Source organism: Salvelinus namaycush, chromosome 26, assembly GCF_016432855.1.
Source record: "Salvelinus namaycush isolate Seneca chromosome 26, SaNama_1.0, whole genome shotgun sequence".
NCBI lineage: Eukaryota > Metazoa > Chordata > Actinopteri > Salmoniformes > Salmonidae > Salvelinus > Salvelinus namaycush.
The window spans coordinates 9,529,677-9,597,006 of NC_052332.1; the positions used below are offsets into that span (position 1 = coordinate 9,529,677).

At 43.8% G+C, this 67,330-nt stretch overlaps 2 protein-coding genes across 4 annotated transcripts; one reads left to right on the plus strand and one right to left on the minus strand.

Annotated features, from left to right (window-relative positions):
• The first annotated feature begins 5,825 nt into the window (after positions 1–5,825).
• On the plus strand, positions 5,826–26,838 carry LOC120020940 (inactive carboxypeptidase-like protein X2). 3 transcript variants are annotated; one of them, XM_038964585.1, is made up of 21 exons: positions 5,826–6,735; positions 10,366–10,692; positions 10,878–10,922; positions 11,146–11,232; positions 11,475–11,519; positions 11,621–11,674; positions 11,769–11,828; positions 12,475–12,552; positions 13,196–13,305; positions 16,821–16,960; positions 17,327–17,411; positions 17,514–17,658; positions 17,879–17,958; positions 18,285–18,408; positions 18,675–18,871; positions 19,081–19,254; positions 19,495–19,626; positions 19,797–20,052; positions 20,724–20,863; positions 25,779–25,878; positions 26,076–26,838. In XM_038964585.1, exons 1-21 carry the CDS (start codon positions 6,492–6,494, stop codon positions 26,669–26,671), a joined length of 3,219 nt encoding a protein of 1,072 aa, XP_038820513.1. In that variant the 5' UTR covers positions 5,826–6,491; the 3' UTR covers positions 26,672–26,838. The 3 variants fall into 3 exon arrangements, with proteins under 3 accessions (XP_038820513.1, XP_038820514.1, XP_038820515.1); XM_038964586.1 differs by having other exon boundaries at positions 5,827–6,735; positions 11,149–11,232; XM_038964587.1 differs by lacking the exon at positions 11,146–11,232 and having other exon boundaries at positions 5,827–6,735.
• Positions 26,839–33,920: 7,082 nt separating this feature from the next.
• On the minus strand, positions 33,921–41,308 carry ddx56 (DEAD (Asp-Glu-Ala-Asp) box helicase 56). Its single transcript, XM_038965485.1, has 14 exons — positions 41,208–41,308; positions 40,634–40,795; positions 39,506–39,660; positions 39,179–39,349; positions 38,141–38,231; positions 37,752–37,993; positions 37,503–37,640; positions 37,043–37,156; positions 36,706–36,800; positions 36,512–36,585; positions 35,362–35,451; positions 35,159–35,264; positions 34,951–35,054; positions 33,921–34,715 (listed from the first exon to the last, which is right to left on the minus strand). Exons 1-14 carry the CDS (start codon positions 41,262–41,264, stop codon positions 34,632–34,634), a joined length of 1,683 nt encoding a protein of 560 aa, XP_038821413.1. The 5' UTR covers positions 41,265–41,308; the 3' UTR covers positions 33,921–34,631.
• Between the last annotated feature and the right edge of the window lie 26,022 nt (positions 41,309–67,330).

Below are 67,330 nucleotides of genomic sequence, written 5' to 3' on the forward strand. Positions count from 1 at the left end.
TAGGGGTCACTGCTGGGAGGACGCTGGCAGATGCCATCCTGCTATCCCACCTTTACGATCTGTGCTGCTCCAAGGGGTCAGGTCATTTAACCCCCTCATATACCCCTCCGGACCACTCTTGGTGCTTGGTGCAATTATAGACCATTCCTGATAGAGGATGCAGATATACAACATGTAGGCTGCAAAGAATGTATAGTAGGCACTACAGTTACTTGGAAGACTAGTAGACTGCACTGCGCTGCACCACCTAAACAAAGTTTGCACTTATCCAATGTGCACTTATCAGTGGGCTTGATTATTATACAGTACAAACTTCCCGGGGGATCTCTCTGTGGTCATATTATGCTCTGTGGCTGATGTTGCTTTCATCTCGGTTTGGTTGACATGAAAGAGACTAAGAGATTTTGTATAGACGTTTGTTGACTGGTTTGAATTGTAACCTATAACAGTCCACAATCGGATAGCAATAGGTTCCCACTTCGACCCCAGCAGGTGTATTTGGAAACGTTGGAGAAACTGTACACCAATGAAGAGAACCAATATCAAGGGATTTTTAAACTAGCTTTCTAACAGTAGGCTACATTAGCACTTAATGACTACAGTGGAAATAAATGAACAAAAAGGCACAACATGCTTCCCAATGATAAAAATCAGTCTAGTTTCCTCCTGTTGAACAGGCAGATGGACACTCATAATCTTGTTAGTTCTAATTGTGTGGCCCTCTAATTATAGCTAAGTACTTTGTGTGATTAGACTGACTACAAAGCTATACACTTTAACCACATTCAATAAAAAACCCAAATGCCTCTATTGATATTCGTGCACAAGTGAAGCAGCAGAATTGTGCCTGCAAATCCCTCTGAGTAGAGTCGATTAATTAGCATTACAACCCGCGTTTACGTGTCCTACCAGCGTAAAATCACACAATTGCAAATAACGACAACTCAAACGACAAAACAGGAACACGGTTGTAAAGAAAGGGGCACATTTTAACCAGATGCCCTGCAATAAGTAACCCAGCTAGCTGAGCGCGCGCATTAGCATTTTAAAGTACCCGCGCGGGGGTTCCTTCTTCCGCGCACGAGGTCGATTTTGTGTGTGTGTGTGTGTGTGTGTGTGTCTGTGTCTGTGTGTGTGTGTGGCGCGCGCCAAATTAGGCACGCAGGAAGAAGGAGCGCGTGTTTTGTCTTGCATTGCGCAGTGACTTGTCATTGTGGACCTTTACTGTTTTGGAAATGTAAATGTTATGCTTGTGATGGGCGTGTTCTTGACCTGTATAAATAGATGTGGCGGAAGGGCCACATGCATTAGATCACAGGGAAGCAAGGTGGATATGCGATACGTGCGTAGTGGTAGTCTACTCGAGTTCTCTGCCACCGTCTTCAGCGAACAACGTGCCTTTTCGTCCAATTTTACAGAACAAAAAATTGAAATGCAGCCAGACAAGTTGCTGCAGGTCAGCAGAACCTCTTTCTCTGTAGCTGACATCCTGGATCCGTCTAAATTCACTGGGAGACCAAGCATTACTCATCCAAACCATGGTTCAATTGAAATTGACGCAGCGAGAGGGACCACAGGTGAGATATCTGTTATTCTATCTATTCATTTTGGAAGCTTAAAGGGCTTTAAAGCTTTACAAATACATGAATGGCTTCGAAGCAATTCACTTACTAGTGCGCTGTTGCTTTTTATAAATATGATCCTTGGACTGAGGTATAGGTTTTATGCAGAAGTTTAGTTTAATAAGAGTATCCTCCAACATTAGATGCAGTAGTATTAGTTTCATCCCAGGAGAGGTCAGTGTTGGGTTATTTATTATTGGCCCAGCCTCAGACTAGTATCATAATGGCAAACTTTCATGAAAAGGTTATTTCTTCGTCAGCATTCAACTAATATCATCATAACTGCTGATTTCTTTTAAGAATGGATGAGTTCCTGCTCTAAACTCACTATTTTCTATTCAGGTGGGGCAGCCATTCCTGAACGCCAATCCAGAGTAGAATTCCCAAGTGGTCCAGCAGCCAGTGAATGCTCCACCACAGTGGAATCAGCTATGTCGTCGGTAGCGAGCGAGGCCCATCCTGCATCTGCGTGCCACTGCCTGGAGAGGTCAAAGGGCAAGTTGCGGCGGGTCAGGACAGCGTTCACCCTGGATCAACTACGCATTCTAGAATATAGTTTCCATAGCAGCCACTACCTGTCTGTATTTGAGCGTTATGCTATTGCTTCGACACTCTGTCTCACAGAGAACCAGGTGAAGATCTGGTTCCAGAACCGACGCACCAAGTGGAAGAAAGAGTGTGAGGGGAAAGGGGTGCCTGAAGAGGAGCTCCAGTGTGGAGTCGGATACCCCTCACCACTTCCTGTCTATCCTACAACCCTGCCACTATACAGCACTATGCATTGTCACCAGGGACCACAGATTCAACTATTCACGCCACCAAGCTTCCTCGTTCCACAATACCACCGTCATCCGTATTAAATGAGAAGGGATGTAGCCTGTTTGTAAGAACTGACATTGGTGTTGTGAGGAGATTGAAGTCGGAGTTCACAGTTTAGATACTATAACCTGCTCTATCATAAATGTATTTGTGCAATAGACTATAGTCCACTGTAAATTAATGTAAGTATTTATGAGTTACTATTTATGTGCTGTTTGAAAACTATGCCAAGCTATCCTGTAATGTGCCAAAGGATTATTGCTGTGACATGTTGACTGATAGGCTTATCTTTCTTACTGTTGAACGCTTTGAACTTATTTTGATACATTTCCATGCATGAAAATGAAATATTTTTGTACTGTACCATGAGTGTTCTTCCAAATAAAATAAGTAAATCACTCCTGCATTTTATTATGCAAGAAAGACACACGCACAGATGGCGCGGATATGATCGTAATAGCCGCCAGTCCTTCTAGTGGTTTCCTGGTCTCTGAGACATGAGACAGCACCACTCAGAAGAGGAAGGCCTACGATCAGGCCAGCAGGAGCACATATATATATATATACACACTGGATCCAAACAGCCAGAGCACATCAGTGTGCGACCCACCACATGCTCTGTGTTATCGTCGATGTCAGAGGGTCATCAGTTATTAGATCCCCCACCTCACTATCACCAGCCCCAGCAGAATAATCACTAAGGAGACGCAGCTATTAAATAATCCTTGTTATGCTTAGGTTTTCTTAATATGGATCCTCAAAGATAAGCAGCTCGAAATGTTCAGGCTATTTTAGGGCAGCCCTAATATGGCAATTCAGAGCACTGCAATCTAACTTCCAAGTGTCACTCAAAAACCAAAGAGGAACAGTAAAATAATAGATAAACCCATTGGTGTAAATCGCTTTGGCTTGGTTGTTTCACAGCAATTTCCTTGTACTTTGTCATGTAGCCAAAGGGGACAGACAGTCCGAGACAGAAGTTAGAGAGCACTTCAAGTTATAAGGGAACTCGTCGACACTGCTCTGTAACCAATGAGATGTGTGATCTCTCTAACAGAATATTAACACTTACGCTCTTTATATGGAAGATCTTTCCATGTAATAATCTCTGTCCATTAAAAAGCACTGTACATCCATCTGAACTAAAGCACATTGTTTTGTCCTGGAGATCTTAGAGGAGCAGAACTCCTCCTTGACCACCAGGCACCCCCTCCAGCACCACTATTACAACCAGATGGATCCACCGCAGAAGAATGCACAACAGGGAGAACATTGTTAACTCAAACAGAGAGAAAACGGTGACTTGAATTTCTATTACATTTAATAAGAAACAAATCATTTTTTCTTCCAGAATTAAAGAACAACATCCACATGATAGGATATTTCATCTCTGGATTGATTTCCGTGGGTATATACTTTGTTGATTCTGTTGATATACTGTATGTGGTAGCTGGTACCAGTCTGTTTGTGCAATCATTCATGCTTCACATGACAAAGAGAGGCAAGGAGTGGAATGATAGCACAAACAGACTGGTACCCAGGCTAATATATGGATCATTGGATGGTCCTCATCGTTGGGTTAAACGTAGCTCGTTGTCCTTGCTTTGATAATCGGACACAGCCGTTGGGCAGAGTGTCAACACTGACTCTGTCTTTAACAATGGAGGGTGGGTTCTCTGGTTCTCTCCATGAAATGATCTCAGTCACTGTGGGACTAATATAAGACTGAGTCCAATAGTGCAGACACACACACACACACACACACACACACACACACACACACACACACACACACACACACACACACACAGTTAATAATAGCAGGTCACCCTTTGTAGGCCTATCACAGTCAGTAACAGCAAGGCCAAATGTGTGTAAGTGAACAGGAGAGAGAGAGACGAGATCTTATGGAAATAAATCTGCCAATTTTCCATGAGACACACAGATACAGATGATACAATGCAGACATCAGTATGACTGATTGGGTGACTGGTTACATGCTACAGTAATAATGAAGAAGGTATGTTTCCGTCCTTGAGGCTTCAACATAGACGTATCTACCAAATCATAAACTGTACAGGAATTCACAACCCATTCATTTATAACTTTTATACATGATCAAATGTACAACATATGATAACCAAGTATGTAGAGCTAAGTACATACACTGCTGGATTACCTCCGAGTTCATAGCATTTTAATTCATGCTCACCGACTTCTGACGATCTGTGAATAGCAGACTTCTATCGTTTCTTTGTACATCAGATCAGATGTGCTCTTTGATGCATGGCAATACAAAGGAATGTCCTCCTGCTGACATTCTGCAGTCTGACTCACTGCTCCAGAGTAGAAATGGAGAACGTAGATATCCCAGCACATCTGGCCTAGAAATAGAGCGCGTAGACATCACAGCACATCTGACTGCCATTACTCTCACAGGAGAAATAACTCTCTGTAACTCAGTGGCCCCTAGAATCAGTAGTCCCAGCATGAGTTGGGGTCATACTAAATGTATTAGCTGTAAGTCACTTTCGGTACAAGTCTATGACAAATGAATAGTAACGAACATATTTCTTTGTTATAAGAGTATATCGACCAACGCAAAGCTGTAGGTTCTTTCTCATTCAATGTTTCTAACCGGAAACCCAGATAACTCTGAAGGAATGGACTGCAACTCACCGCTATGTCCCGACCCACCTTGGGGAACCAGTGTAACTTCATGTATTTTTGGGGGGGAAATTCACTTTCAGCTCACACTCTCCTTTCCACACTTTCTCTCTCTTTTTTCTCTCTCTTTCTCTCCTGTTTTCTGCTTGAGAGCAGAGTAGGCGAGAGGGATAGGTCCTGACATCTCCTGTATGACCTGGAGGCATGTGAAGCTGAGCTGGGTTGTTTTGGTGTGTGTGTGTGTGTGTGTGTGTGTGTGTGTGTGTGTGTGTGTGTGTGTGTGTGTGTGTGTGTGTGTGTGTGTGTGTGTGTGTGTGTGTGTGTGTGCAGTCTTTTAGCAAGTCTGCTGAAGCACTTATATCCAACCACACGATGTGGGTACATTCTTAAAGATGGAAAGAGTTTTCCTCTCCAACAAATCATTTCATGTGTAAATACTGTTGTTTTTCCGGAACACATTGAACATGTTGACCTAGCTGGATAAAATGGATTCACTATTTTGTCTTTCTGTGCAAACGCCTTGTCAATTGTCAACTCTTGTCAACTTTTGAGTCTAAACATTCTTTAAAAGTTTTTTCTCATTACTATTCTTCTCTTTTCTCTTTTCTCTCTCCCTCTCTATCTCTCCTCCTCTGGAATGTGAAGTGTGGAAGGCTCCTCCCCTGTGTTTAGTGAAGAGAGGGAGAGGGGAATAGAGGGAGAGGAGGAGAGAGGGGATAAGAGAAGAATGCCTACGGAGGAGTGAGAGGGAGAGGAACAGACGGAAGCCAGGAGGTGTGCTGTGTAACTGCTTCTGAGACTTCAGACTCCTGCATGCATCTGCGGTTCCTTTCCTTGGTCTCTGCCAGGAGGCTGCTCAAAAACCCTGAGCCCACAGCTCTATCCTCCTCCTCTCCTCTCTCTGACACACCACCAAACAGGACTAAGTTCTATACGCATCTGCACACCAAGGTTTTCACCACAGCTTTCTACAAACCAAAACTTTCTACACACCAAAGATTTCGACAATCTTTCCTTCAGTCTCCTGGCTCATAGAGACTCTTCAAGCTCGTAGAGACTCTTCAAGACAGACTGATTCCGGCTGAGACTTCTTCTAAACCTGAGGACTGTTGGATGGTCTATTGTTGTTGCTCGTCTAGCACATGCAGGTCATCTGTTAGCTGACTACTCTGACTGGTCTGTGTGAGAGTCTGTGGGTGACCTGAGGATTTTGTGCGTCACTGAAACATTAGTTGGCCTATTTGGTCTGCAACCTTGCCTTTGTTTCGTTGGCGCAACCAGAGTGACTGAGGAATCTTCTCTTGCACGGCAGATAAGGCCTTTTTAGAGCTGGGGTCAGGTTGCACTGCGAGTTCTGGTCCTGGTTCTGAGTGTAGTAAGAAGATGAGGGGTGCAGTGTTGAGTTTGTGGGTGTCTCTGGCCCTGTGCTGTTGGGTTCTGGGCTGGGCTGGAGGTATGGAGGGACAGGACACTGCACGTGTCCAGACACAGGTGAGACAGGCTGGACCTGTGGCTCATGGGAGAGAAGTGGAGGAAGACAGGGAGGAGGTTATGATGGACGACCCTGGCGTGGAGGTGGAGGAGAGCAAACCAAAGAAGAAGAAATCTCCAGAGGAGGTAGAGGCAGGTAAGAGGTGGCTCCTTCAGTTCTTCTTCTTCTTCTTCTTTTTGTCCTCTTTCTCTCCTTGACTGTATCTTCATGGTGGTCCATCAACCAGCAATCCCTGTAACAACCTCTTGGGAACAAACTTACCAAAGACTTGGCCCAGTTTTCCCCTTGTTGATTCTTGTTCACAAACATGTGTGGAGACCTTGACAGAGGCATTGGCAGAGACGATCCTGGTCCAGTAGAGCTCCCAGCTGAATGCTTCCCACACACTCCCCTCTGAAACACGTGTGCATGGAGCCAACCAATGTGGTGTGTCTCATCCAAACCCAACATGCCTGATGCTATCGGATCTGAGAGAGGAGGGTAACGGAGCTGCAGCACTTTTCTATAATGTTGTTTCTCTGTAGTTTAGATATGTAATAATAGTACTGAACAATGTGTGGGAGCCCGAGTCGTTCCTTGAGCACCTTACTGTCAGAAATTACTCACAATTTCTCACAGGCAGTGGGAAACATCCCAGTTCAGCAGTGTGCATGTGTGTGTGTGCATGTGTGCGTGTGCTTGTGTGTGTGTGTGTGTAAGTGCTTGCATGTGTAGATGGCAAACACATCTGGTCTGGATCATGGTAGAAGCGGGGTGGTAAGGGGTACGGGGTGGTAAGGGGTAGAAGCAGGGTGGTAAGGGGTAGAAGCAGGGTGATAAGGGGTATGGGGTGGTAAGAGGTAGAAGCAGGATGGTAAGGGCTAGAAGCAGGGTGGTAAGGGGTACGGGGTGGTAAGGGGTAGAAGCAGGGTGGTAAGGGGTACGGGGTGGTAAGGGCTAGAAGCAGGGTGGTAAGGGGTACGGGGTGGTAAGGGCTAGAAGCAGGGTGGTAAGGGGTACGGGGTGGTAAGGGGTACGGGGTGGTAAGGGGTAGAAGCAGGGTGGTAAGGGGTACGGGGTGGTAAGGGGTAGAATCAGGGTGGTATGGGGTACGAGGTGGTAAGGGCTAGAAGCAGGGTGGTAAGGGGTACGGGGTGGTAAGGGGTTTAGAAGCAGGGTGGTAAGGGGTACGGGGTGGTAAGGGGTAGAAGCAGGGTGGTAAGGGGTACGGGGTGGTAAGGGGTAGAAGCAGGGTGGTAAGGGGTACGGGGTGGTAAGGGGTACGGGGTGGTAAGGGCTAGAAGCAGGGTGGTAAGGGGTACGGGGTGGTAAGGGCTAGAAGCAGGGTGGTAAGGGGTACGGGGTGGTAAGGGGTAGAAGCAGGGTGGTAAGGGGTAGAAGCAGGGTGGTAAGGGGTACGGGGTGGTAAGGGGTAGAAGCAGGGTGGTAAGGGGTAGAAGCAGGGTGGTAAGGGGTACGGGGTGGTAAGGGGTAGAAGCAGGGTGGTAAGGGGTGGTTCAGTGGGTTTCCTTTCCATCCCTTCATCATCCTCCTTTTTATAACCCTTCTCTCTTTACCCTCTTCTTTACGTCCCTCTTCCCCCCCCCCCCCCTCCATCTTCTCTACACTCTCCATTGCGTCAACAATATGTTTTCAGTGAGACTGTTGACGTCCAGACTCCCTACTGTGGATTTCACCGGTTAGTAACCATGTGGTGTTTGGCTGATGCACAGTTGTGCTCACTCTCAGTGGGAAGAAAGGGTATGTTTCCGGTTTTCAAGGATACAGTATTTTCCACCTAACTTCCGTTTCCCCTGAGAAACGGATCTGGGGACTCCGCTCAGGTGTCTTTTCACGCGTTCTACATTAGGTTAGGTTGTGAGTAAGTGTGTGGTGCGTGTGTGTCTGCATGTATGCCTGTGTGCGTGTGTGTGTATGTGTGGCTAACACTACAGTAATTCAGGGATGAGGGAGAGGGTTACTGTGATATACACTTACTAACAGTCTGACAGCATTTTCATGGCAGAAGCAACACATCTTGGGTTTCACACTTTATATCATTTATCTGAGAGAAAATATTGCATTGTTTGGCTATCTGATTGAATACATTATAACATCTTTCTGCATACCCAGGCCGTCAATTTCCAGAAGATTTGTGTAAAATACAGAAACATTTTCACAGTAAGGAGAGAGAATTTATGACTGGGCCCAGTTGTAACAATGGAATTGATGTTTAATGTGTGCACTATTACATTTTCCACTGCAAAGCCACAACTCTACTAGTTCTTTCCAAATCCATCCCGGGCTGTTAGAATTAGGCTACATAAAAAAGGCTGAGTTTGCAGAACCGGGAACCACTGAGTGATCTTTCATTTGGTTGTGCTGCAGGGAGATACAATTATGAACAAAAAATGCTTGATTTATGTATTTAACTTGTGATAAAAATGGCATGATTCACAGTGCCAAAGATGCCTCACAGGGATCCAGGAGAGTTTTCTTGTTTTAACTTCAGATATCCACGTATATTCATGGAAAAAACAGCCTTCTTCAGGCTTGAGTTCTCACTTATTCATTGGTTAACAGCACTTGAGGAAAATCCTTACCTACCAATAGGAGGTTAGTGGAAAAGGTGAGTAGACAGAGAAAGAGCAGACAGTTTCCTGGGCAGTGTGTTTAGCTGGCCTGGCTGTGTGTGTGAGGATGTTGACATTTACATTTTAGACAGCTAGGTAATGCTGTGATCATGGAACCATAACAGAGCTGCAGGAGCAGGTCTACTGAAGTCTACCGGGAGAAAACAAGCACTTCTTTGTCTGTTACAGTCCTGTGTCTGTCTGCTAGTCTGGGGATAGTTATGCTACTACTCTGTGTGTTACAGTCCTGTGTCTGTCTGCTAGTCTGGGGATAGTTATGCTACTACTCTGTGTGTTACAGTCCTGTGTCTGTCTGCTAGTCTGGGCATAGTTATGCTACTACTCTGTATGTTACAGTCCTGTGTCTGTCTGCTAGTCTGGGGATAGTTATGCTACTACTCTGTGTGTTACAGTCCTGTGTCTGTCTGCTAGTCTGAGGGCAATTACATGGATGGCAATGGTTGAGTAGTCTCTTTCCACAGCTGCAGTGTCTCTGAGTATGGCAAGTCTCTGAACACTTTTGATTACAAACTAGTTAAAAACAATGTCTGTTAACCATAAGTAAACTGATTTTAAATCATTATATGAGATAGTAGTATTCCACAATACTTTCCTGGGTGAGCACTGTAGCTCTACAACTCAACTTATTGCTTGGTGCGGGGACTGAAGTGTAAATTATTATACCATTAATGAAGCATGATCCACAAGCCACAACGAACCAACCAGGAACAGTTGGACAGCTGTCGACACTCAGAGAGTTGAAGGACCGTCAACACAGTGGGTTTGAGCTTGGCCAGCTGGCTGCCTGGCCTGCAAACCAAAACAAAGCAGTGACCTGGCTGACCCTGTCTGTCCGTACAAGGGTTCAGCTTCATTGCTGAACCATTGAACCCTGTGGGAGAGGGGGAATGTGTTCAGGCCTGTCCTTCAGGAAATAGGAAAGAGAAGAGAAGGAAAGAGAGGGCAAAGGGATACCTGTGGAGAGATTTCTCTCTGTCTCTTCCTGTAGTTAGTGGTCCCGTTTTCTGTTCCAACCTTTTATTCGCTTTCTCTAATTTTCTGGATGGAGCTAGGGTGTAGTAATGGTGGTGGTCATTTTTAATTGAACGCTTTTTCTCACACTCTCTCTCTATCTCTCTCTCTCTCTCTTCAGCCAGGGCAAAGAAAGCTGCAGAGAGGGAGGCCAAAGCCAAGAAGCAGAAAGCCCCCAAGCCACCGAAAGCCACCAAGGCACCCAAGAAGCCCAAGGCTACCAAGGCACCTAAAGCCACCAAGGCACCTAAAGCCACCAAGGCACCCAAGAAGCCCAAGGCTACCAAGGCACCTAAAGCCACCAAGGCACCCAAGGTCACCAAGCCCAAAGCCACGAAGGCCTCCAAGACGACTGGAAGGAAGGACGAGGGGGTGGAGCCGGTGGCCAAAAAACCCACTCTGGAGGAAGAGGAGGAGAAACTGCTGATTGAGCTGGGCTGGGATAGATGTACTTATACAGAGGCTTTAATAATGATGTTACAGATGTGTATTTGATTTATACAGTGCTTTTCTAGGACCCAAAGATGCTTTACAATATTACATTAGTCTTTTAGTGCAGCTGGTCTTTTAATGCAGTGCGTTGGTTTGTGACTGAATAGAACGGTCGGTGACTTAACAGATCTGTCTTTGCAGTGATTCCACCTGTGACTCCCAAGGAGCCTCAAGAGCCAGGCCAGGGTAAGAGATGGTTTGATATAAGACAACGGGATCACAAATAAGAAATCAGCTTATCTCTGTGCTATGAGCTGGTTCTTTTCACGTTAGACCTTTGAAAACAAGCAGGGTCACGTTCATGTAACGTTTTAGTATAATCTCGTTCATTCGCAATGCGCAGGTTTTGTAGCCAATAGTTCTCTGTTGACTTTGCGTTGGGGTTTGTGTTTGTGTTGTTTCTGCCCAGTAGACAGGAGACCCTCGGGGCCCACGCCTCCCTCTACTGGCTCCAAGACTCTGACAGAGCATGACCAAGATTACTGGGATGCCAAGCGTGCGTCTGACATGACTCAACAGTCACTTTCAATCCAATCTTCTCTGTTTTGACGCATGAGTTCAGCTTGGCAGAGATTATGATCATACGTCATCGATAAGAAATGACAAAAAAAAGCAAGACACTAATATTGTCAAAGCCTAATGTTCGTGACAGTTGAGAGGAAACACGTTCATGTAGAGTACAGAAACAGAAAACTGTTGTTGTTCAGCCCTCTAAGACATCTAAACGTCTGTTTACAGCTGACAGAGAGAGGACCACCACTGAGGTCATTATGTATGTACCAGGTAACAGCCAATCCCGTCACGTAACAAATTACAGTACTATTTTCAATCGTTTATTTTGCATTTATTTAACATGCACACAAATAAATGTATTTTTCTTTCAGAGGAAACCACTGTGCCGCCCATGCCCTGGTACGAAGAGTATGATTATGCAGATTGTAGGTACACCACCTGTCTGTCTGGTTATTTATCATGCTCTGTAAGAGCACTCCCCGCTGTAACGTCTAACCTCTGCTCTCTCTCTTTCCACAGTGGCAGCTAAGAAGCTAGAGGAGGAGGCAGAGAAAGCTCGCAAGGAGAAGGAGGAAAAAGGTCTGAATCCCTTTGATCTTTCTGTCAGGGAGAACCCTGTAGCTCTGTCCCTTTAGGACACCCGTATGTGTTAATTCATCACTTAGACGACTGGGTTGTTTCTGGGACACGGTATGTTATAGCCTGTGGATTGCGACGTTGTCAATGTCGGGGAGTGGAAGGAGAGAAGTCCATCTCCATGTGGCTGTTGGAGAGAGAATGGGGAGGATTGAGAAAGAGAGAAAGGGGGAGACGGAGGGAGAGCGATAAGGAAATGAATAGGGCTTATCGAAACAGCTGTTGTCACATGTGGGGGCCCTGGGCCTCAGTATCCGTGAGACAGACAAGGGGGGAGGGATGAAGAGAGGGAAGAAGGGAGGGAGGGTAGGAGGGGGGTTGGGGTTAATTTTGAGTGTGTGCAGAGCAGGCTGAGAGATTTCAAGTGTACATTTGATGATGTAAAGTGGAGATAAATTCACCACTCAGTGTAGGCCTGTCAGTATAGTTCAATAGAGTAAACTGAGCCATCTGTTTATGAGAATATGCAGACTTATTGGAGGGAAATGGAATGGCAGTAACTGTGCAGTGCTATACCGGCAGAACATATGAAAGTACAGTATTTGATGCTTGCTGAGCTGGAGAGTAATGGCGGTGTCTTGCACCACAGTGGAGCGGCTGAGGAAGATGTGGGAAGAGGAAGAGGCGGAGAGGCTGAGGCAGATCCCATTACACGCCGAGTCCAAGAGTAAGAAAATCACCTCAATACCTCATAATCGTATTCATCAATGATCAGCTTCAACTTTACTTGAACCCCTAACCCTATACTCCCAACCCTTCCCTGCAGTAAATGTCTCGGTCACAGTGTTTGATATGTGAGTGTTTATCTGTCGCAGTTAGATACTGTTGGAATGCTGGCCTGTTTTCTCCTGTTTCCTGTAGTAACCTTGTTTTCTCCCCAATCAGCCTTCTGGACCGGCCAGAAATAGATGTTTACTGTACAGTCAGACTAGGAGATGACTAGCCTGTTCTCTCTCTTTCTCACTCTCTCTTTCTCTTCCAAGTACCAGATCGGAGACTCGTGTTATGGCCTCCGAGACCTCATAAAAAGGAAAAAGAATGCTATGAGAAAGCAAAAACTTTTTGCCGCACTTGAAAACAACCATTCCCTTTTAGCCCTTTCAGAACAGAATTCAAAAAAGCATTGTGTGTGTTTGTGGGTGAGTGTGCGTGCCTGTGTTTATTTGTGTAAGATGTGGTCAGTATTGGACTGTGTTTTTAGCCTGTTGCTCTTGACGACTACAGACCAAAACATTTAGCGTGGCTGGCTGAACTGTTTTGTTTTGGTGTGTGTCCCATTCGTTTTCAGTTGTTTTGTTTATTTTTCCCAGAATGCCCTCCTCTAGGCCTGGAGTCCCATCGTGTTGATGATGACCAGCTGCTGGCCTCATCTCAGTCTCACCACGGCTTCTCAGCTCAGAGAGGCAGGCTCAACATGCAGGTACACAGAGTACACTATACTATACTACACTATAGTATAGAGATACACAGTACTACACCATAGTATTGCCTTGTCTCAGTCTCACCACGGTTGCTCTGCTCCACATGCAGGTACACACTGTATTGTATAATATATACTACATAATATACACACAGAACATACACACCATAGTACTGCATATATACTTAGAATACTACATACTGGACACCAAATAAAATAAAATGTTATTGGTCACTTACACGTGTTTAGCAGATGTTATTGCGGGTGTAGCCAAAATGTTGGTGTTCCTAGCTCCAACAGTGCAGTAGTATCTAACAATTCACACAAATACACACAAATCTAAAAGTAAAAGAATGCAATCAAGAAATATATAAATATTAGGACGAGCAATGTCGGAGTGGCATTGACTAAAATACAGTAGAATATAATACAGTATATACATATGAGATGAGTAAAGCAGTATGTAAACATGATTAAAGTGACTAGTGTTCCATTATTAAAGTGGCCATGTCTATGTATATAGGGCAGCAGCCTCGAAGATGCAGGGTTGAGTAACTGGGTGGTAGCCGGCGAGTGATGGCTATTTAACAGTCTGATGGCCTTGAGATAGAAGCTGTTTTTCAGTCTCTCTGTCCCAGCTTTGATGCGCTTGTACTGACCTTGCCTTCTGGATAATAACGGAGTGAACAGGCCGTGGCTTGGGTGGTTGATGTCCTTGATGATATTTTTGGCCTTCCTGTGACATTGGGTGCTCTAGGTGTCCTGGGGGTCAGGCAGTGTGCCCCCGGTGATGCGCCGCACCACCCTCTGGAGAGCCCTGCGGCTGTGGGTGGTGCAGTTGCCTTACCAGGCGGTGACACAGCCCGACAGGATGTTCACAATTGTGCATCTGTAAAAGTTTGTGGGGGTCTTACAGACCATGCCAAATTTCTTTAGCCTCCTGCCGTTGAAGATGCGCTTTTGCGCCTTCTTCACCACACTGTTTGTGTGGGTAGTCCATTTCAGATTGGCAGTGATGTGTACGCGGAGGAACTTGAAGCTTTCCACCTTCTCCACTGCGGTCCCATCGATGTGGATAGGGGCTTGCTCCCTCTGCGGTTTCCATTGTTGGTAATCAGGCCTACTACTGTTGTGTATTCTACAAACTTGATGATTGAGTTGGAGGCGTGTGTGGCCAAGCAGTCATGGGTGAACAGGGAGTATAGGAGGGGGCTGAGCACGCACCCTTGTGGGGTCCCTGTGTTGAGGATCAGCGAAGTGAAGGTGTTGTTTCCTACCTTCACCACCTGGGGGCGGCCCGTCAGGAAGTCCAGGACCCAGTTGCACAAGGCGTGGTGCAGACCCAGGGCCCCGAGCTTAATGATGAGCTTGGAGGGTGCTATGGTGTTGAAGGCTGAGCTATAGTCAATGAACAGCATTCTTACGTAGGTATTCCTGTTGTCCAAATGGGATAGAAGAGTGCAGTGCGATGGCGATTGCTTTATCTGTGGATCTATTGGGTCGAATTGAAGTGGGTCTAGGGTGTCATGTAAGGTAGAAGTGATATGATCATTAACTAGCCTCTCAAAGCACTTCATGATGACAGAAGTGAGTTTAACGGGGAAATAGTCATTTAGTTCAGTTACCTTTGCTTTCTTGGGTACAGGAACAATGGTAGACATCTTGAAGTACGTGGGGACAGCAGACTGGGATAGGGGGAGATTGAATATGTCCGTAAACACTCCAGCCAGCTGGTTTGCTCATTCTCTGAGGACGCGACTAGGGATGCCGTCTGGGCCGGCAGCCTTGCGAGGGTTAACACACTTAAATGTCTTACTCACATCGGCCACGGAGAACGAGAGCACACGGTCCTTGGATGCAGGCTGCGTTGGTGGCACTGTGTTATCCTCAAAGCGGGTGAAAAGGGTGTTTAGCTTGTCTGAGAGCAATACGTTGGTGTCCGCGACGTGGCTGGTTTTCCCTTTGTAATCTGTGATTGTCTCTTGTCTGAGCCGTTGAATTGCGACTCCACTTTGTCTCTGTATTGACGTTTTGCCTGTTTGATTGCCTTACGGAGGGGATAACTACACTGTTTGTATCCGACCATATTCCCAGTCACCTTGCCATTGTTAATGCGATGGATCACGCTTTTGCGCAAAGTTTTGCGCGAATGCTGCCATCTATCCATGTTTTCTGCTTTGGGTAGGTTTTAATAGTCACAGTGGGAACAACATCCCCTATACTCTTCCTGATGAACTCAGTCACCGTGTCCGTGTATACGTCAATGTTATTCTCAGAGGCTACCCGGAACATATCCCAGCCTGCGTGATCAAAACAATCTTGAAGCATGGATTCCGATTGGTCAGACCAGCGCTGAATAGACCTTAGCACGGGTACATCCTGTTTGAGTTTCTGCCTATAGGAAGGAAGGAGTAAAATGGAGTTCGGATCTGATTTGCTGAAGGGAGGGCGAGGGAGGGCCTTGTAGGTATTTCAAAAGGGGGAGTGTTTTACCAGAGCGAGTACTACAGCAAATGTGTTGATAGAACTTTGGTAGTGTTTTCCTAAAATGTTCTTTGTTAAAATCTCCAGCTACAATAAATGCGGCCTCAGGATATGTGGTTTCCAGTTTGCATTATGTCCATTGTAGGTCCTTGAGGGCCGTCGTGGCTTGAGGGGGAATATACACTGCTGTGACTATAACCAAAATGAATTCTCTTGGGAGGTAATACGGTCTGCATTTGATTGTGAGGTATTCTAGGTTGGGTGAACAAAAGGACTTGAGTTTCTTTATGTTATCACAATCACGCCATAAGTAGTTATTAATCATGAAACATACATCACCGCCCTTGTTCTTCCCGAAGAGTTCTTTATTCCTGTCTGCACGATGTACTGAGAACCCAGCTGGCTGTATGAACGGGGACAGTATATTCCGAGAGTGCCATGATTCCGTGAAAGAGAGTATGTTACAGTCCCTGATGGCTCTCTGGAAGGAGATCCTCGCCCTGAGCTCGTTTACTTTATTGTCCAGAGACTGAACATTAGCGAGTAATATACTTGGAAGTGGTGGATGATGTGCACGCCTCCTGAGTCGGACTAGAAGCCCACTCCGAATACCTCTTCTCCGCCGCCGGCGTCTTGGAGCAGCCTCCGGGATAAGTTAAATTGCCCTGGGGGGTATGAACAAAGGATCCAATTTGGTAAAGTCATATTCCTGGTCGTAATACTGGTGAGTTACCGTCGCTCTGATATCCAAAAGTTATTTTTGGCTGTATGCAATAACACAATAAATGTTCTGGGCTAATAATGTAAGAAATAACACAAAATACTAAATATTGCAAAGTTGCTTAGGAGCTAGAAGCAGAGCTGCCATGTCTGTCGGCGCCATCTTGCCACCATAGTACTGGAAAATGGGCACAGGTTCCTCTCAAGGTTCATTCCAACCTAGGGAGCTTTTCCTTCCAACTATCTCCTCAGTTATATCTTTAGGGGATGCTGCATGATTGACCAGTGAGGGGATTATTTTGTCTCACCAGAGTTCCGGTGATGACGACGGTGTGTACGGGGGTGCGTGGTGCGCAGAGCCAGAGGAGCATAACCACTGGTTTGAGGTGGACGCTCGCAGAGAGGTGGAGTTCACTGGAGTCATTGTACAGGGCAGGAATTCAGACTCAGCGTAAGTCCTGCTGTCCGGGATCACTGCCCTGGGGTCACTGCACCGTTCAGACAGCCAGGGCCAGTTGGAATCCCCATTAGCCTGCACAATTGATTTGAAATGAACAACACATGAAATTAATCCAAACCAAACAACATACACATCAATAGGTTTTTTTATCCATTAGATAAGCAGAATGCTGCAAAAGTGATTATAGGGAAAAAGTAATAGGACATTTAATATTTCCTGTGGAATCAACTGGCACTATGAATGTTAAAGATTACACAATTTGGATATTCGTATGATTTGTAAAGTCTCTTTCTCTCTCTCTCTCTCTCTCTCTCTCTCTCTCTCTCTCTCTCTCTTCTCTCTCTTTCTGTATTTCAGGGAAGATTTTGTGTCCACGTTCCACGTGTCCTTCAGTAACGACAGTCGTGATTGGACGGTGCTCCACGATGGCTATGCTGAGTGGGTGAGTAACCTCTTAAGATTGGTCAGTGCAGCTGCCAATTTATTATCCAATTTATCTCTCAACTTTCCTCCTCTCTAATCTTTCCCCTCTCCATCCCTCCAGTTGTTCTATGGCAATGTGGATAGGGACACTCCAGTGATGGTGCAGTTTGATTGGCCAATCGCGGCACGTTACATCCGTATCCTTCCCCAGAGCTGGAACGGTAGCCTGTGTCTCAGAGCTGAGGTCATGGCCTGCCAACTGCCAAGTGAGTACAATACAATACATAACCCGCGGCACACATCAGTGAAAACATCCCCTCCAAAAACTCCAGAACCTCATCACATCCCGAACTCCATCACCTCCAGAACTTCTAAAATGATCATCATCACGGCCACAACCATCCCCGTTACTCTCCTATGAATGATATCTTCCATATGAATTCCACCACATGCTTCCAATGTTTGTCCTCCCTTCACTCCCCGCAGGCAGCTTCCGTAGTGAGAATGAGGTCCACCCCACAGACGACCTGGACTACAGACACCACAACTATAAGGACATGAGACAGGTGAGTCTGAAATGAGAGTGGGGCACAGGTGGGTATGTCAGGTGAGATAGTCACTGTCCCTCTTTCATCTCTCCCTCATCCCTCTCCTCTCTCTCTCCTCCTGCTCCCTCTCCTCCTCCATCACGCCCACCTAACACATCACTCTCCTCGCTCCCTCCATCTTTCCATCTCTCCCTCGATCACTTCAATCTCCCTCCCTCCATCACTCCCACATCTCTCTCCTCCCTTCCTCTCTCCCACCTCCCTCTCTCCTCCCTCCCTTCTCTCTCCTCCCTCCCTTCTCTCTCTCCTCCCTCCCTTCTCTCTCCTCCCTCTCTCCATCCCAGATGATGAAGGTGATAAATGAGGAATGTCCTAACATCACAAGGATCTATAACATTGGGAAGAGTTCTGCTGGCCTGAAGATGTACGCCATGGAGATCTCTGACAACCCCGGGGAACACCAGACAGGTGTGTGTGTGTGTGTGTGTGTGTGTGTGTGTGTGTGTGTGTGTGTGTGTGTGTGTGTGTGTGTGTGTGTGTGTGTGTGTGTGTGTGTGTGTGTGTGTGTGTGTGTGTGTGTGTGTGTGTGTGTGTGTGTGTGTGTGTGTGTGTGTGTGTGTGTGTGTGTGTGAGTGAGCGAGTGAGTAACAGGTGAGCCATACAGCAACGGAACTCGCACACATACTAAGTGATCACAAGACACTGTCACATAAAGACATCATCTTACTCAACAGGTGAGCCGGAGTTCCGCTACACGGCGGGTCTCCATGGCAACGAGGTGCTGGGGCGGGAGCTGCTCCTCCTGCTGATGCAGTTCATGTGTAAGGAGTACAATGACGACAACCCCCGAGTGCGCCGCCTGGTGGAGGGTGTGAGAATACACCTGGTTCCCTCACTCAACCCAGACGCCTACGAACTGGCTTACGAGATGGTGAGGGACCTGGGCTCATTCCAGAAAGATGCTCCAACAAGGGATATATATTAATTGATGAAACTGGAACCAATGTAACATTACATAATGTCCTTTCCATAACTAATTTCTCTCCCCCCTAGTCCCAAACTGCCTGCTCTAAGAAGTGTATTTGCAATGATCTCTCCAATAGAGATCGCATTTTTTCACCTCTCCTCTCTCGTCTCCAGGGCTCTGAGATGGGGAACTGGGGTCTGGGCCACTGGACGGAGGAGGGATACGATATCTTCCAGAACTTCCCGGACCTCAACAGTGTTCTGTGGGGGGCAGAGGACAGGGGTTGGGTCCCACGCATTGTACCCAATCACCACATCCCACTCCCAGAGAACTTCCTCAATGGCTCTGTGGGTGTTTGGGCTCGAGACGTTGTTGTTGTTTCTGTTATTGATTTTGTACTGCTCAATTTCCAATTACACTACAGTCTCTATTTTCTCACTCGCTTTGTCTCAATCTCTCTCTCTCTCTCTCTCTCTCTCTCTCTCTCTCTCTCTCTCTCTGTCTCTCACGCAATTTCCAATTATACTACAGTTTGAATATCTGGGGTTACATCTCTATTTTCTCTCTCTCTCTCTCTCTTTTTGTAGGTTGCCCTGGAGACAAAAGCTGTCATTAACTGGATGGAGCGGACCCCATTTGTGTTGGGAGCCAATTTGCAGGGGGGAGAAAAAGTGGTGGCATACCCGTTTGATATGCAGCGGCCTCCAAAGGCTGCAGGGGTGGGTTCGGTTGTGACTGAAATAAGATAAACCAGGAAAAGTAGTATCCTATATTGGGAATCTTTATCGAGGGAATGTCAGACGTACCCATAGATCTGCACAGGATCTCATTTCCAGCCCTGCTATCTTCTATTACATTAACATAATCTGATTCCTGTGTCTTTCAACAGACGTTGGGGTCTCGGCGTGGGTCTCGACCCGGTATGGACCATGAGATGAACGAGGAAACGTGGGCCCGGATGCAGCGTCAGAACGGGGACGCACTACGGGAGACGGCAGACGACACCATGTTCCGCTGGCTGGCCATGGCGTACGCCCACAGCCACTTGACCATGACAGAGACCCAGCGGGGCTCCTGCCACACCGACGACATCTCTGGGGGTCAGGGCATCATCAACAGGGCCAGCTGGAAACCTGTGGTGGGGAGTGAGTGTCAATGGGTGACGGGGAAAGACGGGAAGAGTGGAGGAGAGGCGAGAGAAGAGAGGAGTCTGAAGGAGGGCGCGGCAGAGAGAGAGATAGGAGAGATAGTATCAATGCTCAGGAGAAAACCCAGATGCAGACAGTTTTGAGGTAACAAAAGTTTATTACAAAAAACAGTGGGGCAGGCAAATGACAGGTCAAGGGCAGGCAGAGGTCAGTAATCCAGAGCAGAGTCCAAAAGGTACAGAAGAGCAGGTAGGCTCAGGGCAGGCAGAGGTCAGTAATCCAGGGTGGCGTGACAAGGTACAGAACATCAGGCAGGCTCAGGGCAGGCAGAATGGTCAAAACCGGGGAAACAGGAACTAGAGCAAGACAGGAGCACGGGGAAAACGCTGGTATGCTTGACGAAACAAAACGAACTGGTAACAGACAAACAGAGAACACAGGTATAAATACACTGGGGATAATGGGGAAGATGTGCGACACCTGGAGGTGGGTGGAGACAAGCACAAAAGTGGGTGAAACAGATCAGGGTGTGACAGAGAGCGGAAGAAAGAAGTATGAAGAATCGGGTTAAAGAGAGAGAGAGAGAGAGAGAGAAGCAGAAAGCGTTAAGAAACTCCTAATTAACACTATCTCATGTTTTATACTTCCCTCGTGATTTAAACCCCCAGGTATGAATGACTTCAGCTACCTGCACACTAACTGCTTTGAGCTGTCCGTCTTCCTGGGCTGTGACAAGTTTCCGCACGAGAGTGAGCTGCCTCTGGAGTGGGAGAACAACCGAGAGGCACTACTGTCCTTCATAGAACAGGTCAGAATACACACTACAAAGACAACATCAATTAAATGTATTTTACTGTGCCTTTTGTTACTTTATGTTATTTTATGAACGTTTGGTATTTGGTATTTTGGTATTTCATTAGGAGCTCCATTAGCTGTTGCAAAAGCAGCATCTACTCTTCCTGGGGTCCACACAAAACATGAAACATAATACAGAATGACATAATACAGAACATCATTAGACAAGAACAGCTCAAGGACAGAACTACATACATTTTTATAAAGGCACACGTAGCCTACATATCAATACATACACACAAACTATCTAGGTCAAATAGGGGAGAGGCGTTGTGCCACGAGGTGTTGCTTTATCTGTTTTTTGAAACCAGGTTTGTTGTTTATTTGAGCAATATGAGATGGAATGGAGTTCCATGCAATAATGGCTCTATATAATACTGTATGTTTTCTTGAATTCGTTCTGGATTTGGGGACTATGAAAAGACCCCTGGTGGCATGTCTGGTGGGATAAGTGTGTGTGTCAGAGCTGTGTGTAAGTTGGCTATGCAAACAATTTGGGATTTTCAGCACATTAATGTTTCTTATAAAAAGAAGGTGATGCAGTCAGCCTCTCCTCAACTCTTAGCCAAGAGAGACTGGCTTGCATAGTATTTATATCAGCCCTCTGATTACAATTAAGAGCCGCTCTGTTCTGGGCCAGCTGCAGCTTAACTAGGTCTTTCCTTGAAGCACTGGACCACACGACTGGACAATAATCAAGATAAGACAAAACTAGAGCCTGCAGAACTTGCTTTTTGGAGTGTGGTGTCAACAAAGCAGAGCATCTCTTTATTACGGCTAGACCTCTCCCCATCTTTTCAACCGTTGAATCTATATGTTTTGACCATGACAGTTTACAATCTAAGGTAACGCCAAGTAATTTAGTCTCTTCAACTTGTTCAACAGCCACACCATTCATTACCAGATTCAGCTGAGGTCTAGAACTTAAGGAATGATTTGTACCAAATACAATGCTCTTAGTTTTAGAGATGTTCAGGACCAGTTTATTACTGGCCAACAATTCCAAAACAGACTGCAACTCTTTGTTAAGGGTTTCAGTGACTTCATTAGCTGTGGTTGCTGATGCGTATATGGTTGAATCATCAGCATACATGGACACACATGCTTTGTTTAATGCCAGTGGCATGTCATTGGTAAAAAATAGAAAAGAGTAGAGGGCCTAGAGAGCTGCCCTGCGGTACACCACACTTTACATATTTGACATTAGAGACGCTTCCATTAAAGAAACCCTTTGAGTTCTAGTAGATAGATAGTTCTGAATCTACGATATGGCAGAGGTTGAAAAGCCATAGCACTTACGTTTTTTCAACAACAGGTTATGGTCAATAATATCAAAGGCTGCACTGAGATCTAACAGTACAGCCCCCACAATCTTCTTAATATCAATTTCTTTCAACCAATCATCACTCATTTGTGTCAGTGCAGCACATGTTGAGTGCCCTTCTCTATAAGCATGCTGAAAGTCTGTTGTTAATTTGTTTACAGAGAAATAGCATTGTATTTGGTCAAACACAATTTTTTTCCCAACAGTTTGCTAGAGCTGGCAGCAAGCTTATAGGTCTGCTGTTAGAACCAGTAAAGGCCGCTTTATCACTCTTGGGTAGCAGAATTACTTTGGCTTCCCCCCAGGCCCGAGGACAAAGACATTCCTCTAGGCTCAGATTAAAAATATGACAGATAGGAGTGGCTATAGAGTCAGCCACCATCCTCAGTAGCTTTCCATCTAAGTTGTCAATGCCAGGAGGTTTGTCATTATTGATCATTAACAATATTTTTTTCACCTCTCCCACACTAACTTTACAAAATTCAAACTTGCACTACTTTTCTTTCATAATTTGTTTTTTTATGCATGAATATAATTGCTCACTGTTTGTCATGGGCATTTCCTGCCTAAGTTTGCCCACCTTGCCAATGAAATAATCATTAAAATAATTGGCAACATCAAATGGTTTTGTGATGAATAAGCCATCTGATTTGATGAAAGATGGAGTTGAATTTGTCTTTCTGCCCATAATTTCCTTTAAAGAACTCCAAAGTTTTTTCCATTATTCTTTATGTCATTGATCTCGGCTTCATAATAAAGTTTCTTATTTTTGTTGAGTTTAGTCACATAATTTCTCAATTTGCAGTAAGTAATCCAGTCAGATGTACAGCCAGACTTATTAGCCACTCCTTTTGCCCATCTCTTTCAACCATACAGTTTTTCAATTCCTCATCAATCCATGGAGCCTTAACAGTTCTAACAGTCAGTTTCTTAAAACCTGTTGAGGATAGAGGGCGCTATTTTCACTTTGGGGAAAAATCGTGCTCAATTTAAACGGCCTCGTACTCTATTCTTGCTCGTACAATATGCATATTATTATTACTATTGGATAGAAAACACTCTCAAGTTTCTAAAATCGTTTGAATTATATCTGTGAGTAAAACACATTTTGCTCATTTTGCAGCAAACTTCCTGTCAGAAAGTGAAAAATCTCAAATCGAGGCTCTGTTCCAGGCCCTCCCTATCATTTTGCTTGAGATTTATGACTATACATGCACTTCATACGCCTTCCACTAGATGTCAATAGGCTGTGAGAGGTGAAATGGAGTGTATAGGTATTTCTATGGTCAAAAGAGGCCTCTTGGAATGACAGGACCCCAATTTCCTCTGTTCAGGATGACGCGGGATGGACATCAGCATTGGCTTCTGAAAAGCTTTCCCTATAGACGTGTAATATCTCCGGCTTTGATTTTATTTGATAAATGTGACAATATCATCGTAAAGTATGTTTTTTCAATATAGTTTAATCAGATTATTGAATTTTTTTCGGGAGTTTTGGCGTGTTCCGTTCACTGCGTTTGTTCACGAAGGAGAGCTTAGCGGCACTTGGCTAGTTTTGCTTGCTAATTCGCTAGGGAAAAAGGCCATTCTAAAACCAAACAACGATTGTTCTGGACAAAGGACCACTTGTACAACATTCTGATGGAAGATCATCAAAAGTAGGACCCATTTATGATGTTATTTCATATATCTGTCGAAAATTGTTTACTATTAGTTTGCGCCCAGATTTTGGGCGCTCTCTCGCCATAACGTAAGCTGTCGTACTGAAGTTATTTTTAGAATTCTAACACGGCGATTGCATTAAGAACTATATCTATCATTTCCTATACAACATGTATTTTTTAGTAAAGTTTATGAATAGTTATTTGGTCAGAATAGGTGAGTGTCAGAAATAGATCCGGACATTCTGGGAAAAAGATGCTACATGTTCACAATGTATAACCACGGAATTCAGCTCTAAATATGCACATTTTCGAACAAACCATATATTTATTGTGTAATATGATGTTATAGGACTGTCATCTGATGGAGTTTGAGAAGGTTAGTGAAAAAATTTATATATTTTGCTGGTTTATTCGCTATGCTAACGTGCCTAACGAATCAATGCTGTTGTGTGGTTGGCTATTGTAGTAAGCTAATATAATGCTATATTGTGTTTTCGCTGTAAAACACTTAAAGAATCGGAAATATTGGCTGGATTCACAAGATGTTTGTCTTTAATTTGCTGTACACCATGTATTTTTCATAAATGTTTTATGATGAGTATTTAGGTATTTCAATTTGGTCTCTGTAATTGTTCTAGCTGCTTCGGTGCTATTTCCGATTGTAGCTGCAATGTAAAACTATGATTTATACCTTAAATATGCACATTTTTCGAACAAAACATAGATTTATTGAATAACATGTTATAAGACTGTCATCTGATGAAGTTGTTTCTTGGTTAGTTTGGTTGGTTCTTGGTTAGTTTGGTTGGTTTTGTGCATGCTACCTGTGCTGTGAAAAATGTCTGTGCTTTTTTGTATTTGGTGGTGAGCTAACATAAATATACGTGGTGTTTTCGCTGTAAAACATTTTAAATATCGGACATGTTGGCTGGATTCACAAGATGTTTATCTTTCATTTGCTGTATTGGACTTGTTAATGTGTGAAAGTTAAATATTTAAAAAAAAATATGTTTTGAATTTCGCGCTCTGCCTTTTCAGTGGAATGTGGCGCTAGAGGAACCCCTGTCCTAGACAGGTTTTAACAGGTGCATGTTTATCAATAATTGGAAGAAGCAATTTCATAAATTCATCAAGTGCAGCGTCTGGATGCTCCTCATTAATCACATCAGACCAACATATATTTTTAACATCATCCACATGAGTCACAGCAAAATCTTTTGTATGATCTCTTATACACTATTTTAGGCCCAGCTGTTGGAACTTTGGCTTTCCTGGATATAGCCACTATATTGTGATCACTGCATCCAATGGGTACGGATACAGCTTAGAACAAAGTTCTACAGTATTAGTAAAAATGTGATCGATACATGTGGATGATCTTGTTCCTGTAGTGTTTGTAAACACCCTGGTAGGTTGATTAAATACCTGAACCAGGTTACAGACACTGGTTACAGTGAGAAGCTTCCTCTTGAGCGGACAGCTTGATGAAAACCAGTCAATATTCAGGGCCCCAAGAAAGTAAGGGTGGCAGGTAGCCTAGTGGTTAGAGTGTTGGGCCAGTAACCGAAAGGTTGCTGGATCGAATACCTGAGCTGACAAGGTAAAAATATGTTGTTCTGCCCCTGAGCAAGGCAGTAACCCACTCTTCCCCAGGTGCTGAAGACGTGGATGTCGATTATGGCAGCGCCCCGCACCTCTGATTCAGAGGGGTTGGGTTAAATGCGGAAGATACATTTCAGTTGAAGTCATTAAGTTGTACGACTGACTAGGAATCCCCCTTTCCTTATATGCCACTGAGTAAATGCTGTACTTGATTGAATTGCGCCCAGTGATGTCATCTGAGCGTTGAGCCCTGATAGAGGTTCTGTTTCCTGTGCCAGGTGCATCGTGGGATAAAGGGTATAGTGAGGGACATGGAGGGCAAACCTCTGGCCAATGCCACCATCTCTGTGGAAGGTATCAAGCACGACGTCAAGACTGGTAAACCTGCATTTAACCACACACACACACACAGCACATCGCAGAGGAAGACCAAAGACAAATGTACATGGTAGTTCCTTCCAAAATGATTATATAACATGACATTTCTGATCCTCTCGCTCTCTCTTTCTGCTCCCTCCCTTTCTCACCCCCTCTTCATCTGTCTCTATCTCTTTTTCTCTCCCCCCCCCCCATAGCTGCAGCCGGAGACTACTGGCGGTTGTTGAACCCTGGGGAGTACCGTGTGATGGCCCGCGCTGACGGCCACACTCCCCAGATCCGGCTGTGCATGGTGGGCTACGACTCCGGGGCCACCCCCTGCAGCTTCACCCTGGCCAAGTCCAACTGGGATCGCATCAAGCAGATCATGGACCTCCACGGAAAGAGGCCAATACGGCTTGTCACCAAGGCACCGCCCCAGGCAGGAATTGACATCAGTGGTGGAGCCGTCGGCAGCATGAACACCACAAAGACGGATACCGGTGGCAGGGTGGCCGACTCCCAGAATGCTAAGAATCTCCGCCGCTTACGGATGATGCGCCTGCGCCAGCTGCGCCTGCGGAGACTCAGGGCCAACCTCTCCACCACCACGACCGTTGCCACCACGACCACCACACCGGCCCCCACGACGACGGCGGAGCTGGTGACCGAGAGCACTACTTCCTGGTATGACTCGTGGTTCCCTGTGGAGAGTTCGTACACAGAGCCCACGCAGGCCGAGATCCTCACAGAAATCCAGGAGTTAGAGCCCACAGAGGACTACACCTTTGATTACAAGTTTGATGATTACTAAATTGTATTGAATTGCTAAAGTAACAAATTACAGTTTGTAAATACACAATCATAGCTACAAGGCATTATTCAAATTGTGGGAAATAAAAAACTACTTTAATTCTGCTGAAAGACAATATTGTAACTGCATTTTTGTAGCACTTTTTATATTAAAAGAATAATACTTTCTTTGTGCTCTTCTATTCATGTCTCATGATGGTTTTACATTTATTCTGATATATTTTTGTGACGCACACACATTGATCAGAGAATAGGTCACATTCTTTCTGTGCAGATCAGGGAGTCAAAGGCATGTTATTGGTATTAATTACTCAAGCAAGCCTACTCTGAGATATCCAGCCTTGCTATTAGGTTGCGGGTCAATTTGACCCATTTCCACGTTTGAGTTGTCTAAAATACTAGTTAACCTCTCTTTTTCTCCATGAAATTAAATGACTTTTCCTCATTCAGGGTCATGAACCTCACTTCAAAATGGGGACACACTGATGTGTTGTGGAATGTCTGTCTAGATTGTGTATAAAAACATGATGTTGGAGGTCATTTTGACCCGGAGGCTTACATGTGTATAGATAAATCCAAAATAAACAAGTGTCTTTGATGTATTTTGTTTTGACTGGTTCTGGTTGCACTTTTATAATTATTTTGGGGTGAAAAGGAGCTTTCCCAAGCTTCTCCTTCTCAGTGCGAGAGCAGCAGATCTCAGACACAGACAGTCAACAATGAGCTCCGAAAGACTTTCAGTCAATGAAGCCTTATCACAAATTCTGGACTGTGACAGTCAAATAGAAGAAGAGGTTTCAGAGACAGAGGACATTTCAGAGATGGAGGACAATGCTGTTGATGCTCCAGACTGTGAATTCTTCTTTGGTGAAAAGGCTTCAGAGGAGGTATCTGCCATACCATCCCCTCCATCAGATGAGAGAGAGAGAGAGCATGCAACAACCATCATCCAGAGAAGAGAGGACAAGGTCCTCTAGTCTAAAGATGGTAATATAGAATGATCACCGTCACCACAACAAAGTCAAGGTAGACTGTCAGCTTCCAATGTAATCAAAGTTGTTCCAGGGCCTACACGATTTGCTGTCACTCGAGTACATGATATACAATCAGCTTTTAAGCTCTTTTTACCCCAAGCAATATAGAAGATTGTACTGGACATGACCAGCTGGCTCCCGTCTGTTCCTCTCCCTCTCACTCCTCCATAGGAAGTTTCGAAAGGAAGTTGGGATTTTTGTGGGGATACCTTAATGGTTATAGATAGCAACATCTCTGCTTAAAGTTAATAACATTGTTTACATAGACTAGCCAGGCAGTGAAGTTAGCTACATTCCCAATTTTTTGTTCAGATTTAGACAAACATTAGCTAGCCAGCAGTTTCTGGTATCGAGAGGAAAGAGCAAGGTAAAACTACTTTATCTACCTAGCTAGCTATGTTTCAGTTGTCAACCAGCTGTCACTTGTCACAGTCTTTAACCGGACAAACTGTCATTAGCAGAAATCTGTTGCTGTGTTGAAAAACTGAAAGTTGATCCGACAGTGACACTTTTAGGCACTAGCTAGCTGGCAAGGTTATTAGCTGCTACAGCTAATTTTGTTTTGTTATTAAACGTTGTACTACAGGAAAAACTGCTGCCTATATGTCCTGTTGTGTCGTTATTCACCATGTCAGTAACAAGTTTGTAACAACAGCTGTCTAGCTAACTAACTAACATTAGCTACAAACCCTGTGCTGTTGAGTGTGATAATGTCACATATGTGCATGCACATCCACGTGGATGGAAATGAGCATGAGAGTAAATCTGCATGACAGCAGCGTCATGTAGCTGAAAGTGAAACATGTCTTGGTCATTGCAGGCTGCGTTAGAAGACAAAGTCTATCTATCTATCGATCTATCTATGGGCAAGTTTCCCGGACACAATTAATCCTAGTCATGGACTAAAAAGCACTTTAAATGTATCATTTCAATTGAACATGGAGGAGTATGTGTAATCAGTGTCCAGGAAACCAGCCCAATATGGTTTATGACAGGGGTGGCTGGCTAACCATCCTTGTGTAGAGTAGGGCTGCCCTACCCTTCCGCAGGACATTGTTCCAGCCCCAGTATGAATACACACATTCTACTAATCAGCTGCTCCTTGATTAGCTGAATCAAGAAGTGTTCCTGCAGGATTGGCACATTGGTCTGCACACCCAGTAGCTCACTTGGCTCTTTTGGAGTAGGGCCGTTTAAATTATGTTTAGTCGCCTGTCTCTTTTAACAAGTCAATCAGGAGATTCGATTAAGCTGGACCGGGTGCCCAGGTGGGTGGAGTTTGCACCGGGTGAAAAGTTAATTCGTTTTGGATCCAGGTGTCACGACTGTTGAAAGGAGAGGACCAAGGTGCAGCGTTGTGAGCGTACATTTTCTTTATTTTAGCAAAATGACGCCGAACAAAAACAATAAACACTACATAAACAAACCGTGAAGCTCAAAGGCTATGTGCCCTAAACAAAGTCAACTTCCCACAAACACAGGTGGAAAAAATAGCTACCTAAGTATGGTTCCCAATCAGAGACAACGATAGACAGCTGTCCCTGATTGAGAACCATACCTGGCCAAAACATAGAAATAGAAAATCATAGAAACACAAAACATAGAATGCCCACCCCAACTCACGCCCTGACCAAACCAAAATAGAGACATAAAAAGGATCTCTAAGGTCAGGGCGTGACACCAGGCTGCCGCCCCGTTCTGGCCAGCGGGGAAGTCGGCTCAAAACAAAAGTGACGTAGATTAAGCACGTGGAGTAATGAGTAGGATTCTGTTTCTATTTGCAAAAGTTATTGTTTCTGATTAAAATGCTTTATCTGCCTATCCAATGAAAACTACTTTGAAAATTCAAACATATACAGTGTATACTGTATATAAAATGGCTGTGTCTCTTCACAGTCCCCTTTGTGCAGTAAGGTGTTCTTTTATGTGTTTTTTTATTTGTATTTTTTATTGCTAGCTTGAGTTACCTGGGGTTGCAGAGAGTTTCATGTAGTCATGGCTCTATTTAATACTGTGCGTTTCCCAGCCTCTGTTCTGAACCTGGGGACTGTGAAGAGACCTCTGGTTGCATGTCTTGTGTTGTACCGATGAGTGCCAACTGCTTGAACAGAAAGTTTGGTACCTTCAACACATCAATATCTTGCACAAAGACCAATACTGATGCTGTCAATCTCTCCTCAACTTTGAGCCAGGAGAGACTGTTCCGTGTTCATCTAAGTGTGTTACGTGCTGCTTTGTTACACCCAGCAGTTTAGTCTTCTCAACTTGCTCAATAGCCACATTATTCAATAATAGATCTAAACGAGGTTTAGCGTTGAGCGAGTGATTTGTCCCAAAAATTATGCTTTTAGATGTTGAGATATTTAGCACCAGCCTATTGCTAGTTACCCATTCTGACTGGAGCTCTATGTGAAGTGTCTCAGTTATTTATTTTACTGTTGCAGTCGACATGTATACTGTTGAGTTGTTAGCGTAAATAGACACACAGGCTTTATTAAAGGTCATTGGAAGGTTATTTGTAAAAATAGAAAACAATAATGGCCCTAGTCTACTACCCTGCGGGACACCACACTTAGGGCTGTTGCAGTGACCATATTACCACCACACCATGCATCACGAGTCATGAAGGCAGTCAAATTTCACGTAACCGTTTAGTCACGGTAATTAGGCTTCTCCAAGCTCTGATGCTGATGCTGGTCATTAGTAACCTACCAAACGTGTCAACTGCATGGTACTCAGCACTCTATTGTCCCTCTAATCACTCTGACATCAATGAAAATGTAATCAGAAATCTAGTCAAACACTTCATGAGAGCCCATGAGCTCATGTTGCACAACATTTATTTTGTACTACGGGGGATAGTAGACGGACATAGGCTAGTGCTTTTGTTCGTTAGGCCTACTCATCTTGTTGGCTGATGAAAAGTAACTGTGGACAGTTCTTCCAATATCTTCAATATGCACCTAGGAATTTGATGAGGACGCGCAGTTGCGTCCCGGATGTGTCTGTCTTCACTTGTACCTTATGAGAAAGATGTGAAGGAGAGCCATGTGAGTGAGAGGTGATTCGGAGCACGGAGCACTCAGGGAGAAGACCACAACGGCCAATGGCCACAAAAGGCATGGATTTTTTTAGGGTAGATTACGGCCACACGAAGGGGATGCGGCCATGAAATTCTAGGCATTATCAAGTGCTTGTCAAATTGTGAATGAGTGACTGTGTTCAGATCAAATGATGACACAAAGAGCATTGTGTTGAACACTGTGCGATGTTTAACAGTGAGAATCGCAGAATGGTGAACTTACTAAATGACTAGAGTTGACTGTGATATTAGGTTGCTTCTTGTGTAAATATTTTCTGACTGGATTTGAATGATTTGTATGATTATCTGCAAGATTATCTGGCCTGATAAAACCAAGATTGAAATCTTTGGCCTGAATGCCAAGGATCACTTCTGGAGGAAACCTGGCACCATCCCTACGGTGAAGCATGGTGGTGGGAGCATCATGCTGTGGGGATGTTTTTCAGCGGTAGGGACTGGGAGACTAGTCAGGATCAAGGGAAAGGTTAACGGAGAAAAGTACAGAGATCCTTGATGAAAACCTGCTCCAGAGCTTTCTTGACCTCAGACTGTGTCGAATATTCACCTTCCAACAGGACAACAACCCTAAGCACACAGCCAAGACAACACAGGAGTGGCTTCGGGACAAGTCTCTGAATGTCCTTGAGTGGCCCAGCCAGAGCCTGGACTTGAACCCGATCTAACATCTCTGGAGAGACCTGAAAATAGCTGAGCAGCGACGCTCCCCATCCAACCTGACAGAGCTTGAGAGGATCTGCAGAGAAGAATAGGAGAAATTCCCCAAATACAGGTGTGCCAAGCTTGTAGCATCATAGCATCAAGGCTGTAATTACTACCAAAGGTGCTACAAGAAAGTACTAAGTAAAGGATCTGAAAACTTATGTTAAATGTGATATTTCAGTTTTTTATTTTTAATACATTTGTAAAAATAAATGTCACTATTTGTGGGGAATTATGTGTAGATTGATGAGGGATTATTTATTTTCTTTAATCCATTTTGGAATAAGCCTGTGACGTAACAAAATGTGGAAAAAGTCAAGGTGTCTGAATACTTTCCGAATGGACTGTATATGTACAGTATGTCTACCTCAATTATCTTGTACCCCTGCACACTGACTCAGTACTGGCACTCCCTGTACATAGCCATTTTATTTTCTACTCCCTACGTATATATTTTTCTCATTTGCAACTGCGACCTGGCCAAGATAAAGCATAGCAATTCGACACATACAACACAGAGTTACACATGGAATAAACAAAACATACAGTCAATAATACAGTACAAAAATAAGTCTATATACAATGTGAGCAAATGAGGTGAGATAAGGGAGGTAAAGGCAAAAAAAGGCCATGGTGGCGAAGTAAATACAATATAGCAAGTAAAACACTGGAATGGTAGATTTGCAGTGGAAGAATGTGCAAAGTAGAAATATAAATAATGGGGTGCAAAGGAGCAAAATAAATAAATACAGTAGGGGAAGAGGTAGTTGTTTGGGCTAAATTATAGATGGGCTATGTACAGGTGCAGTAATCTGTGAGCTGCTCTGACAGCTGGTGCTTAAAGCTAGTGAGGGAGATAAGTGTTTCCAGCTTCAGAGCTTCATATATATAGCCATGTTATTTTAAATCATTATGTGTATTTATTCCTCATGTCAGTTTCTATTTATTTAAAAAAATCTTATCTTTAACTCTGCATTGTTGGAAAAGGACCTGTAAGCAAGCATTTCACTGTTAGTCTACACCTACGAAACATGTGACAAAAACAATTAGATTTGTTGCCATGGTGTCCTTTCCATCCGGTTCTGTTTTTATCTGTCCAGTTGAGGGGCTGGGTCTCTGTTTTCTTCACTTTGGGTTAGGCTTCTCACACAAGCAATAGTGAATATGGGGTCTTTGGCGTCAAACTCCATAGCTTAAAACTGCTCTTCCTCCTGACAGGTCCTGAGTTCGTCCTGTTTCTCTTTTAATATGTGTGGGCTCTGGGTCCTCTTGCCCCAGACTGGGGCTCCACTCCTGTTCAGTGCAGCTGCCCACAGGAAACCTCCTCTTCACAGACTGGGGGAGTGAGTTGCTGGGCCAGGGGGTCTGAAAAATGAAATATAGCAGCCAATAAATCAAGGAATAATTAGTGATATTTCAATCTGACATTGCTTCCATAGTTATCTTTATGTACCCTGAGGTTCAACCAGAAGTACTGCTAGCTGGAACGTACAGAGCCAACAGTCCTACAAAAGATTCTAATGACTACTAGCTATTGTTAGTGCAGCTAGCTAGCTAACATTGGTGAATTCGTTACTGATAGACACTTGATCTGATTATTCTTTTAACAAAACGTTGTCTGATTTATGTTATATTTAGCTAGTTGATACAAACCCGTCCTCTTTTTGCGATTGATTGTTCCGTTTTCTGGTTATAGTGACTTAATTGCACACACGACTGGAAGAACTCAAATTGTTTGACTTGGTCAGTACAATCCGGTTTCCTCGGCACGTCCCTACTCAAACTTAACCCTTAATCTTTTAAATTAATGGGTAGGAACGTGTTTGATTGATGTTCTAATTCTCTACCTAAATCCCAGGACTTGCAACGTGCCTTCTCTCTACATGTAGGCCTGGACTGTGAACTGATTCTATACCAGTCTCCGGAAACTGGATGGACAAAAACATTTTTGTCATGCCCTTGGACTACTAAAATAATCCATGGTATAACTCCCTCCAGGCCATGGCACGCCCATGCCTCCAAGTACACCACAGCACAGCCCCACTATGTACCAAATGTTCTATACCATCAGTCAGGTTAAGCTGCCTACCAACCATGTGTGCAGCATGCCTTTGACACTTGGAACATTTTATCCAATATACTTGTTTCATGGTAAAAAATAATAATCACTTACCATTCTCAAATGTAACCATACGCGTACATTGTTTTAAATGTGAAAACAAGATATGGCCTTGCAATTACGATCAATTCAATTATTTTAAACCATGTCATGGCTTTTGTAAATTCCTCTAGCTTTTCCACACTGTGTCCACTCGTATAGCACCACTGCATGCATACATCCAAAGCATGTCCCCAAAACAACCTGTCATTAGAGGGAGAGACCTCTGCAACTGACATGATTAATAGCAAACAGCTTAAAGAGCACAAACCATTTAATAAATGTTACTTTTCTGAATTCTTATGTTACAAAGACACAATACCCACATGTAACCATCTGAAATCACACAGACATTTCAAAGTACATCACGTGTGTAGTAAAACAGGTGTTGCATTTCAGTTACGGAAGTAAATTGAGATTCCAATTCAATAATAGAAAATTACTTATTGAAACAAAATGGCCATTTTCATTCTTCAAATTAGGATTTTGAACACTAGTGAAGGTAATTTGCTTCAGTAGAGGTTTAGAGTAATGCAGTCCTTTATTACATTACTGTGAGAAACACCTGTTGTGTTGAGGGAAGGCACATTCTGTTGAGTTCACATGTTTTCTAACCAGACAATGGAAACTCGAATGTTGGTTCACTGACAGAGGAGTAATGGTGCTGCTGGTAGGTTCCTCAAACCTGGGTGGTATTCATTAGCGCACACCGGTTCAAGACGTAGCAAAACTCAAATAAGCGTTTCTTATTGGAAAAGTTCAGGCAGTCCCGCCCTGTTTCAGTCAGTTCTCTTCCGTTTGGGATCTAGTGAATACCACCCTGATGTTGGACACACCGGCAGCATCTCAGTAGTCTACAATGGCTTCCTCAGTTTGTCTCCTCTCCATCTGAACTAATCTGGAAACTGGTGATGTCATAGGCCAGCTGTGCACAGCAAGTCTGATTGGTGCACGTTGACATGGAGGCCTAGGATTTGCCAGCCATGCCCCCTCGGCTCCTCCCCCCAGTGTAGCGGAAACTCTTCAAGGGGTTCTTGCTTCGGAAGTCCTTCTAAGAAGAAAGAGGGATGAGACGGGGTTAGACGGATCAGAGTATCCATTACAGTTTTGAAAGTAAATGTTTGCTTATTGTTTGTTGCTCCCAGTGTGAAGGAAATAATGGGAGGGAAAAAGCTAATGGAACAGCTGCAACTCCCCAGCCTGGTCTTTGTTGAGCTAGGTTAGGGTTAAGGCTAGGGGTATAGGGTTAGAGTTATGTCTGGGCTAGAGTTAGTTCGGGACCTTACCTTAAAGGTTGTCTTGACGACCCCGTCAGGTTTGGGCTTCTCTCTCCTCCTCCTCTTCTTCCTGCTGGACATTGGGTTGGCCACTCCCCTCAGCGTCGGAGGGACTGAAACGGCCAATGAGAATAGTGTTTACATATTACCGTAAGCTGAGTGTAATGTTGAAAACCATTGATAGGAGAGAGGTCCCTAAGCAACGTGTGTCTCTTACTGAGGTATTCTGGTACGTTCTTCAGGTGTGGCTTGATGACAGCAGGGTGCAGGTCTTTATCGTGCCTCAGCAGCTGCAGGTCTCGGGGGTTGTCCTCAAAGTACGTCTAAGTGACAGAACAACTGACCAATCAGTGCCGTGGAAAAGGAAGAGAAACACAAAGGGGAGCAGGAGAGAGAAGGAGGAGAGAGAAGCCCACTCACCTTGAGTTTCTCTGAGTTGAGCAGCTCCTGTTTGATCTCTTTCAGTCTGGCCTCCCTCACCGCCTGCTTAGTTACTGACCGCATGGCATCCTAGACACACACATTTATTCATACAAAATCCAAACTACCTGGTATATAGCCCACAGCTTTTCATACCGCACCTGCCCACACCCGCTGGTTCTGTCCAACTCCCACCCGCTACCGCAAGAACTGGTCCAGAGCCCAAACGCAGTCCCACAATGTTATTTTAGGCGTATGTGACACAGCTCACTTGCCAGCCATATCAAAAACACGCAAAAATAACCCAAGTAGTAGGTTAAATTACCAGACATTCTCACATGGCCCATTATATTAGGCTAATCATATTTAGGAAGTACATTTCCCTGGAAATCCTTCCCATGCACAAGGCTGTATCCTACTCTAATTGAGACCACACGCACACAAACCTGATCTGGCAGGTATGGCTACTGAACTGGAGGCAGCAAGAATAACGACAGCGACACGTTCTACATTTTGCATTGTCCTATAGGATATAGCCTGCCTTTAAGGAGGACGATATTCAGGCAGAGACAAAATGGGTCATTTGTATGAAAATTAAAACCGCCCGCGTCGCCCACCATGGTAGCCTATACGCACGTGTTGCGCCTTTATACCGTCATGTCATTTTTGGATTGCACCTCCACTCCCGTTGGTTGAGAGCCCTCCACATCTTTCCACGATCAATATTTACTGGCGAAACTTAGTCTAATCATATTTAAAACTACATTTCCTTGGAGAGGTAACCGCCACGTGATTCTCCCTGCCCATGCAAAGGCAGCCTACTCTCTTTCATTGAGACCACACAAACTAGGTGCACTTGATCTCGCACGCCCGACCAGGAGGGTTCCTTAACTTCAGGAGCGAATTGTACAAAAAAAAAGGTATTTGAACACAATAGGTAGGCCAACTCATGCAAAGCAGAAAGACGACTGTTTCCAAATGATCTGCGGAACAAAAATAGTTTAATCCCAAAGTTGTCTTGTCTGACCGCCTGCTCCCAACCGCAGGATGAAAAATCCAGACCGCGCCGCAATGATCTCCGTTGGGACCCGCAGCCCTCTAGTGTGAGGTGAACAGGTGTGATATAACATCCCAGGTGTAATGTACGTACCCGGCAGCGGTATCTGAAGCCCTCAATCTCCTCCATCTTAAACTCGTACGGCTTCAGAGCACACTCTGCGTTTTCTGAAAACGCACAACACAGAGACGCTAGGTCAAACACACACAGACTACCGTTACATCCGCACAGAGAATAGGGTCACAAAGACAGACTACCTCAGATAGAAACACAGTGGCTGATCTTACCTCCCATGAGTGCTTCCTCCACCTCTACCAGCAGGGGGAGCTCTGTGTGTGAGATGAAGGTGAGAGCGGTGCCTGGGTTGTCTGCGCGTGCCGTTCTACAGGAGGAAAAGGTTGAATTGTTCAGCTTTAACCAATACCTTCATCCTTTGAGCGGAGAGCTCAGGGGCAAAGTTTGAATGACACCCTCTTCTAGAGCTCCGCTCAAAAGTAGTGCACTACAGGAGCAATAGGGCGTGATTTGAGATGTAGCCTTTGTGTGTTATTTCAGGAGGTACAGGCTTGTTACATCAAAATTGGGCAATACAATTGTATTCTGTTGTATTCTGTTGACACTGACCGCCCAACACGGTGGATATAGGACTCCACGGTGGTGGGGAAGTCAAAGTTGATGACGTTGGAGACATTCTGGAAGTCGATTCCCCTGGAGACGCCGTACTCCTTGTCCTTGGCTCTGTGGGAGTCAGGTGTGAGAGGTCAAGGGTCATTATACCGTCGCCTCGGGTGTATTACCTATGAACCGAACCAAACGAAGCAGGGAGCCACGTGAATTTGTCCAATAGGAACTCTCGTTTCCGTTGCGAAACGTTTTGCTACAGTACAGTGTACACTACTGATTACCCCCCTGCATTAGTGCAGAGTTGAAGAACAGCTTCCTAACTAACTAAGTAGCTCCTTCTCTGCTACAACAAACAGCTTCAGTCCAAACTGGGCACAAACAGTATCATTTCAACTCTGGATAAGGCGTTTAAAACGACCGACTGCTAAATGACTAAATTGTATGGTGCAGTATCCCCTACCTCCCTGCGTTCTTCTTCTTCTTCTTCCCTTTCCCCTCGGCGGCCTGCGCTGTGGTGGTGGGATCAACCAATACCTGCTCGTCCGTGGCGATGATGTAATCATAGAACCCCTGGTTAAACTGGGTGATGATGTGACACCTGGGGAGAGGGGGCGAGAGAGAGAGCGCAGGAAAGTGTTCAGATTTTGATGGATAAACGGATGGATGTCAATCAACACCCACATCGTTCCTTCCCACCCTCCCTCCTCACCTGGAGTGGACAGGCAGCTCAGAGTTGAGTACACAGGTGGGGATGCTGAACTGTTCCAGGAACAGTTTGAGTCTGTAGCACCTCTCCACTGCCCCAACAAACACCAGGGTCTTGCCCTGAACCAGGTGCAGTTTCAACAGGGTGTAGATGAGCAGGAACTTATCCTCTTCCTCACACTGAACACTGTACTGCTGCAGCTGGGAGCTGTCTGGCAGCTGGGAGCCCTGCAGCTTTAAAATCACCTAGGACACACACACACACCGTATGAGAGGAATTCCGACAGAGAATATGCTATTAAAGCAGGGCCGTGTTCAGTTGGGCACACCGTCGAAAAACACTTTGAAAAGGAAAACTAAAATGAGCACTACTCTTGTTTGTGTTTGTCTTACAGGATTGTGCAGCAGCAGTTCCTTCAAGGCCTGGACATCCTCACTGAGAGTAGCTGACATTAGGAAGGACTGGTAGATCTTTGGCAGGTGGCTGATGGAATGACACACACAAATAAAATAAATTTAAAAAAGGTACATGGGAAAGAGAGATTCCCTCTAAACAGGTTTCCATCCAACCTTTTTACACAAGTAAAGTAAATGTCACGACAGGCCTGATGGAAACAGGAAACGTGCCAACAAAACAAGATGACCCTAGACTAGGTGGGATCTTTCTGTGTCTGCTATGCGAGAAATTGCGGTGGAAACCCCTTTATGCGAAAAAATTGATATAACAACCATCGTATCGAAGTAAACGGAGACAAGCACTGATATGTTGTGTGGTCCTCCCACCGCGATGCGAGTAAAGCACGCACTTTATTAGGCTACAGATGAAATAAGGTATGATGAACTTCACAGGGGGGTGGAAGTGCACGGTGATGAAGGCCGACGCTGCTTTTCAAATGAATATCGAGGGTCTTATTCCGGGGGCACGATTGGCTGCCGCGTGACAAATAAAAATAATCTCGTGCTTATTTACAATAATCTCATCATGTAGGTAGTCTTCCCGCACTATCTGCAAGCTATTGGCTAGAGAACACCCGCTAAGACCAGAGTGGGTACATTCGCTATACAACGCAACATTTAGTGTGACATAATTATCAGCAGAGTTGAAAAAGCGATGGAAACCCATGTAGCTTGTATTTTGGGGGGGGGGGGGGGGGGGGGGGGGGTCGGTACAAGGGAATTTAACCGCAAAAGTTATTTGTATGTGCACTGTTATTGTGCACTGTCATCACGCACAGCCCTTTACGCAAAACACGTCAATTTGATGGAAACATATCTTGTTGGGAAAATTAGCATATTGATTTTTAGAACATTCACATACATCTTTTGCCAATTGGATGGAAATCTAGCACATTTCAACATAACCACTCACAAACAGTACTCCATTATAGATTAGTGACACTATCAGAGTGTGTGTACGTCTCTCCGTCTTACCACAGCAGGCCCTTGAGGTCGGCCTCGAAGCCGAAGGAGAAGAGCAGGTCAGCCTCATCTATGACCAGGGTCTCCAGCGAGGCCTGCAGGTCCAGGCTCTGGGCACTGAGGTGGGCCAGCACCCTAGAGGGGGTCCCCACTACCACATCTGGCTTTTCCATCAGGATGGGCCTGTCATGAAACACACACACACACACACACACTAGTAAGTGCAGGTACACACACAAGCATGAAGACTGCACATCCTTCTTCCCAGGTATTAATACACAGACCAGAACAATGTATCCTGTAACAATATGTTAGATGATGACAGTTGAGCAAACGGACCTCTGGGCAGACAGGTCAGCCTTGCCGGAGATGTCTGCCACCCTCACGTCTCTGGCACAGTAGGCAGTCAGCTGGCGGATCATGGCCTGTACCTGCTGCCCTAGCTCCTTGGTAGGAACCAGGATCAACACTCTCACTGCCTGCTCACGGACATTCTGTAGAGAACACAGCAAGGTTCAAGCTGTTCCACACTCGCTATAACTACTGATTACTCTTAGCCCAATCGAAGGGCTATGCCACTACTACCAGAGATGGTCTAAAGCACAGGTGTCAAACTCATTCAACGGAGGGAAGAGTCAAGTCACTCCTCCCTTGTACTTGATGGACCAAAGAATAATCAGTTAAGATCACTGGTTAGTTAGGAACTGCACTCACCTGGTTGAGGTCTTACTTGGCCACGCTCTAGCCTCTATGAATCAGAGCGTGAAAGACTCCTCTCTCTCGTCTAACATTTTGTGAACAGTCCCATGAATGTACTCAACCCGTTGTTCTAATTTTGTCATGTAGGAGGTAATCGGAGACAAAATACCAAGAGAGTAGTGCTATTAACCTGACTTTCAGTATGCTGGTCTGTATATCAGTTTTATATTTTCAATGGGAACGCTATTAGCATGCGACTTGCATAGTATGTCAACAATGGCCGAGTTTAACCCGAAAGCACAGACCAAATGTTATCCCACGCAATCAGCAGGCAAATTTCACAAGCACTTCCAGGTGATTGCAAAGGAACACGCTTTGGTCGACAACGTTCGGTTACCTGCAGCTATTGTTCACATATTGTGCATCACATGAAACTCATCAGAACCTACCGGTGCTGCAAAACGTTGGGTAAGCAACATTTTCCTGTGGATACCTCATCCACACTTCCTACAGCCAAATGTACCAACAGCACAGACTACCAGTATAGTACGTTTAAATATCATTTTATTCAACATTCTGGCTTTTTGAAACTATTGAATATTTTTTAAAGCGACTTATTTTGGACTGATAGCCATGGAGTACCCATGGTAACGGTGATGTTTAGACCACAGCCATACCACCCTCCATCCATGGAATGAGTTTGACACCCATGGTATAATGTTATAAACCCCTTGATACAGTATGGCCTTTGCTACTACTACTTCTCACTTGTTTGGATGTCAAGATACGCTGGATGACGGGCACAGCGTAAGCAGCTGTTTTTCCTGAGCCAGTCCTGGCCCGGGCTAGAATGTCCTTGCCCTCCAGAGCCAGTGGAATGGCTTTCTCCTGGATCAAAGTGGGCTGAGCCCAGCCCAAGTCCGCCAGCGCCTAGGTGGGGAAAAAAAATAAGTGTCTAAGTTACTAGCTAGGAAATCATATCAGAACAAAATGCTGTGGGACGTTATATCGTTTCTTTCTGAAATATTCTGCATGACAACTTCTTGAATTTCCTGTATTTAAGGTGATAGTTTAAATAACGTAGTTACATAGCTAACTAGGTTAATTCTACGTCCCATTTAAAATTGAATACGTTGATATCCAGACAGATTGACAGGCAAAGTAAACACTTTTACATGGTAGCTAGCTAACAGTTAGCTATCGTTAGCGATGTATGTTAGCTATCCTAGCATCGTTCAGTGTCTACTGGCGTATAGTTCTCAGATTTATATCACAATTGAGGTCATGCAATTTAACAATTCAGTTATCCTCATATAGTTTCACAGGGGAGAAGAACATCTACCTTTAAAATGCGATCATCTATGCCCATTTCATGGAACTGCAGCCTGTCGGTAGCCATTTCTTGTCTCTACTGATTCCACCAGGCTTCAACACGTGTGTACGTCGCTTGACTTCTACGTCATCCATCACTTGAGCAGGGACGCGTAGAACATTTTTTATTTGTTTTTACGAAAGGCAACATTATTCCCGTCAATTAATACATTTTCGAATCTATATTTTGGCCGTTTTTAATTAGTTAAAATATTTACAAATCACGTATGCAATAATAGATCAAATAGATTATTATACCACAATTCAATTTTGTAAAGACCAATAAACTCTGGATGGCGATATTAGACTACTTTTCCTTAAACACACACGTTTTTAATCTAGATATATACATGATATATACCGTTCTCCGAGCAGCAGGATACTATGCTGACCGCAGGAGCCACGGGGCACGAACGCAGATTTTTTTCTCTCTCAAAATATGTCCCCTGCAAAGTGCAGTGCAACTGTTTTTCACAGCATTGCAACCATCTATGAAAAAATAAATGAATCATTTTGATGTATTTAAGCAAAACTTAGCAATGCAATACACTGTATATGGGATACTTATTGGTTTGTAGAGATTTATTTTTTTACTAACTGTCTCATAAACTGGGGTGTGAAATACTCAGTAGGGTGTCTACTAACCAAATATTGTTTTGGGGGACTATGTTACATTACCTGCTGCTGGCTTTTCACTCCACCCCTCAATAGCCCCCAATAAAATACACTATATTTGGGGGGAAATATTGGCTTGTAGAGAGTACTGTTCTACCGGTCTCGGCTAAAGTGGGGTGGAAAATAGAAAGTAGGGTCTCTACTAACCAAATATGGTTCGTTTTGGAGGTAAACTGTATCGAACAAATCCAGTGTCCACCAAATCCACTGTATCGAACTATGTATCCACTTCGTTCTCCACCTCCTCCATAGCCCCAAATGCAATACACTGTACATGGGATACATAGGTTATTGGGTTGTAGAGAGAACTATTCTACCTGGCTCAGCTAAAGTGGGTGGGTCTCTATTCTCTACTAACCAAATATGGTTCGTTTTTGAGGGGGACTGTGACTTACATATCCAGAAACACAGCTTTAAATTACCTGGTAATATCCATGGTCCTGAAATCAATACACACTCAACAAAAAATAAAAGAAACCAAAACGAAAATCTCATTTATTTACAAGTGAAATGTAATAAATATTAACAAGGCTATTAGGACACAGTATAATCACACTTTCTGAACAGGAATGGAGAAAATGATTTACAAGTTGTAGGCTGATATGTGCTGCTTATCTATCAAGACTTGTAGGAAGGATCACATAATTCCATCCATGTCACCAGGAAGGCTCAGATAATGAATTGGCTCAGATAATGAATTTACTGCAGGTGGCAGTAAATCACCAACCTTGGCTTTATACCTCTTCAAACAACACACTCCAGATGGCAGTATGCACCCTTTCAGTTTGTTTACCAACTCATTTTTTTTTTTTTACTAGGCGAGTCAGTTAAGAACAAATTCTTATTTACAAGGACCAGCTCCAAAGACCTATAGAGAGAGAGCATTAGGGAAAGGGGGATAATTAGTCACAACAATGCATTCAACTGAAATGTGTCTTCCGCATTTAACACAACCCCTCTGTCAACATCCACATCTTCGGCGCCCGGGGAACAGTGGGTTAACTGCCTTGTTCAGGGGCAGAGCGACAGATTTTTACCTTGACGACACAGGGATTTGATCTAACAACCTTTCGGTTACTGGCCCAACGCTCTAACCACTAGGTTACCTGCCGCCCCTCATAGAAGTATTGGTAGAAAATGGACTACTTCAAAATGGAGACGGGTTAGGGTTTGGCCGGGGTAGGCCATCATTTTTTTTAAAGCACTCGGTCATCCCGTTCTGTGAGCTTGTGTGGCCTACCACTTCGTGGCTGAGATGCTGTTGCTCCTAGATGTTTCCACTTCACAATAACAGCACTTACAGTTGACCGGGGCAGCTCTAGCAGGGCAGAAAGTTGACGAACTGACTTGTTGGAAAGGCGGCATCCTATGACTGTGCCACGGTGAAAGTCACTGAGCTCTTCTGTACGAGCCATTCTACTGCCATTGTTTGTCTATGGGGAATGCTAATTTGAATCACGCATCATTATTACAATTAACGTCTTAAACTGCTGTAATTTCTAAATGTAATCTACAAAACAAACTAAAATAAAATAAAAACCATCATGAATTATGTTTAGTTTTAGTTTTTTGGGGGGCAAAAATCTAATGGGGTTTTCAAGTTTTTCGGGTGGGTGGGGGTGTGGGGGTTCAAGCTTCTAAATCTGGTTGGTCACATTGAGATTAAATTACAAAGTCAAAGGTAGACTCAGCGAGATGATATTGGGTGTGTTTGAGTGGTAAGGCTAAAGCAACCGATCGTAGACGAAAGTCTAGAAGTGAAATAGGGGGAGGTGCAAATGCGACAGCCCAAAGTCAGACACTAATGTGGTCTTCCAACAGCAAGTCTCAGATCAAAATTGCAGTGTTGCCATTGTTTATAAAAGGTTTTCTTATGTTGAGATTAACATGTATCTAACCCCCATATCACTCACTCACAAACTGAAATCATAATATAATATAATGTGTACACATTGTACAATCAATTAGTGAGAGAGATATATTTGTATATATCCAGCGTACACATAAATCCTGGGAAAATTGGTTCCTGTTTCAGTCATGTATTTTGTCATGTTTGTGTGGGTAAAACAAGAACACCTTAACGATTGAGCCTCCCACAATGCAGGTGATGGCTGCATGGGGCAGTTGGTGAGAACACCTTAACGATTGAGCCTCCCACAATGCAGGTGATGGCTGCATGGGGCAGTTGGTGAGAACACCTTAACGATTGAGCCTCCCACAATGCAGGTGATGGCTGCATGGGGCAGTTGGTGAGAACACCTTAACGATTGAGCCTCCCACAATGCAGGTGATGGCTGCATGGGGCAGTTGGTGAGAACACCTTAACGATTGAGCCTCCCACAATGCAGGTGATGGCTGCATGGGGCAGTTGGTGAGAAGCAACTGCAGAAACTTGCAGTTGACTGCAGTCAAAACGTCATGACCTTGGATCACGTAATTTTTGTAAAGTTCATGTACAGTGCCTTCAAAAAGTATTCAAAACCCTTGATGTTTTACTGCCTGAATTTAAAATGGATGACATTTAGATTTGTTTTGTCACTGTCATACACACAATACCCCGTAATGTCAAAATGGAATTATGTTTTTCAAAATTTTGACAAATTACTTGAAAATGAAAAGCTGAAATTTACTATAAATATTTAACTTTCATAAAATCACAAGTGTAATACATCAAAATAAAGTTTAACTTGTTGTTAATCCAGCCGCCGTGTCAGATTTCAAAAAGGCTTTACAGCGAAAGCAAACCATGCGATTATCTGAGGACAGCGCCCCATATATAAACACATGAAAAACATATTTCAACCAGGCAGGTGCGACACGAAAGTCAGAAATAGCGATATAAAAAATGCCTTACCTTTGATGATCTTCTTCTGTTGGCACTCCAAAAGGTCCCAGTTACATCACAAATGGTCATTTTGTTCGATAATGTCCTTCTTTATATCCATAAAAACTCAGTTTAGCTGGCGCGCTTCAATCAATAATCCATCCAGTTTCGCTCCATCAAAATGCATACAAAATGAATCCCAAACGTTACTAATAAACTTTTCCAAACAAGTCAAACAATGTTTATAATCAAACCGTAGGTATCCTAATACGCAAATAAACTATAAAATTTAAGACAGAGAATAGTATGTTCATTACCGGAGATAAATAAGAAAGAACGAGCTTTCTTCCACGCGCTTGGAAACACTACAGCCAAAATGGGAGCCACCTAGAAAAACTACAATTTCTGGGTAATTTTTCCAAAAACCAGCCTGAAACTCTTTCTAAAGACTGTTGACATCTAGTGGAAGCCCTAGGAACTGCAATCTGGGAGGACTTGGGCTTATAATTATAGTACAAGCCATTGAAAATAATGGTAAGCTGAAATACAAATTTGGGGGGATGGTTTGTCCTCGGGGTGTTGCCTGCCATATCAGTTCTGTCATACTCACAGACATAATTGTAACAGTTTTAGAAACTTTAGAGTGTTTCTATCTAAATCTACCAATTATATGCATATCCTAGCTTCTGGGCCAGAGTAACAGGCAGTTTACGTTGGGCACGCTTTTCATCCGGACGTGAAAATACTGCCCCCTATCCCAAAGAAGTTTTAACATGATTTTTAAATGACTACCTCATCTCTGCATAACACACATACAATTATCTGTAAGGTCCCTCAGTCAAGCAGTGAATCTTAAACACAGATTCAACCACAAAGACCAGGGAGGTTTTCCAATGCCTCGCAAAGAAGGGCACCTATTGGCACATGGGTAAAAATATAAAAAAGCAGACATTGAATATCCCTTGATGTTGATGAATTTATTAATTATACTTTGTATGGTGTATCAATATACCCAGTCACTACAAAGATACAGGCGTCCTTCCTAGCTCAGTTGCCGGAGAGGAAGGAAACCGTTTAATGGCAGTGATAGGAGAAAACTGAGGATGGATCAACAACATTTTAGTTACTGCACAATGCTAACCTAATTGACAGAGTGAAAGAAGGAAGTCCGTACAGAATACAAAATATTCCAAAACATGCATCCTGTTCGCAACAAGGCACTTAAAGAATGTGGCAAAGCTTTGCACTTTTTGTCCCGAATACAGTGTTATGTTTGGGGAAAATCCAATATAACACATTACTGAGTATCACTTTCATATTTTCAAGCATAGTGGTCACTGCATCATGTTATGAGTATGATAGTAAGGACTGGGGAGTTTGTTAGGATAAAACAAATGGAGCTAAGATAAGGCAAAATCCTAGAGAAAAACCTGATTCAGTCTGCTTTCCACCAGACACTGGGAGATTAATTCACCTTTCAGCAGGACAATAACCTAAATCTACACTGGAGTTGCTTACCAAGAAGACAGTGTATGTTTCTGTGTGGCCAAGTAACGGTTTTGACTTAAATCTGCTTGAGAATCTATGGCAAGAACCTGAAAATGGTTGTAAGCAATGTAGGTGTACAGGACGTCACGCTGCTTGCTTAGCGAGTACCACCTTCTCCTGATTATGCTCCACTGAGGCTCGAACCCAGTACCTATGCCTTGCTAGCACACGTGACCACCCTCCCGAAGTATCTTACCAGTCAGCACCACACTAAAAGCTTAGCTATTTGCTTGCATAATTGGGGACACTTCAGGCTGAGGAGTACGTTTTACACATCCACATGCGCTACACTTGCACCTGTCTGACAATTTTTCTCTCCAGAATGCAACACACTTTGAAAGGAGGTGACCAACGATGGTCATCACAAAAGTGATCTGCTTGAACGTGGCCATTGAGATGAGCATGCTACAAGGCTTTGCTCTCACAAAGTCACACAGAGTATCTGCGCATATGCAGAGGTCTGCTTCACGCTGCTCCAACATGGTAACCAAAACAGCAGAGATGTGAAGCCTCATGCTTCAATGCTCCTGGTTGTTACGGAAATTGTCCCACTGCTACAGTTTACTTTGTGCGTCTACATCATCTCGTCGCTAAGTCTACCTTTAAACTTAACCTAACCTATGACCTGACTAATCACCTTATGCAAACAAAAGGCAGACAAGAGGGTTGAATAGAGAGACAAAGATAAAAATAAAAGTTCAACTCGGCCAGGTAAACTACTCCTCATCCTCTCTTTCTTCCTCTTCCTCCATCTCTCCTCAGACATCAACGTGTCCTCCTCCTCTTCTGCCCTCCATGATGCCAGCACACTGACAGAAACCATGCATGCTGGGTAGCAAGCCGCAGCCTCTCCTCAAATCTCCCAAGATCCCCCCTCTCATCCCCAGCATACACCACTCTGAAGCCAAGCGTCAGTAGACCAAAATCGCACCCTATTCTCCATATAGTGCACTAACTTGGCCTAGATCCACCTAGGGTCACAGAAAGGCTATAGAAGTTGTGAACTATATGGGGAATAGGGTTCCATTTAATATCTCTCCCTCTCTCTTCGCAATGTCAATCTCTCACTCTCACATTCTCTCTCTCTCACTCGCTCTCTCAGAGGGATTGCTGCAGACTCCATTGTGTGTGTGTGTGTGTGTGGGGGGGGGGGGGGGGGGGGGGGGGGCAGTTTGATGGCTGGGTCAGGGGCACCAGAAAGAGACCCGCTGAGGTGTGTGATTTGTCTCTTTGTTCACCTCAAAGGAAAATGTATGTTCTGTGAGATTGGGCCATGTGTACGTCTGTGTGTTTCAGGGAGGACAGCAGAGTGAGGGGTTGTGACCAGAAGAGGATGAGGTGGAAGGAGGATGAGAAGTGAGCTCATCCCAAAAAGACCTCCACTACCACATCTCAAAGTCCTGCCCTCTTCTCTTGCTTCCCCAGAGATTGGTGAATCCACCTGTCATTCATTAATTTATCCAATCAGTCATTCAACAAATCTGTACATCTGGTAATTGATCCTCCCCTCCCTTCTCCCTGTCTCCCTCAGTGTGTCCTGTGACAGTCTAGAGCTACAGCGTCGCTACCCCCACCTCCCGCTTCTGCCACCTGACAATCAACTGGATTGACAGCCTCCCTCCCTCCCTCCCTCCCTCCCTCCCTCCCTCCCTCCCTCCCTCCCTCCCTCCCTCCCTCCCCTTCCCCTTCCCCTCCCCCTTCCCCTTCCCCTTCCCACAGCCCTGTCTCTTACTACATAGGTCCGGCCCAGCCCGAGCCCAACCAACACACACACAGAGAGAGAGGGCACAGAATAAGGCACTCACACACACTCACCACCTGTGTGTCTTGTCAGCCAGGTCAGCGGAGTCAATCACCACCTTCCGGAGACACCTGAAACCCCACCTCTTCAAGGAATACCTAGGATAGGATAAAGTAATCCTTCTAACCCCCCCCCCCCCCGTTAAAGAGTTAGATGCACTATTGTAAAGTGGTTGTTCCACTGGATTTCATAAGGTGAATGCACCAATTTGTAAGTCGCTCTGGATAAGAGCGTCTGCTAAATGACTTAAATGTAAATGTAATGTCTTGTTTGCCCAATGGATGGTAACTGTGTGTGTGTGTGTCACAGGTGCTGCTGTTGTCCATGGCCAGATCAGAGGAGCTGTACAGACGGTGCTGTGTGATCAGACAGAACCACAGGTGAGCGCTGAGGGCACCATGCCTCTTTCATCAAGGTGAGGACGGTTACGTTGTGATTGGGTACAGACTGCAATTTACCTCAACTATAATAAGCACATCATCTTTCTCTCCTCTCCCCCTTCTTCGACAGTTCCTGTTGGGGGAAGTGGGGTCCAAGTCTGCTGAAGGACCCTCAGGCACTGCTGAGGCCCGCCTTGCACTGCGTGATGGAACGTAGTGGATTGGACCTCAGCGCCTGCTCCCAGTGGTCAGTATACACACACACACACGTTCACAGTCAGTCACACACACAGACACACACACACCACACAAGCACATGTTCATGCTCACACACTGAGGAGATTAGATTCATTCGGGCGTCCAGGAATGCGTGTTTTGCACTGGGTTAAAGATGAGTGTATCCGTTTTGGAATCGGGCAGCCTCCTGTTCAAAGGCAAAGTCGGACCCAAAAAATGGTGACGTAATTGGCTCAAAACAAAAGTGACGTAAGCATGTTGAGTATTGATGGAAGAAAAAAAAGCTTTATCTGCATTCCCAATGAAAACTAGTTTGAAAATACAAACAGATATTTTATGGATGAGAGATGTATGTTTCTGGATGATGCATCATGCTGCCTTGTTGACAACATGACCGAACAGATTTGAGAAGGGCACTCTTCCCTCACCGTTTTTGCCCGTTCACGTCACGGGCCGTAGACCCGTGCCCCACGGCTCAGTATAATCAAATCCGCCCGCTCTCTCAACTCTCACAGATATACACACACATATACATAAGCAGTACAACAGCCAATCAGATGCTTGTTTTGTTTTGCCCTTTTCCGCTCTATGTGGTACTCCATCTACAAACCAGTGACAGTGAATTGGAATGAACAACCCTCCCTCTCTCTCCAGCAGGTATAAGTGTTTCTGTTACCTGATGTCTGGCGGATGGTACCTACAGAGGAGGATTAGAACACATTCAGAACTTAACATCAGATGTGTGTGACCTTGTATGTGTGTGTTTGTGAGTGAGTTCCATCCGTATCATCTAGTAGTCACAGCTCGCTGCTATTCTAAAGCTTTGAGAATGTCTGTGTATCAGGAGGAGGCCCCTCTCCCTGCCAACCTGTGCCTGGTTACGAAGCGTAGTCCTGGGCTAGCCCTCTGCTCCGTCCCCCTCTCCTCTCTCCTGAAGCAGCACACCTCCACAACCAAGGAGGCCTTCGAGGTAAAGTAGTCCCCTAGACCACACTGAGTTACACTGATATGTAATGTACTAATCTGCTTTGGAGTAAGTTAATCCTCATGATACAAAATAAATTATTATAATGACCTCCCTCTATCCCCCCCCACGCACCCACACACACAATAAACAACATGATACATGTATTGTTTTCTAAACCTGCTTTAGTCCTGCTCACTTGATCCTTTTTCTCTCTTTTTCAGGAGGATGAGCGGACAGAGAGAGAGCAGCCCAGGATAGGGAGGAGGAGACTGATGACCACGGAGAACAGAAACAGAGGGAGAGAGAGAGCGAGAAAGAAGTGGGTATGAAGATACAAAAAGACTGGTTTGGGGAAAGTTATATGCCAGAAGCAGTGTGTACTAAAATTGCATTATGTTGTTCTTAATTCTTTTCAGAGAAGTTGGGAGAGGGGATAACATGTGAGAGATCCGACTCCCTCTTAAAGCACAATGTAAGTCTCACATACACTATGTGAAGACTAGAGTCGCTCAAGAGAGAAAGCTAATATACTTCATGGTTTCTCATCTCTCTCCGCCCTTTCTCACTCATCTCTCTCCCTCTCTGTAGGTGCTGTCGCGTGGGGTGTTGTTGGCCTGTGTGTTCTTTGACCGACAGCTCACAGGCAGCGTCAGGCGAGCTGACCTTCACAACATCTAACTGTCACGAGTGCTGTGGCTCACACCTACCCAGGTGCAGGAGTTGTTGAATAAGGTGTGTGTGGAGGGACAATGTCCATACAAGATAGCATCTCGCTGGGAGGAGCCAGAACCTAATATCAGCATGGAAGGCTATGCATTCTCTTATCTAAAATTAGATGATAATTCTAAGGAATTCCTATGGCCAAGCCTTCTCTGTTTCTATGTGTCAGGCGATTGCCTCAAGGCCAGGATGTAAAGTGGATATTCCAACGGCCCTAGAGCTATGAGATCAGAGGTGTTAACACAATCAATTTAAATAAGGAGAAATGGCCTCACTTTTACTCTCCTGCTGGATGATAACATTGTGAATGAGCCATACTCACACCATTATACGCACGCACACACACACACACACACACACACACACACACACACACACACACACACACACACACACACACACACACACACACACACACACACACACACACAAACACAGGCACACAGGCACACACACACACACACACACACACACACACACACACACACACACACACACACACACACACACACACACACACACACACACACACGCACACACACACACACACACACACAAACACAGGCACACACACACACACACACACACACACACGCACGCACACACAAACACAGGCACACACGCACACACGCACACACACACACACACACACACACACACACACACACACACACACACACACACACACACACACAAACACAGGCACACACGCACACACACACACACACACACACCAACACAGGCACACACGCACACACGCACACACACACACACACACACACACACACACACACACACACACACACACACACACACACACACACACACAAACACAGGCACACACGCACATACGCACACACACACACACACACACACACACACACACACACACACACACACACACACACACACACACACACACACACACACACACACACACACACACACACACACACAGAGTGAAAGAGTGGTGGCCAATAAAGATAAGGATCTGTACTTTACTCTGTTTCTACAAGATAAATATATATATTGAATAGATAATGACATAATGGACAAACAGAGATACTGGATACATCTACCTTCTTTACATGCCACAGTTTATGTAGGGTATGTTTTGACCATGACACCACTTAGGATAGACAATGACAAAGTCCTTGTTTGAACCTTTACACAAACACATTCATAACCAGTCATGTAACATACAGTCGTGGCCAAAAGTTTTGAGAATCACACAAATATTAATTTTCACAAAGTCTGCTGCCTCAGTTTGTATGATGTCAATTTGCATATACTCCAGAATGTTATGAAGAGTGATCAGATGAGTTGCAATTAATTGTAAAGTCCCTCTTTGCCATGCAAATGAACTGAATTACCAAAACCATTTCCACTGCATTTCAGCCCTGCCACAAAAGGACCAGCTGACATCATGTCAGTGATTCTCTCGCTAACACAGGTGTGAGTGTTGACGAGGACAAGGCTGGAGATCACTCGGTCATGCTAATTGAGGTCGAAAAACAGACTGGAAGCTTCAAAAGGAGGGTGGTGCTTGGAATCATTGTTCTTCCTCTGTCAACTATGGTTACCTGCAAGGAAACACGTGCCGTCATCATTGCTTTGCACAAAAGGGCTTCACAGGCAAGGATATTGCTGCCAGTAAGACTGCACCTAAATCAACCATTTATCGGATCATCAAGAACTTCAAGGAGAGCGGTTCAATTGTTGTGAAGAAGGCTTCAGGGCGCCCAAGAAAGTCCAGCAAGCGCCAGGACCGTCTCCTAAAGTTGATTCAGCTGCGGGATCGGGGCACCACCAGTACAGAGCTTGCTAAGGAATGGCAGCAGGCAAGTGTGAGTGCATCTGCACGCACAGTGAGACGAAGACTTTTGGAGTTGGGCCTGGTGTCAAGAAGGGCAGCAAAGAAGCCACTTCTCTCCAGGAAAAACATCAGGGACAGACTGATATTCTGCAAAAGGTACAGGGATTGGACTGCTGAGGACTGGGGTAAAGACATTTTCTCTGATGAATCCCCTTTCCGATTGTTTGGGGCATCCGGAAAAAAGCTTGTCCGGAGAAGACAAGGTGAGTGCTACCATCAGTCCTGTGTCATGCCAACAGTAAAGCATCCTGTGGGGTTGCTTCTCAGCAAAGGGAGTGGGCTCACTCACAATTTTGCCTAAGAACACAGCCATGAATAAAGAATGGTACCAACACATCCTCCGAGAGCAACTTCTCCCAACCATCCAGGAACAGTTTGGTGACGAACAATGCCCTTTCCAGCATGATGGAGCACCTTGCCATAAGACAAAAGTGATAACTAAGTGTCTCGGGGAACAAAACATCAATATTTTGGGTCCATGGCCAGGAAACTCCCCAGACCTTAATCCCATTGAGAACTTGTGGTCAATCCTCAAGAGGCAGGTGGAAATATTGACTCTTTGCATCAACTTTATGTAATTGTCAATAAAAGCCTTTGACACTTATGAAATGCTTGTAATTATACTTCAGTAATCCATAGTAACATCTGACAAAAATATCTAAAGACACTGAAGCAGCAAACTTTGTGGAAATGAATATTTGTGTCATTCTCAAAACTTTTGGCCACGACTGGACACAAACATGTTAAGTCTCTCTCTGTGTGTGTTGAAGTAACTTTGGGCTGTTACGTGGAGCTCCAGTGAAGGAGAAGGCGTATGGCTGGAAGTCTGGAGGGTCCAGGGAGGCAACACCAGGCGTGGGGGCTGAGGTGGTGTCCGACAGGGGCAGTGTGGTCAACATCCCCAGCCTGCTGCAGGCCCTGGAGGCAGACACACTGGGTTATACATGCACACGTACCTCTCTCTCTTTTCATTCTCTCTCTCACACACACGCTCACTCACTCACTCACTCACTCACTCACTCACTCACTCACTCACTCACTCACTCACTCACTCACTCACTCACTCACTCACTCACTCACTCACTCACTCACTCACTCACATAATATGTTGGACTCCTATTATACATCTTGTTAATATCATAGACTTAGACAGGCTAACCTTCTTTTCTCTCTCTACCACCTCCCCCTCTTTACCTTTCTTCACTCTCCCTTGCTTATAACAATTTGTTCTTAACTGACTTGCCTAGTTAAATAAAGGTTAAATAAATACAAAAAATATTATAATTGATAAATAAACAGTCTAATGTTATAACAGAGTGTGTTGCCTCACAATCCTCATTATGTGTGTGTCTAGCACAGACGACAAGCCTGACCCCATCAAAAACAGAGACGGAGGATGAAGAGCCCTGATTGGCTGGAGCAGAACGTAGGAGGGAAGATGAACTTCAAAGATTACACTGCTACTACACACACAATACTACTATAGTCACTCTACTGGAATGATAGAGTGACTACACACACATAAATACATGATGTGTTTCTCTTTCCAGACTGTCACCACACAGGAGAGCATTTCAACACTAGAGCAAAATTATTAAATGTATTAACTTCTAAACTTACTCCCTAGTCCTGAACACATTAGGAGAGATATATATTTTTTTTCATGATGATGTAAATGTTACTGCAAACATTATTATTTAAACAACTACTTCCATCCATGGTTGAAATGTGATTTTGGAGGAATAAACACTTTTGAAAACATTTGCACGTCATTGTCAAGTTATTTTTGGTATATCCTGTTGTATGTGTGATTTGACAAGGAAAACGATTCTGGACTCAAATATTGGACTATCTTCTCACACAGCTAACGTTTCACACAGCAGGGCAGCTACCGGGAGCTAGAGCTTCAGACGTACAGGCTAAGGCAAACTAGCCTAGCCTGTTGGTATGCCCGGAAGCTGAGAGTTGTTATGATTCTGAACGGTCAGATATATCTAGCGACAATGACAAAAAGCATGTGACTTCATGTCAATGCTAATATTTGCAAAGATTTGCTAGCTAGCTAACTAACAAATGTAACAATGTATTTGAGAGACAAGTGCTCATTGTGCAAATGTATTTATGTTTTAGTTAAATACTTGGAGACTAAATATAATTGACATGTTATCAACAATCTAAGCCAACCCCGTCTCTTTTGCCCCATAGTTGCGCACGTGTCGGTTTTGTTGCTAAACAACCAACCCGTCTGTACAGTGTCCCAACTACAAATGACTGTTGGTACTCTCCGATATCAATATCTTGGACTGTAATGTCGAGCCCTACCACTGAGGTATAATAAGAACCGGAGATTTCTTCCAAGATGTCTGACCGTTGTTATCAATGTAATCTACTAACGTTTGCATATGCCAATTTATGGACCGCCTATTTCCAGGTTGCATCCAGTTTATACTGACATGCACACTAACACACAACGTCATCACGTTGGGCTGTGAATGATGACAAAGAAAACTGCCTCAGCGACAATTGTTTGATTAACTCAATGGATGTTTTGTGCACAGATGACTATGTGTCTTATTAAGAATTTTATAATCTTACTTCTCTATGTGGCCGTCTATGGAAATTGTCTTTCTGGGCCGGGGGTCAGTTAAACTGCAGTGTCTTGTGACGGCTTTAGAACAGGAAACCAGGGCCATTTGGAGGAAGTGAGCGCATGGAGACACATCAAATCAAATCAAAATGATACTCCTCAATGCCATCGGAGGATTCCCGGAACGTTTTCCAGTCTGTGCTAGTAAAACAATCCTATAGCTTAGCATCTGCTTCATCTGACCACTTTTTTATTGATCGAGTCACTGGTGCTTCCTGCTTTAATTGTTGCTTGTAAGCAGGAATCAGGAGGATAGAATTATGGTCAGATTTGCCAAATGGAGGGCGAGGGAGAGCTTTGTAGGCGTCTCTGTGTGTGGAGTAAAGGTGGTCCAGGATATTTTTCCGTAGGAGCGTTGCCTCTGGGTGAGCGTTTTCCTGTTTGCTTATGGCGGAATGCTGCTCATTGAGTGCGGTCTTAGTGCCAGCATCAGTCTGTGGTGGTATGTAGACAGCTACGAAAAATACAGATTAAAACTCTTTAGGTAGATAGTGTGGTCTACAGCTTATGATGAGATACTCTACCTCAGGCGAGCAAAACCTTGAGACTTCCTTAGGTATCATGCACCAGCTGTTATTTACAAAAATAGATAGTCCGCTGTCCCCTTGTCTTACCAGACGCCGCTGTTCTATCCTGCCGATACAGCATGTAACCAGCCTGCTGTATGTTGATAATGTCGTCGTTCAGCCACGACTCTGTGAAGCATAAGATATTACAGTTTTGAATGTCCCGTTGGTAGTTTAATCTTCCGTGTAGGTCATCGATTTTATTTCCAAAGATGGCACGTTTGCTAGTAGAATGGAAGGCAGTTTATACGATTGCCTACGAATTCTCAGAAGGCAGCCCACCCTCCGGACCCTTTTTCTCCGCCTTCTCTTCACGCAAATCACGGGGATCTGGGCCTGTTCCCGGGAAAGCAGTATATCATTCACGTCGGGTTCGTCGGACTCGTTAAAGGAAAAAAAGAATTCTGCCAGTTCATGGCGAGTAATCACAGTTCTGATGTCCAGAAGTTGTTTTCTGTCATAAGTGACGGTAGCAGCAACATTATGTACAAAATAAGTCTTAATCATTTAAAAACAAGTTACAAACAATGCAAAGAAACAAACAAAAAAACACAATTGGATAGGAACACGTAAAACATCAGCCTTCTTCTCCAGCGCCATCTTTTTCACATTGGTGGGGAACCGTTAGTGAAATGAAAGAAGATGAAGTATGGGGCTCTTCTTCCTCATCGGACGAGGAGAGGCGAGAAGGATCGGAGGACCAATACGCAGCGTGGTAAGTTTCCATGTTTTAATATCCACGAAAACAAGACATAATACAAAAATAACAAAAGAACTAACCGTAACAGTCCCGTGTGGCACAAACACTGACACAGAAACAATCCCCCACAAACAAACAGTGAACACAGCCTACCTTAATATGGCTCCCAATCAGAGACAATGACAAACACCTGTCTCTGATTGAGAACCATATTAAGCCAAACGAACAAACCTAAACATAGAAACAAATAACATAGACTGCCCACCCCAACTCACGCCCTGACCATACTAAATAAATACAAAACAAGGGAAATAAGGTCAGGAACGTGACAGTAGGTCAGTCAATTCGGAAAATTTCAAGAACTTTGAAAATGTCTTCAAGTGCAGTCACAAAAACCATCAAGCGCCACAGGAAATGATGAAACTGGCGCTCATGAGGACCGCCACAGCAAAGGAAGACCCAGAGTTACCTCTGCTGCATAGGATAAGTTCATTAGAGTTACCTGCCTCAGAAATTGCAGCCCAAATAAATGCTTCACAGAGTTCAAGTAACAGACACATCTCAACATCAACTGTTCAGAGGAGACTGCATGAATCAGGCCTTCATGGTCGAATTTCTGCAAAGAAACCACCACTGCTTAGGCCAAGAAACATGAGCAATGGACATTAGACCGGTGGAAATCTGGCCTTCGGTCGGATGAGTCAAAATGTTTAGATTTTTGGTTCCAACCGCAATGTCTTTGTGAGACGCAGAGTAGGTGAATGGATGATCTCTGCATGTGTGGATCCCACCGTGAAGCATGGAGGAGGAGGTGTGATGGTGTGGGGGTGCTTTACTGGTGACACTGTCTGTGATTTATTTAGAATTCAAGACACACTTGACCAGCATTGCTACCACAGCATTATGCAGCGATACGCCATCCCATCTGGTTTGCTCTTAGTGAGACTATCATTTGTTTTTCAACAGGACAATGACCCAACACACCACCAGGCTGCGTAAGGGCTATTTGACCAAGAAGGAGAGTGATGGAGTGCTGCATCAGATGACCTGGCCTGCACAATCCCCCAACCTCAACCCAATTGAGATGGTTTGGGATGAGTTGGACAGCAGAGTGAATGAAAAGCAGCCAACAAGTGCTCAGCATATGTGGGAACTCCTTCAAGAATGTTGGAAAAGCATTCCAGGTGAAGCTGGTTGAGATACTGTCAAGAGTGTGCAAAGTTGTCATCAAGGCAAAGGGTGGCTACTTTAAAGAATCTCAAATATAAAATATATTTTGATTTTGTTTAACACTTTTTTGGTTACTACATGATTCCATATGTGTTATTTCATAGTTTTGATGTCTTCACTATTATTCTACACTGTAGAAAATAGTACAAATAAAGAAAAAACGCTGAATGAGTAGGTGTGTTAAAATGTTTGACTGGTACTGTATATACTTTAGTGTACTGTACTTGAAATACCAGGATGTCATTGCAACACAAAATAAAATCACTAATCTGATCATATAATATAAATACTACCAAAGGATAAATACTATACAATCAAAAAGCAGTGCACGTTTTCTGGAATCTTTCTCAACTGCATTTGATTTGCACAGCAGCGTGTCCCAGTGGAGGGAGTTGACAGTGGATATATTGCCAGTTCCACTGTAGTTGCATGTGTTTGATTGAATTCCAGACTAACATTACTACTAACTAACATTACTACTGGCTAGTAACTAACATTACTACTGGCTAGTAACTAACATTACTACTGGCTAGTAACTAACATTACTACTCGCCTTATGAGTTTCCCCAAACACCACATGGATTTTTAAAACTATTTTGCTATTGTAACACTCATCACCTGCATGTGACCTATTAAGTATGGAAAATGAACTGTTGCATGACTTTTGAGTATTTGTAATGAATTGAGTCCACCTCTCCCAACACAAACCAATGAAGCTGTTGAGTAATTGTGTGCATCGCTCTACTGTGATTTGATTGGCCATCCTCTTCATTCCAACACCACTGTGGGCAGTTGTGTTGGAGGGGTGATCTAGGATCAGGTCCCCCGTTCGTTTATTATAATCTTAAATGCAAGATCAGCAATTCTACTCTGAGACGCTTATAAAAACAATGCATACCTTGAGAGAAAACTATTCGAAAACAGAATTTAGCTATGTTTAGGAAAGGAATGTTTTTTTGTAGATCTAATCAAGTTATAATCAGAATTCAGTTTGAGTCTGACTGATCAATAAGAGGGCAGACGGACGTCCTCTTGACTTCATATTCTACCACTAATAAAAGTATCCACTGTGAATAAACCTGATAGAAATCAGTGCAGTTTTTACCTGATAAAATGTTACTGTAGACAAAGAAAAGGAAGTACTCGTGGGGAAAACCACGTGTTTGGTAATGTGACTGTCACCATGTCAGAGGCCGTGTGATTCAGAGTGTGTGCCTGTGTCAAAAACAGTGTTATGCTTCCGTCAGCGATTGGGCGGGAGGGCATGTGACAGAACAGCTCTTGATCACTCCACCAGGCAGGTCCTTTGAAGCTCAGTTGGTAGAGCAAGGCGCTTGTAACACCAGGCTTTTATGTCTGATCACATGATAACAGTATTTATCACCGGCTTCAATCAGTTTCTATAGTTCTCAATATATATATATTTTTATCAAAATAAAAGACAGAAAAACAGACAGAACATACACAATGTCCAGATAGAAACACAGTGTGTAGAACAGACATGCCTGTCTGTCGTGTAGAGCTAATAGTGGCATCAGGTCTGTGTGTTGCAGCCCATCGAGTCAGCTCCAGGATTAGGTGTTTTTGGGTGAGAAGACACACAACTGGAGGGGGTATGCCCTCTAAGACCAATAGTAAGACTGACTGATCCTGCAGCCTGTTCTCTCACCAGACTACCATTAAAACACCATTTGAGGCCCAGATGCTTTAGCGAACTGCAGTGTCTTGTAACGCTCGTCGGAAGGATGAGATCAAGGTGCAGCGTGGTACGTGTTCATGATTCTTTATTTAATCCGAACTCAAAACAACAAAAGACCAACGAACGTCACGTTCCGTAGGCTACGCAGAGCTAACAAAAAACAACATCCCACAACCTAAGGTGGCAAAACAGGCTGCCTAAGTATGATTCCCAATCAGAGACAGCGATAGACAGCTGTCACTGATTGAGAACCATACCCTGCCAAAACATAGAAACACAAAACATAGAAATAAAGAACATAGAATGCCCACCCAAATCACACCCTGACCAAACCAAATAGAGACATAAAAAGGCTCTCTAAGGTCAGGGCGTGACATGTCTTCCCAAAGTGTAAAGTATGTGGTGTAATGAACACAACTCAAATATATTTGGCCACAATTGCTGTTCAAGCTTTTTACCACCCAGCTAGCACACAACATTGTGAGAACCATATGTTTCTTAAAGCTTGGTGAGAGCGTATTTGACCTACGGTTAATTTGCATAAAACCAGGATAGTTGCTTGGCTATGGAACATTCTCAGCAGATTTATTAAGGAACTTCACAAAAAAAAAAATACTTTCTTGGTATTTCAGTACATTAACTGAACGTTTCCTAAAAGTTCAAACATGGTTACATTTCATTAATATTTTTGGTAATGTCCTAGGACCGTTCTCCAACTGGTTTAACATTGGGAATGTTCTCAGAAAGTTCATAGAATGTTAAGAAACAACGTTCTTTTGTGGGAATTTCAGTACTTCAGCATAACATTTCCTACAGGTTTCCTCATAGTTCTACTCAAATTGTTCTGAGAACGTTAAGAAAAAAATCCATAAAAACCACAAGAAAACTTTTGTAACATTCAGAGAATGTTTTAAGAATATTATTTAAAGGGATAATCCACCCCTGGAAATCAAAATCATGAACCTCCTGTCAATTTGGTGAAAGCTTATTTATTTTTATATTTTTATTTCACCTTATTTAACCAGGTAGGCCAGTTGAGAACAAGTTCTCATTTACAACTGAAGCGACCTGGCCAAGATAAAGCAAAGCAGTGCGACAAAAACAACAACAGAGTTACACAAACAGACATACAGTCAAAAACACAATAGAAAAATCTATGTAGAGTGTGTGCAAATGTAGAAGAGTAGAGAGGTAAGGCAATAAATAGGCCATAGAGGCGAAAAAATTACAATTTAGCATTAACACTGGAGTGATAGATGTGCAGATGATGATGTGCAAGTAGAGATACTGGGGTGCAAAATAGCAAGAGGATAAGTAACAATATGGGGATGAGGTAGTTGGGTCTGCTATTTGTCTGTGTACAGGTACAGTGATTGGTAAGCTGCTCTGAAAGCTGATGCTTTAAGTTAGAGAGGGAGATATAAGACTCCAGCTTCAGTGATTTTTGCAATTCGTTCCAGTCATTGGCAGCAGAGAACTGGAAGGAAAGGCGGCCAAAGTAAGTGTTTGCTTTGGGGATGACCAGTGAAATATACAGTTGAAGTCAGAAGTTTACATACACTTAGGTTGTAGTCATTAAAACCCGTTTTTCAACATCTTCACAAATGTATTGTTAACAAACTATAGTTCTAGCAAGTCGGTTAGGACATCTACTTTGTGCATGACAAAAGTACTTTTTCCAACAATTGTTTACAGACAGATTATTCCACTTATAATTCACTGTATCACAATTCCAGTGGGTCAGACGATTATATACACTAAGTTGACTGTGTCTTTAAACAGCTTGGAAATTGCAGAAAAGGATGTCATGGCTTTAGAAGCTTCAGATAAGCTAATCGACATCATTTGAGTCAGAGGTGTACCTGTGGATGTATTTCAAGGCCTAACTTCAAACTCAGTGCCTATTTGGAGCAATATCCAAATGCCTGAAGGTACCACATTCATCTGTTCAAACAATAGTACGCAAGTATAAATACCACGGGACCACGCAGCTGTCATACCGCTCAGGAAGGAGACGCATTCTGTCTCCTAGAGATGAACGTACTTTGGTGAGGAAAGTGCAAATCAATCCCAGAACAACAGCGAAGGACCTTGTGAAGATGCTGGAGGAAACAGGTACAAAAGTATCTATATCCACAGTAAAACAAGTTCTATAATCGACGTAACCTTAAAGGCCGCTCAGCAAGGAAGAAGTCACTGGTCCAAAATCACCATAAAAAATCCAGACTACGGTCTGCAACTGCACATGGGGACAAAGATCGTACTTTTTGGAGAAATGTCCCCTGGTCTGATGAAACAAACATAGAACTGTTTGCCATAATGACCATCGTTATGTTTGGAGGGAAAAATGGGAGGCTTCCAAGCTGAAGAACCCCATCCCAACCGTGAAGCACGGGGGTGGCAGCATCATGTTGTGGGGGTGCTTTGCTGCAGGAGGGACTGGTGCACTTCATTAAATAGGTGGCATCATGAGGGAGGAAAATGATGTGGATATATTGAAGCAACATCTCAAGACATCAATCAGGAAGTTAAAGCTTGATAGAAAATGGGTCTTCCAAATGGACAATGACCCCAAGCATACTTCCAAAATTCTGGCAAAAGGGACAACAAAGTCAAGGTATTGGAGTGGCCATCACAAAGCCCTGACCTCAATTCTATAGAAAATTTGTGGCCAGAACTGAAAAAGCGTGTGCGAGCAAGAAGGCCTCCAAACCTGACTCGGTTACACCAGCTCTGTCAGGAGGAATGGGCCAAAATTCACCCAACTTATTGTGGAAAGCTTGTGGAAGGCTAGCAGAAACGTTTGACCCAAAGACAATTTAAAGGTAATGCTACCAATTACTAATTGAGTGTATGTAAACTTCTGACCCACTGGGAATGTGATGGAAGAAATAAAAGCTGAAATAAATCATTCTCTCTACTATTATTCTTACATTTCACATTTTTTAAATAAAGTGGTGATCCTAACTGACCTAAGACAGGGAATTTTTTCTTTAATTAAATGTCAGGAATTGTGAAAAACTGAGTTTAAATGTATTTGGCTAAGGTGCATGTAATCTTCCGACTTCAACTGTACCTGCTGGAGTGCGTGCTACAGGTCGGTGTTGCTATGGTGACCAGTGAGCTGAGATTACCTGGAGCCAGTGGGTTTGGCGACAAATATGTAGTGAGGGCCAGCCAATGAGAGCATACAGGTTGCAGTGGTGGGTAGTATATGGGGCTTTGGTGACAAATGCGTGAAGGAGGCTTTGTTGTGAAATAGGAAGCCGATTCTAGATTTCATTTTGGATTGGAGATGCTTAATGTGATTCTGGAAGGAGAGTTTACAGTTTAAAAAATGAAATGCTTACTTACAAGCCCTTAAAAATACATGTTAAGTAAAAAAATTGAAATTAAAGTAACAAATATTTGAAGAGCAGCAGTAAAATAACAATAGCGAGGCTGTATACAGGGGGTACCGGTACAAAGTCAATGTGCGGGGGCACCGGTTAATCGAGGTAATATGTAGAGTTAAAGTGACCATGCATAGATAATAAACAGAGAATAGCAGCAGCGTAAAAGGGGGGGAATGCAAAAAGTCCTGGTAGCCATTTGATTAGCTGTTCAGGAGTCTTATGGCTTGGGGATAGAAACTGTTGAAAAGACTTTTGGACCTAGACTTGGCGCTCCGGTACCGCTTGCCGTGCGGTAGCAGAGAAAACAGTCTATGTCAAATTTTAGGGTCTTCCTCTGACACTGCCTGGTATAGAGGTCCTGGATGGCAGGAAGGTTGGCCCCAGGGCCGTACTCACTACCCTCTGTTGAAGCTGGTGCTATTGCGCCTTCTTCACCACACTGTCTGTGTGAGTGGACCATTTCAGTTTGTCAGTGGTGTGTACGCCGAGGAACTTGAAGCTTTCTCCACTGTGGTCCCATCGATGTGGATAGGGGGTTGCTCCCTCTGCTGTTTTCTGAAATCCACGATCATCTCCTTTGTTTTGTTGACTTTGAGTGAGAGGTTATTTTCCTGGCACCACACCCCCAGAGCCCTCATCATTGTCTCATAATTGTTGGTAATCAAGCCTACTACTGTTGTGTCATCTGCAAACTTGATGATTGAGTTGGAGGCGTGCCACGCAGTCATGGGTGAACAGGGAGTACAGGAGGGGACTGAGCACGCACCCATGTGGGGCCCCTGTGTTGAGGATCAGCGAAGTGGAGGTGTTGTTTCCTACCTTCACCACCTGGGGAAGTCAGGAAGTCCAGGACCCAGTTGCACAGGGCGGGGTTCAGTCCCAGGGCCTCGAGCTTAATGATGAGCTTGGACGGTACTATGATAATGAATGCTGAGCTATAGTCAATGAACAGCATTCTTACATATGCATTCCTCTTGTCTAGATGGGATAAGGCCGTGTGTAGTGTGATGACGATTGCATCGTCTATGGATCTATTGGGGCGGTAAGCAAATTGAAGTGGGTCTAGGGTGAAAGGTAAGGTAAAGGTGATATGATCATTGACTAGTCTCTCAAAGCACTTCATGATAACAGAAGTGAGTGCTACGGGGCGATAGTCATTTAGTTCAGTTACCTTTGCTTTCTTGGGTACAGGAACAATGTTGGCCATCTTGAAGCATATGGGGACAGCAGATTGGGATAGGGAGAGATTGAATATGTCTGTAAACAGTCCGTAAATGTATTAATCAATTGGTCGAAAATTACATTTTCCCGATATATATATTCTTGCTTTCATAAAATCAACAATATACACTGATCTTGTCTGATGCTTTTATCACACTGTTTGATGAAATAATTAAGACATACAAATGACTCTAGAGGAAGCCACAGGTCAACATAACCAGAAGAAAAAGTTTTCCCGACATGACCGTTCTCCTCCTGCTCCTGCTGTCCTTCGCAGATTCTGCTGTTAAGCTCCTGAAGTTGCCGGTAATACACCAGGTGTTACACCAAGGGTCAGCAACCTTTCCCTTACGGAAAAACCACATGATTTTGGAACACTTCACATGGGACGATATCACATAACCTATCACACACTTTCACATGAGATTTCACAGGCCCTGCAAAACATTTTTGGTTTGTTATGATACACGCACACAGTGCTGTTAACATCCAGTGTTTTCAACTTACATATTTGACACACTTTGAATACATTGCTTATGTTTATTTATACAGTGATTATTACTCAACCTGTACTTACTTGTGATTTGAACTCACAACCTCTTAGTTCATGGCATTCCAAACTCCCGTCTACGCAACCATGTATAGTGCCTTCGGAAAGTATTCAGACCCCTTGACTTTTTCCACTTTGTTACGTTACAGCATTTTTTTTTAAATACTCGGCAATCTACACATATTACCTTATGTATATAAGTTTTAAGACCCTTTGCTATGAGACTCGAAATTGAGCTCAGGTGCATCCGGGTTTTGATCATCCATTGAGATGTTTCTACAACTTGATTGGAGTCCACAAGAATTGTTGCCTTGCATAAAGCTGGAAAGGGTTACAGAAGTATCTCTAAAAGTCAGTCCACGGTAAGACAAATTGCCTATAAATGGAGAAATTTCAGCACTGTTGTTACTCTCCCTAGGAGTGGCCGTCCTACAAAGATGACTCCAAGGGCACAGCACAGAATGCTCAATGAGGTTAAGAAGAATCCTAGAGTGTCAGCTAAAGACTTACAGACATCTCTGGAAGATGCTGACATCCCTGTTGCCGAGTCTACAATAAGTAAAACACTAAACAAGAATGGTGTTCATGGGAGGAGACCATGGAAGAAGCAACTGCTGTCCAAAAAAACCATTGCTGCACATCTGAAGTTCGCAAAAGAGCACCTGGATGTTCCACAGCGCTACTGGCAAAATATTCCGTGGACAGATTAAACTAAAGTTGTGTTGTTTGGAAGGAACACACAACAATAAGTGTGGAGAAAAAAAGGCTCAACACACCAACATCAAAACCTCATCCCAACTGTAAAGTATGGTGGAAGGAGCATCATGGTTTGGGGCTGCGTTGCGGCCTCAGGGCCTGGACAGCTTGCTATCATCGACGAGAAAATTTCCCAGCTTTATCAAGACATTTTGCAGGAGAATGTAAGGCTATCTGTCCACCAATTGATGCTCAACAGAAGTTAGGTGATGCAACAGGACAACAACCCAAAAGACAGAGTGGCTTGAACAGTAGAAAATATGCCTTCTGAGGCATCCTTTCGTCCATACCATCCCATGGCTATCAAAGTCACTGCCTACGGCTAGTCAACACGCTATTCCTGAAGTTTTATTGTTGAATTTTCTTTAAAAACAGCTCGATTATATTTTTGTAGATCATTTTATACACATAAAAATGGCATAAAAGCATAAAAAACAGCATTTGAATACTACATTTAAATTTGTTAAAAAAGTACATGTTAAAAACAATAAAAACAACCATGAATAAAAGTACTTTTTCTTGTAAAACATCAAATCTGTATAAGGCATTTAAAATGTGTACAAATGATTTAACAAGGGTAAAACGTTTTTAAGACATGAAAACATGTTAAAAGTAACTCTATTATAAAGCTGTCATCAGTCCTTTGTACAGGAACGGGGTAGGCCCTGACCAAACTCGCTCCCTCCTGCTATTTTTTATTTTGGAAAAGTTTTGTTTAATTTCCTTTAAAACAGCTCATATATATTTTATACACACGTCATTTTATACACATAAAAACAACATAAAACAGCATTCAACTATTAGATTTAAATTTGTTAAAAAAGTACATGTTGTTAAAAACAATCATGAATAAAAGTACTTTAAAGGTAATTTTTCTTATAAAAACATCTAATTCTATAAAAGCTGTTTTAAATGTGTACAAAATTCTTTAACAAGGTAAAACATTTTTTTTAAACAGGTTTAAAAAAAACACTTTATTATAAGGCTGTCTTCAGTCCTTTGTACAAGAACGGGGTGCGTACTTATCAAACTCGCTTCTTCCTGCTAGCGCACAACTTAATTGTTTGTGAACAGACCACATTAACTGGGATGACATTCCCTCTTCTGGGAGACCGAAAAGCGCTAGCTGAAAGCCACACCTATAATAAACTGTGCCTGCAATCTTCTGATAGGCTATCACTGTTAGAGTATGCTGCCAATCAGCAAGCGATGTGCATGTTGTCAACAGAAGTTAGTGAAGGCACTGTAGGTTATGGCAAGATTGCTCGTGGCAGCAAGTTTGTTACAGGCAACATTTCGCAAGTAAGTTATTGTAGTTTCCTGTTAAGAAATGACAAATTCGCAACAAGCTGCCGTTAAGTTACAGGAAAATACACAATAACCTCTTCACACTGCAGCTCATTACTGACACTCTTTTACCAAGTTTGCAAACCTTCCAAAATAGGTGCTCTACCTTCCTCAGCATAACCATCAAACTGTCATTACACTTTTTGGTGTTTTGTGTAACAGTCTCCTTCCAATCACCACTGTTTGGAGGCTGGAAATATGTTGCAAGTGGATGAATCCTAGCCTAGTGAAGGAGCCATTGAAAGTGTTTGTTTGACAGTCAGATAAAAAACATCATGACTGGTTGTGTTTATGCCACAATAAAAGGTAATACACTTTACAAGTGAAATGACATACAATATCTTTATGACTATGCCCATAGAGATCCTATTGAATTCATATTAATATGTAAATCTATGATTAGGCCCACAAAATGTTTTGGAGCATGTGCAAGGTCCTGTACCCAGAATAAATTTGATCTACTTTCACTTTTGCTCTTCATCAAGTGTCCTTTAGCACTGCCCGTTTTAAGCTAATGATACTTTCGTGGTGATAACTGGACAATTATTTTCTTGGTTCTGTGCGGCTTGTGTGACGTGCAGAAATGCATTCTCGCCAATAAGTCTGTGGCCATATTTCTTTCACACTCACAAATCTGGTGGTGTAGCTGCACTGTAGCAGGACATTACCGGTTGCCTGTGACCAAGAGGATATGAGTTTGTCGCAGTACAAGATTTGTCACAGTACAAGATTCTTGACTCATGTATAGACGAGATTCTAATATATCTACTGCTGTACATATCACTCTTAGTATATATTGTGTTAATTGCATTTGGATAATTGTTACAGTGCTATGTGGTTGTTCATTGGATACACTGTGTCATTTCTTGATGTATTTAAAATTAAAAATGATTGTGTACTGTTTGACATTTTACTGCGGTGTTAAGAGCTAGTAACGTAAGCATTTTGCCGCACC

What these genes read in the sequence shown, in the direction of transcription:
- LOC120020940 (XM_038964585.1), top strand. Translation starts at nt 6,492, where the DNA reads ATGAGGGGTGCAGTGTTGAGTTTGTGGGTGTCTCTGGCCCTGTGCTGT. An exon ending in AGAGTATGATTATGCAGATT is followed by an intron (nt 11,675 to 11,768) that starts GTAGGTACACCA and finishes CTCTTTCCACAG; the next exon opens with TGGCAGCTAAGAAGCTAGAG. An exon ending in CATGGCCTGCCAACTGCCAA is followed by an intron (nt 17,659 to 17,878) that starts GTGAGTACAATA and finishes CACTCCCCGCAG; the next exon opens with GCAGCTTCCGTAGTGAGAAT.
- ddx56 (XM_038965485.1), bottom strand. Translation starts at nt 41,264, where the DNA reads ATGGCTACCGACAGGCTGCAGTTCCATGAAATGGGCATAGATGATCGC. An exon ending in AAGAAGAAGAACGCAGGGAG is followed by an intron (nt 37,157 to 37,502) that starts GTAGGGGATACT and finishes TGACTCCCACAG; the next exon opens with AGCCAAGGACAAGGAGTACG. An exon ending in GGAGGAAGCACTCATGGGAG is followed by an intron (nt 36,586 to 36,705) that starts GTAAGATCAGCC and finishes GTGCGTTTTCAG; the next exon opens with AAAACGCAGAGTGTGCTCTG.